Source organism: Diadema antillarum, unplaced genomic scaffold (genome assembly GCF_040938485.1).
Source record: "Diadema antillarum isolate AM-2024a unplaced genomic scaffold, OU_Dant_1.0 seq00000367_RagTag, whole genome shotgun sequence".
In the NCBI taxonomy this organism is placed as follows: Eukaryota; Metazoa; Echinodermata; class Echinoidea; order Diadematoida; family Diadematidae; genus Diadema; species Diadema antillarum.
The window spans coordinates 1,781,037-1,841,984 of record NW_027271368.1 but is presented as its reverse complement, the minus strand read 5'-3'; the positions used below and the strand labels follow the sequence as shown (position 1 = coordinate 1,841,984).

The window sequence follows — 60,948 nt, the reverse complement described above, 5'->3', positions numbered from 1 at the left end:
TTGTGGCTATTTGGATGTATTTTGCCTTTATTAATTTGAATAAAACTAAACTTAAGCCTTTGGCTGCGACGATGTTGTTATACCTTTTCAAAAAAATAAAACAAAATGTTCCATACACTCAAGTTTCTACAGTTCTTTTTATTTGAAATAATACAAGATGAAAGAACGAACATGTACAATTCCGACAACACTCTAAGGACAACTTAATTTAAGAACACTTCTTATATAATAAGCCCTGTTTTTCACTTCGTGGCATCTCCGTAATCAATCCCGAGTCATTTTGTTTTACATGCGTGATGCACAAATCTATTATAATCTCATATTTTCTGTCAATCGCCTTTTCATCTCACACAGACAGAGAAGAAAAATGAAAGAAAATACTACATTCTTTGAATCAACAACATAGGACTTTGTGAATGCTCCTGGTGGGAAGACAATGACCAATAAGAAAGCGTCTCGTAATACATACATACACACACACACACACAATCACATACACGCACATACACACTCTCTTTCGCTCTCTATCTCCATATTTTCTTCTAAAGTTTGCGCTATATGTCGCTTGGAAGCCATATAGGTAAATGAAAAAAAAATCATAAGAATAAATACACACCCAACTAGATAAATTCATCCTTAAAATATTTTTAAAAAAATATGCAAAGCGCACAAATAAACACAACAGGTATAAACCAATAAGTTGAGACTAATGGCTTCATACAATTAAATTCGTTGACGTGATTAATTTGTACCTGTTTTCCTCTTTTCTTCTTCCACCCCGTCATTGATGATTGATTGACATTTTCGGTCAGACTTTGCCACTGTATTGAGTATGTTAATCACTGGGTTGAAAGCCATTCATTTATCCACGCTTCAGAAATACCTTCTATAACCAACTGATAATATCTGGTATTCAAACGTTTCCAGATGAATTCATGCCGAATTCGTCCCGACAAAATAAGTATAATGAAATGATGACAATTTAGAGGAGAAACAGACTCTCATATCTATTGCTCTGACTAGGTCAACAATACACTGGGAAAAGTCTGATTTTAAACACTATAGTCGACTATAGAAACCATAACAAACTCATTGCGAAAAGGATAGTCATGTGTGAAAAAAAAAACAAGTTTGTGTTTCTTGTTTGGCCCATATAGCATCAAACGTCCACCTGATTCATAATCAATTTTTGGACAAATAGCAATGAACAAGATTACAAATAGACAATTGATTGTAAAAACTTTGTTTTGTCAAGAAATCGATGTTCTTAGCATTCCACCACCCAAAATCACTTGCTGATCAGACAATGCATAACCTCATGGTTATAACATGAGCCGATTCATAGTGTATAGAGTCAAATCGTCGGTAATACAAATACATACTTTAACCGATAATCAAAAGTGTTCGTTGAAGACACTTCGTACCCTGCTCAACATCACTCTAAATGATGGTATCATTCAAACTCTCTGCACATTGTTTTTAAAGCAAATCACCACAGGAAAATAAGATGTATTCGGAAAAATAGATCTACAACTACATCTATAGGTGAAAGTTTTGCGTAGTGATAATGCGTTCATCGTAAACAAATAGACCGTTGAATATCTGACTTCAACTTTCGACTAAAAGATACTCTCATATTTTTTTTCTGTCAGAAAATGTAAAGACAAGGAAAGACTACTGGTGAACTAATCAGTGTAAAGTAATTTCACATGAATAACACAGGCACAGATTCACCTGTCAATATTGTTACATCTATAGCCTTTTCCATTTAGCTCAGGAAACATGGGAAAAGCAAAGGCATTTTTTAGTCTTCTGTGATAGGCACTTTAGACACATGACGTCACAGTAAATCGATATGCAATCTGATGAGCATGGATGCATTTTTTAGAGGGCGGTTGTGAGGTGTATCACTTATCACCAAAAGTAATGTCATGAAAAGGTGTACTTACACTAGTACGAAGGTAGGGAAAATCAGATCAAATATCATTAAAATGTAAACAGTAATGCATTCAGGTTTTTGTTGCGACTTTGAATCGAATTGACAAATAGAATCATGAAAATACGGAAGACAAGGAATATTTCATAAAGAAGCCTTTTCATTTTTTTTTTTTCCTGGAAGAGCAAAGCAGAATACGATTCCGCATGACTGGCATGGAAATTCTACAGGACAGCGAATGATGCGAGTCTTTGGAGTTCAAAAAGCGAAAGGCAAGAGTGTGCAGCAAGTAGAACATCTCACAGTCTTCATTTAGCTTTGAATGGCTGGCAAAATAAGGTTGCAGATTCTGACCACTCTCTAATCCTGCGAAATGTCATTGAATTTTGCTCAGATTAATCTCAATGTACATGAGGACAGCGCTTAGATGGAATTGACACTTTCCTATTGCGCAGGCGCCGATGTTCACTGCATATTATCCAGTGAACATGAAAGGTAACTGGCTGCGCGGAGAAAAAAAAATAACACAGATAGGACCATGGAAGCACGACACACTCATCACTTGAACGAGCTATTGCAGGCATATCAATCGAAGTGTGGACATCATCCAAACAACAGTCAGTGGGAAACTGTCCATAAATAAGATGGCGGAGAGATGGCAACACATCCGTAAGAGCAGTTCGAATAGCGCTGTTACAATTCATCACCACAGTTCGACGCAGTCACAAGAATTCAGCAGATGCAACTCCGATGATTCACGATGCTCTTTGAAGTGAGACATGGTAACCATGGCAACTATTTTTGGCGTAAATGGCATCCAGCCGTGGAAGAGTCCCTGCCTCACGATCATGTGTTTAGTCTCATGGTTTGCCATGCTTTCCGTGTTGCACCTCCGCCAACCCTGTAAGTATGAAAACAAAGAGAAAGTATAGTCAATAATACATGATGCCCACGTGGATAGCATATTGCAGTAAATGGAGATGGATAACAAAGGGTTGAGCAGAAAGAACAATAGAATAAGATTTCAGATGACTTCGAGAGTCAATTGAATATCTGAATAATTTCTGAATGAAACAGCTGGTACGGTAGAAGAATAATTAGATTTCTTACACATTCATCCCGCACCATATTAATTTTTATGCGACATTTATATCGACAACGGAAGAAGGAAAGCTTCTCTACACATTAATCTTAGGACCACCAAGTTTTTTATGACTTCCACGTCAAAACAACAGATGAGACGAAAAGGCAAAAAGGCATAAAAAGTACCCGTGGAACGAAAGAAGAATAAAACAACACAATATCCATGTTCAATCGAGTTACGACTGTCATAAATCCTCCTACTCAGGTGAAGAAAGCAAATTGAGGTACAGCCAACGACGCACAATCACCGAACGGTCAACGAACTTGTAGAGGCTGACCCGGGGAAAATGAGTGTTTGGTTCTCGGAAGGGCTGGAAATACAGAGCGAGAGCGTGTGGTACACATGCGTATTACTTTCACGACAAATATTCATTTAATGTTTTAATCGCTTTCTGAGAAAGTTTCGTTCAAGATACGGTGATTAGAATAAGTATAGATATTACGGTTTTAGACTTATCTCTCCAGTAGAAATATGACTGAGAAAATGCTGACGATATTTTGAGTGAGTAATGAGTGGGTAATTGTTGTGTTTGGCATGACTGCTACAAAGCATAGAAAAATATTGCACTGTCAAGAAAGAAAGACATTTCGAGATATTTGAGCTGAGCGAGTTAATCTTAAGCTAACATACACCTCTAGGCATGACTGGCAGCCGAACAAAAAAAAAAAAAAAAAAAAAACGAAAGAAAAAAAAAAGAACAAGACCAAAATAACGATCGGTTTAAGTCAATAGACAATGTAGACAAAGGGAGATTTTTAGAACGTAAAAGGCAACTGGAATGTAAAAAAAAAAAAGGAAAGATGATAAAACTTGATGCGTCTGACCATTGGCAAAAACACGCTCAACTACTAAATCATGTAAATTCTGCAAGGTAAAAAAAAAGTGACAGGGAACGACACGATAGCTGAGCTGCGATGCGGTCCATCCCCCGTAGCTTCGGCACGCATTATGTGGGATCAGCATTGTATCTCGGTTCGCATTCTGCAGCCCTGGCCTCTGCAGTGATCCACGACGCTCATTCTTCTCCTGGCACGTATTCCTCCTCATCTCTTCTCTCTTTCTTCTCTTTTTGTCCTCTTCCTCTCTCTCCCTCTTTCTCCCCTCCCTCTTCCCCCGCTTTCAATCTCTCTTTCTCTCTCTTCCTCCTTACCCCATGATCGCATCCCACTGTATAGCCTGCGCATCCCCCGAACTTGTCTCGCTGTTCAAAAACTTAAACCCTACCATTCCACAGGCAACTGTTATGCCTGGGACGTCAAAGGTATTTTTGAAATAGCGGTTGTGACGGGGTTAATGGGGGACGAATGTCATTTGGAATCATTATTTCGAACCATGAACTGGATGGATAGGAGCGGAGCACGGCGGAGCTGGGGGGGGGGGGGGGGGGGAGGAGGGCAGTGAGCTGAAGGTGACGTCACACCAGTCCTATTTTGTGATAGTCTTTCGAAAACGCCGAAGTTATCACATGAAATCGTTTTGCTCTAAGAAACTAGCCTCCCATATTAAATATGCATATCTTATTTCTAGAGTTAATGTAAGTAACTCCTGGAGATGTAGCAACAGCATGAAACATATCAGCAGGCCTGTAACAATTGTAGACATAAAGAAGTGAGTGTTACTGAAATTTCTGGTCAATACTTTTCAACGCTTGACGGTTCTCCCAACTGCCCAATTCCCATGTGATGAAATGGTCTCTTTAAGTTCACTGGAACTGAATGGCACGATACGTCTATATACCACATTGACGGTGCTTCTAACCGATTATAAGCCGATTTCGGTTGATAGTTTCTAAGAGTGCTGCAAATGTGCATCTCCAACAGTCAAAAATTTGCATCTCCAACAGTCAAAAATAATGATCATGTTGTACAGCGGGCCATATTCATCAAAATCTTGCAACAAGACTACACTATGGTATACGCAGGTAAAATCATGAACGGCATTATCCAATATAGGCCTCCTTAGTTTTCACATGGACCTACAACGAACCATGGTTTTCACAATGAAAGGATTCACACAGCACTGAAATGTTTACCACTTTCTACTATCTCAGAATGTATCTCGCAGTTTCTAAGCTGGAATATCTCTCTTTTGTTTTCTCCTTTTTTAATGAACGGAGTTAATATCAACATTTCTGGCTCACCCAAGGTTTTCCTTTTGCCCTCAGGAGCTAGGCCTAGTTTGACCCTAACATCTCTCCTGCTTTAGAAGTTTAGTTCTAGTAAGTCAACTGATAGGGAGAAAATTATCTCGACAAGCACCCTTTTCTTTCTCCAAATGCTCTAGCTTGTATAAATCTAGCTGCTCTAGCGAAGTTGTTATAATATGTATACTTGAATATTATATTTGTGAGCTGCAACAGTGTTTTTTATATTAATGCAAGTGATAATAATCATTTCGACGTGCTTATTCACTCTGGGTAGTATTTGCAAAGGTCATTAAGCAATCAATACCCCAGCATTTCAAGATACCCTTGCAATACACCTCATGGTCAGTAGATAGAAAGAGGGCCAAGAATCTTGTCCAAGGTTGCATGCTGGTGGCAGGATTCGAATCCACGTCCTTCTAGTCAGGACTCCTAAATCTTATCCTCTATACAATGGTACTTCCACAATAGACTACACATCGGAAGCCGGAAGAATACCAAGCTTTTGCAAGACGTCATTGTAACATCAAGTCGACAGACACTGTAAAGAACGCTTCACATTGCTCTGAATATGAATTTATCTGATTAACTACAAGTGTTTTAAATTATTTATTATAAATCTATTTCCATTCACAGGTCGGAAGCCCTTTTGTCAACGAAGTATAAAAGCCACCTGAGCTGCGAGTATGGGTATCAACGAGGAATGTATCGAATTAAAGATTAGTAACACTTCAGTCCTTACAACTGTTGTATTTTGATACTTCATCATAGCTGGTTAAAATCTTCCCGTCTACAGTATGAGTAACATTATGAATAAAACCCCAAAACTTTGCAATACATGTTTTTTTCTGACCGCGTGTTTCCCATCCGTAAATTGAGGTTCCTTCCAGTTGATTATGCGACGGAATCGCCGACGAAACACACCCAAGTCAAATCCACCCACACTCATGTTGTGGAGTATAGTGATTGTAACAATACTTTGGCTTCGTAACCATGGTAATTACCCACATCTCTTTGCCACTGGCGGTTCCTCACTTTGATGTTTGGATCCTTGCAATCATCGCGAATGGGACGATCGAAAAGTACTTGGAATATTTCCTCGTATCGGTTTTCGAATTCATCTTCTGCAAATTTCGGCCCTGGTTCAAGCATTGGGCCTTGCCTATTCAGTCATATCGCTATATGACTGTCTGTGAAAGTCACGACGACAAGATATATACGCTCAATCTGCAGTCATTACGATCTTATTAGGCAGAGCGGCCATAATTCACTCGCCCCGATCTCACGACGAACATAAATCTCGTCTGTCGCGAGACCCTACCGTCAAGCGGCGTGACCTCGATCAAGAGCCCGCGGTAACTGCCCCATCAATCTCAGAGGAGATTTCTGCGGAGAGCACATGCGATCCACCATAAAAACCTGGCACTTGGGGGACGCAGAAAACCACGCAGAGTTTTCTTCTTGTTTTCGCTTTTATTTGCCTACGAATTCACCCCCAACACCTCATAACGTGTTCCCATGATATGGAATTCTTGCGGGGTGACTGTTCAATCAACAAGGTATTGCACAGACAACTCATCGAACGTGTATTCCTTTGGAAAGCAATATAATACACATATACTTCTTTTGACATGCATCCACGTATCTACACATCTTATCTCTCTGTCGATGCGCGCATGCATATAATTTTGTCTATCTGTCTGTCTGTGTCTGTCTGGCTGGTCATCTCTACCTCTCTATTGCGTGTGTATACGTATGTCTATTTGAAATGGATAACAACATTTGAAATGGACAACAACAAAAAAGATCAAGAAAAAGGACACCTACAACTGAGCAAAGGTCAACTAAAGTACACTGCTCTCTAGTGGGCCTTTCAAAGGCCACATTGATCATGTGACTCTGAGCTTTGTGACATACCCCCTACAGTACGTAGCTGTAATGAATAACAATCAAATATTTGTATTGTTACGTGACAACCAGGACTTTTTGTTATTATTCTCCTTCATTAAATTCTTCTTAATTCTATTCATCTCCCTTCTCTTCTTTTCGTTCTTCAATTGTGAACGTCCCCACAGGACGAACTCAATATTTTCTTTTTGTAACTTCGTCAAAATTTCATGGAGATGAGGCATTTGTTTTCATGATTTTATTTGAAATGATCCCCTCCCATTTACTATAGGGAACATTCTCTGTTAACTGAAGTATAGAACTTTTATTCTTATGCACAGAGATGAGTAATGGGCAAGGCACACATTATTTTCGCCAAGAAAAACTACGAATGAAAATAAAGAGAAGATAATGTTGTCAAATAAAATGTCGAAACTCAACACACATTCTAGATGCTCTGAGGATTAACGGTCATGTTTGAATAATTGCTACAACAATAAAAACAAAGTGAATGCAAGGTCTCTCTAGTAATGAGTGTTAGTTTCAGTATTAACTGAACACGATAAAGTTAAGCTAGTTAGGTCCCCTACAATGTTATAAATTGCAAATGAGTTGTGCAAACAATTAGACACAACCCAAAACAGGATGTCACGTTCCACTTAAGAATACTCATCAATATAGATGCAAACTGGACGCACCATTTCATCTCCCAAATCGCGGGCTGTTGCAGAATCGAAACTGCCAATTAATGACGAATCCAAACAGAGGCAGGACGAAGCGGAGAAAAACGAATGCATGCAATGTGGCACGAGTCGGTCTCAATGTCCGTCAAGTGTGCTGATGTTCGTCAAATAGGGAGAAGGCTGGTAAAGAAAGATTGAAAAGGGAAGGGAGGAGGCAGCGGGATGTCATCATGCTCACCAATCTGCAAAATTCGACGTTTATCTCGCTGGAAAATATACGCATCTCGGAAATGCAATGTGCTTTTTACTCACGCAGGCCGATTCTCACCAAGAGTCGTTTTAAGGCTACAGCCTTTACCCGTAACCTACAATTGTTATCATTATCATTTTCTTTTTCATGAACGATTAAGCATGGCATAACACCAGGGCTCATGTATTTTCCTTCAATGCATCTCACTCGAGCTTTTTTTTTCCCCTCTCACCACCATACCCCAAACTCTTGTAGTATACGAAAAGTAGGTTTCACCGGGTACCAAACGCAAAACACACATCTTTTGTACATTGTTAACCAATTCGGGTGCTGTTCGTTATTCCGAAGGTTCGCTATTCCGAAGGTTCGTTATTCCGAAGGGTCGTTAATCCGAAACACGCAAATTCCCTATACCTAGAGGTTCGTTAATCCGAAAATGAAAAAGGGTTCGTTAATCCGAAAATTTGTGGCGTTATTCCGAAGGTTCGTTACTACGAAGATTAGTTAATCCGAAAATGAAATTCGGAACAATGAACCTTCGGAATAACGAATCTCAGGAATAAAGAGCCTTCGGAATAACGAACCTTCGGAATAACGAGCTGTAACCAGAAATTCAGCAGTTATTTAAATTATGAACAAAAATCCCTACGGAAAATCATTGTAATATATGAGACTTGCACCACTTAGGAGTCACGTCGTATGTGGCAGGGAGGGAACGAATAGCTATGGGAGGTAATTCAACCAACAACTGACTAACGATGATCCAGAAAATCACGTGGGTAAAAATGGTTGAAAGCAGACAGTAACATCAACCGCCTCCATTTCAAGTTTGTCTACGGAGAGCCCAGACGTATTATCTGACTGATAATGCAGGACAAGGCTTAAACGATAAGAAATGTATGAACTACATCTTGCAGTTGCCTTGTAATTTACCAGTTCGGTAGGATCTGAACGTTTGATATTCAACTTGAACCATTCCATACTGAATTCTGAAATCCCCATAGACTTATTACACAGGCCACCAGGTTCCCGCATGGAACGGGTTAACGGTGTTGTCATCTATACAACGCTACGACTGATCACATCCTACCATGTTCTAAGACTCTGCTACAAGTAACACAGGCGAAGGCAGACATTTCCGCCATGTTTTGAATGAATGTACCCAATCAGATACCCCTCCCCCCTTTTCAATGATGATTTATCCTGATCAATAAAGTTGCTTAGAAACACAACCGTATTTGTAGGGCCTACTTCGATTTTTTTTTTATCTAACTGTAGGTGCCAATTCAGATGGGACGCCTGCAGGACAACATAAATGGAAGTTTCAGAGTGAACAGGGTCATTGACTGACACAAAGGCAAAGAAACAGAATAGAACAAAACAAAACAAAACAAAACAAAACAAAACATCACAACATTAGACAATAGGTCACAATGCAAAGTAAACATAGAAGATTTCGTTTTTCTGGAAACATCGCCAACGAGCGATTCGCTACCCAACACGTACGTCAGTTGAAGCAGAACGAGCTTCAGAAGAGTGCTAAGTGCCTTTCAGAGAACAATCACCCAATCACCTCGGTTATTTCGGAGGATATCTACAGAGATTTCCGTCAGAAGCTCCGATAATCTTGAATGTTTCCTGATTCCTCCCTTCTTCGGATTCCCTATTCCCCTATTCCCGCGGATGGATCAACCTGCTCAAACAAGAAACGCTCGTGAATCATTGTGAGAAATTTTCGTCTTGGTTGAGAGTCCCAAGTCTCCTCCCATTGACGTGCCACCCGAAGCCGGAGGAGTGGCAGAGCCATTAGTGTCGCTGTTCTGGGGAAACGGCTCTTCCGGTTCCTGAATCCGTCGTTCCCAGCTGAACCTCGACAACGTTACCGAGGATCATCGTAAATCATCCCCTTTCTACTGCAGCAATGATGTGGAAATGTTCACCTGTTGTTTTCATCATCTACGTGCATATAAGAATTCCTACCTGAGATATTACTATCGTAAACACTCAAAACAAAAGCCCACCGGGCTTTTCCGACATGATACTGATTATTCAAACAGCCAGACTATGGGTTGCTCATTTCATTTTGGATACATGTATATCTGTCTGTTACAGAATGTTTTGAAGCGTCATGTTTGAAACAGTTGTCCGTATAAAGGACATCTTTGCGATATCCAAATGTGATATCGTGAGGATATTAAAATCTATGCTGAAAGGTGAATACATTCAACCAGAGACTCATCTTTTTCGCTTTTGCCACACCATCATAACAAGAAGCAAAAGGGGATGACCAGTGGCTTTACCACACACTTATCACTCGGCAGCCATTGGTCTGACGCCTCTGTGATACTCAGAAAGAGGGGCCGAGGAAAATGTCTGCCGCCCGCGTAGTCCTTGTCACGAATACCTTGCGCCTCGACCTCCATGCAGCTCTTCTCATCATCACCTGTGCTCGCTTCTTACGATGCAGCTAGTGCGACAGACGCGCTCTTGTTTGGACTGAAAACCCGCACGGTTCTCGCCCAACGGTAGAGAAAATAAACACGAGGGGGCTCGCAAACATCGCGCTCACAACCAAGACATAACTACGCACTCTCACCCGCTATTGATATACATCTTCATAACACTGTTTAAAGGTGGGCATTCATATTGTCTGTCAGAAGTAATATCGTCCCATGTCATCCAAGTACCAGTGTGCCTGTACGTCTATGGGATGGGAAACTGGTGTGATGCAAATACGCAGCAAATACGACATTCCTTTTCGTCTGTTTGCTGTTAGAAAGTTATCATCTCTATAGCAACGACTTTGCAGATACTTTACGGTAAATCACTGGTAATGTTTTGGCTTTAATGTGATCGTGTATGCTCTTCAGAGCATCCCTCAATCACCGGAATAATTTTTGTGCACCATCTCCCAATCCCTATGGAGTATTCCCGTCTAGCTCTCCGCTGATGGCCCCGCAAAGTCACTCGGCGTACGGTTATCACACGGAGCAAAATCAATATGAAAAAGTAATGTATATAAGGGCAATTCCACATATCATTTTCATACATAGAAGGGACTAATATAGGTCTACACAAGGAATAAGTAGCACGTCGAGTAAATGCGTTCTTTTCATAAACATGATTTTTGTGGAATACAGTTTGTATTTCCTTTAAATTGTTACATTCCTGTGACTTCACGAATTTTTGTAGTCTTTGCATCCAGCTATACGGTGATGGCACATGGATTTGACCAAATCTTCAAGGTATAGTCCGCTTTCCCTCAGATTTTACTGACCTGTTATCATTTTTGCATTCACCGACTGTACATTAATGTGTTTGGGGTCAATTTCCCTTTAAAAATAAAACACAAGCATACAAGACTAGTGCGGCTCCGTGATCGGAAACAGCTGAAGCCTAGGGAAACAAAACAAGAGGGTACTAGTGAGGAAACATGAGTACCATTATGTGAATATAGGGCCCTGATCATACAGAGTATAGAAGCACTTTGATGAAACTGACGGGGGTGGTGCAATAGACACAAACAGATTTATAGGTCTACAGGCATCTAAACATCCCAAATCAGACTGGTCTTGTGTTTCTACAGCTCAGATTATAAGAGGAAATTTTCATCTGGCGAATCCACGTCGGCAAATCTAGCTCTTGACGAGACCCTACATCGCCTCTCCCACGAGAATTGTCCCCCTGTAGTCGCCCACGACTTCTTGGCGGAAAACCGCTTTGATCACCAGAGAGTCCTGCTCGAAGAGAGCCTTCGGTTTAATGTGCGAGAAATAATCGCTGCCAGAATGAATAGGAAAAATGGATTCCATTCAAATATGACCGCTCAAAATCGTCAAGACATTCAGATTTCCGAGCGCGGTGTATCACACGCGCGCGCGTTGGTTTGTTTTTGACGTGTGATGTTCTTTCTCGTAGTCGGGACATTGTACGAGGCGTTCAGAAGTGATTAATCAATCGTCTATTCTGACATCTGAGGACTCGCAAGGGACACAAGGGGAAGAGGAGGCTTGGAAAAAGCCGACTTATTTACTTGTTGATGACACCGGAATCTTCTTCCTTTGCGGACATTTACCAAGGATCAATTGTGATTACCATCACGTCAAGATAGGTAATTACGACGTTTTGATAAGTGAGTGTGTGGGTCCTAAAGTTTATGCGAGGGAGAATACAGCATCAGGATCATAAACTGATCATTATACTAGCGGACTAAAAGCGCCGTCGTGATTGCGACGTCCTGTTATCATGGTTTCTATAGCAACAGTCAAGTGTCACATGTAGCTAATTCTTTGTTCTCCTGACCATCTGCCGAAGATACAGTCATTCACGTTCATTGACGGTCCGGGATGCTGTTGGAGAGTATATCTCTCCGCTGCTACAACGTTAGAACATCTGATTACTTTCCAGTTTGTCTCTACACACAGCAACAAAGTTTTAACTATAACCAAAAGATAATAGTTTGTATTTTTCTGCTTTCGTCTAATCCACACAATATAACCAGGGGGTGGAGAGTATTCAATACAGAGCCATTCCCGTTGGGTCATCACGCCTCCATTGCCCGTCGATTATGTTGACCAGTCTCATACAATATTTATCACACAGCACTTCTAAACCTTTCAATCTAACTACTAGTATCATCCAGTGTTAAAATGCACTTGGAAGCCATTCTGGTTTTTAGGTCATCCACCACACACAAATCATAATCACTTAAAGTATTGCTGGGAAAGTCAGTAAGAGATTTAATGTATTGATAAAAGACTGCCATTCTTCTTTGTCACTGACTCCTTTGTTGTAAATAATATTTGTTCTTTCTGGGCAACGTCTAGGAGATTTTTTTTTTCTAATTTTGAGAAGATGTACGGTCTCCATGGAGATTCTTATATATCATATATTTTTCTATCCGTAAAGTATTTCATATATGTCTGTAAATTCCAGAATAAAACCCCTATTCTGGAATCTTTCCAGGCTTACTTAAAAAATAATAAAGAAATGGAATATAGAATTTCCAAAAAGAAAGGTAAACTTGCTAGTCACTTTCAAAAATGGGGGTTTGACATTTAATTTGAAACTGTATACTTTTTCTACAAGGTATTTTTGTAAAATTTGATATGTAATGTTTTAAGTATCCATTTTTGTTATGCTGCACTTTTCTATTATGTGATTCTGTAATTCATTTGATTCTTTATTCTTTGCTGTAAATGGCATTAATTTTTTACCAATAAATACTGAATGAAAAAAAAAATGTTGTCCGGCCTGTCACAGTATAGGAGGGTTCCTTCATTCAAACACGATGGTGAGAGGGGTGATCCCCTGAACCATGGATCAACAACATGCAGCTCCATGCTCAAACCATGGAGCTACGTAGCTTATCTCCAACGCCATTTTAATAGGAGAGGTAGATGCGGGTATCAAAGACGCATTTGTCACAAACGTGCTGGCAATACACAGTCCGCAAATTGTCAAGTTTCGCCACCAATGAGCTCTCAATTAAAAGTCTGGGTGAGGAAGACAATTTTGATTCGTGGCAAGTTCATTCTCTCGGTTTTTTTTCCCTCTCTCCGTCTTTCCCCCTCTCGTTCAAAGTCTCCCCAGAGACGAGATTTCGATGCGCGCAGACTGACGAGTGTCTGTGCCAATTTACCCGCGATACAAGGCGGGGGATTCTAGTGCTGAAGAACTGGAAACCACGAGTACAGAGTACGAGAAAATTATAATCCCTCTTGCTCGTTAAAAACTGTAGGCCTACACTCTTCGATCCAGTCCTTTCTTTCATGATTAAAGGGTGTGTACAGTTCTGGTTGAGGTGAGGATTTAGCTTTAAACGTTCTGCGAGATATTCAGAAACCACTCTATGAAATGTCAAAGAGCATCCAATTCTAAGGGGTATCAAAAGTTTATTTGAAGAAACTTGTTTTTGACACGGCTGAGATATCCAAAAACAAGATGAAACAAAGAGATCCTAATAAAAGGCGTGGCCTGTCACCTTTTATTATTATCACTTTTTTGGATATCTCAGCCATTTGAAAACCAATTTTCATCAAATAAACGTTGAATTCTTCTTAAAATCATATGCTCTTTCATATTTCATTAGAGGTTTCTCATTATCTCACTTACGAATGTTCAAAACATGAATCGCCACGTCAACCAGTACTGTACAGTTCCTTTAAAAGTTGAAGACTGACTGTTCAGATGAATAAATTATTATCAACAGTCTAGCTAGTGTCATCCTGCCAATGAATTCTGAGCAGCAACCGAAAAATTTCATCAGCAAAAAAAAAAAAAAAAAAAATCGCTACAGATTTGTTCTGAAAGGATTACGCAAATATAAAAATGCAAAATGAAAGAACCCTACAGACCATCTGAGTTCACACCAGCTGTGTCTAAGCTACAGGTCTAGCTTTTACTAGCATGCTAGAGTATCCACTAATAGTATGAGATACACATTGCACAGATGTAACATAATTTTTGTTATCAGCAAGATATGGTAATCCTCGTAGGCTGAATTCAGAAAGTATAAACGGTGCCTGTAAACAATGGTTTAAGACACGGTATTCCCTGTTTGTTTGTGTTTTTTTTTTCTAAAAGGAGATAAAGAATAAGTGTACTAGTGTGCATGTCCGTTGATGTCTCGGGTCAAACGATCAGTAGTGACGGGACCTGTATTTCACATCCTTTCTAACAATGTGATTTTTATCATCAGGTTGTAGTAGTGTAAGGCTTTTGGATCAAAATGGATAACGGGTTTGTAGAGAACACGCATACAATCAAATCGGTCATTTCGATAGCAACTTCCGGTGCGTTGAACTTTTCCACGCAGCTTCTGAAACACCTGTGTCTACGCCAGTGGTAATTGGGCCCTCTCCACTAATTCCTATCGCCTCTCTCCCCATCAAATTCATCTCATTATACAACGCCATATTACAGGCACGGCCGGAGTGCGAGGCTGCCGGAAAACCCCCGCTCCGTAAATGATTTGTTTTGGTCACCTCCTGTTTGAATACTGTCTCCTTCTAGAATGACGAAGGAAAACATCGACCGCTGAGGTGATCCTCGGGTGTGCAGAACCTCGACTGGATGCCAATTTATCGTCAGGAGACCACTTACAAACCTCTTCGAATTTGACGTTAATACATTACACGAATATCTACATGTACGTTGATTGGTGACTTTTTCTCAGCGATAAATTTATGAGATGAACGCGGTAAAGTGATGAAAAGTTTCGTTGAATCTAATGATAAAAAAGACACATATGGATTCTGTACCTCAACATTCTCAACGTATCTCCAATTAGCCCTGTGCACATTAATGCCTCTTGATCTAAACCGTTACTCATTGCGAGAATGAGAGAGAAAGAAACGCGTATGTATTCAAATTTTGCCTTTAAACAGAACCAAAAACGTAGCTCTGTTGACCTCACACTGATACCCAAAGATGTCAGTCTATTCTGTAACAAAGATAACAAATTATCGCAAATCGAGTTTTTTTTTCCTCTGCAATGCAGGGTCCAGATATAATCAGTGTTGAATGCAGCATGCCACGAGACCATAATTGCTCTGATTTGTGAGATGTCTCTTCTTCATGATTATCTGTTCAATTTATATCATAAGCATAAGACAATAGAGCGACGACAGCTTTCACACAGCAGTGGCTACCCACTGCCAAACGGCAGTGGGTATGAGAGACAGTTTGTTTTTGCTTGGAAATTTATATCCCAGCCTGACACCTCCACATGTCTCCGCTTCATTTTTTTTCACACTAATCTTCATCGTGTCATGAGCTTTCCACTTAACCTTTGATTGACAGTTCAGAGATCAAACAAATCCACTGAAGGTTGTTTTCAATATTTGGAACATTGTCCAGCATCCAGTTGAGACAAGGTGGCCAGTGACTTTAATACGACATCAAAGAAGCATCTTAAAACATTTCACTGTTAGACGTCAACAATAAGCAGTTAGATACTTTGGTGAGGAATGAGGATACACGAAGTCGTCCGCAAAGATGGCGCTGGTGGCCGCGGAGAAGGCAATGTTATGATTGCGTGCAAAGCGTCTCGGATCGCGTGTTGATTTTACCTTGGAGACGAACTCAAAACGACCAGCTTCCAGGAAATGCTTGGCATCACGTGACCGAATGTTCCATCGAAGGGAAACCATTCTTGCAAACAACTTGTTGATGTACAGGATATACAGAGACTGACAAGGTGATCCTTCGGTGTCTTTATAGTGGTGTCGTGTAAAGAATCACACCAGAACTATTCTTTCGTGAACAGACTGTTTGTCAGACCCTGCAACACTCTGGCACGAATGTGAATCAACAGGACAGTCACTGCGCTCTAGAATTGCGGATTTGGTTGGACTTTCCTCAGATTGCGCTGTATTCAGTCCTAAAAGGCCGTATTAAGAATCAATTCCAAATGTCAATTCAAAAACAATAATCACCTGGTATGCGTTTAGTTAATTCTAGCGTTTGAACTTACTGTTCATAGAGCTCAAATCTTCGACAAACTGACTTGTTTATCGACGTTTACTACATACTATGGGAACGCCTTTGTGTCACAAGGTCATAGACGATAGACTCTGTTCCTCATTAGCAATGCTTGAGAACAAATGCTATAGATTGTTCTTCCATGCAGTGAAAACTCATCCCACGCACTGTATCTAATATGCAAATGAATTCGCGACCAATGACAATTAATTTTAATTTAACCCTATAAAGCCCAAGGGGGGGGGGGGGGACATTGTGCCCACTACCATATTTTTGCTTGCCACTCCTACACCTCTAACCTGATTTCAACCAAATTTGGTGACTTTTCCTAAAATCTTATTGCGAACATTTTGACATATAATTTAGATATGTCCGATATTCCTGGTTGCCATGGCAACTGCAAACTGACAACCATGTTAGTCAGATTTTGCATGATTTTCTGTTTCAATTTCAGTTAACAATGTAATTATGGATAAAAGGGGGTTTTCTTGGTTGTAATTTGCTGAAGGACCGAAATGTGAAGTAATTATTGTTGAGAATTACCCTGAAATGGTCTTCTTATTATTTCCTTCATTTTTTATATTACATAGGCATGAAACAATAGATATAATAGAAATAATCGAAAATATAGCATTTTTCAAAGAGTACCTTTTATTTTGTGTTATCTTCACACAAGCTTTGACTGTAATATCATTTATTTATCATAATATCCATCTGCAAACTCAAAATGTCAATATTTTGGAAATATGAAATGTGATATCAATATATGTACCCATTCCAAGCAATACATTATAGGTTTCATATATTTCATTATATTGTAATGAATTGCGCCCCCGTATGTTGACCTTGAGAAATTTCAACCATGACAAATAGTGAAGGTTGACTTGCTCTTCCTTTGTAGTAAATATGAAAATGATTGATATGAAATAAAAACATATATACTGGGGATAAAGAAATAGAAAATACATGATTTTAACGTATTTCCTATGTATTTCTTTATATTTTGGGAAATAGCGCCCTCAGTGGGTGACCTTGAGAAATTTCAAATGTTAGGTCATGTAGAGCATGAGTTGCTTTACCCATGTGCCAAATATGACGGTCATACATCATATAATGAAGAAGTTATGTAGGGGGGCACAATGTCCCCCCCCCCCCCCCTTGGGCCTGGAAGGGGTCAAAATAGCTTGGGCTTTATAGGGTTAATGATACATTTGGCTTAATCTGATATCAGCAGTTTTGATCTGTATTGTAACTTTAAATGCTATGTATGTTAATGACGTCATGTTTCGTTCATTCAAAGATGGCTGTCTCTTGGTGCACAGTAAGTTACCCGCCACCATGCTCACCTGATAACTAATGATAAAGAGTGCGAGAGAAAAACAACAACAAAGTTCTACAGAGCTTGTATCATACCATGAGCCAAAAACAATGGAGAAATACATACAGGATACATGTCCTTCATGATAAGTGCCTTCAATACACCCAAAAAAAAAAAAAAACCGGTTAAAAAACAAAAATGCTGCCTCTGATATGCAGCACAAAAAAAAAAATGGTGTCATTGTGTAGGACGGTTTCCGCGAGTTTTCGAACTCCACCTAAACTTGAAGGTTAATTGCCGCCAGACGATGAAAACTATCCGTGGTTGTAAGAAGCGCTTCCAGATGAGTAAGCTTCAGTCTCACCGTTTGTCGAATACATCACAGTGATTGTTGTGACTAATAGTCGAAGAGGTATTTGAGTGGAAATGACTTTATGTTCACCGACCTTCACCACTTATGGAGGCTAACTTTTAGCGAGTCAAGCTTGCAGGCCAGGCAGTCTTTATACCCGTTGTTAGAACTGCGTCTCTCATCGATGCACAAGTTCCCGATAAACATTGACAATTTACGATCTCAAGACCTAGGGGTAACAACAGATGAATAAGCTCTTCGGAAACACCAACTATGCCCAACAACGATGTCCGAAATACAACATAATGATTACAGTGCAAGAACTAATTCCATGACACAACATGATCACTGGAAGTATACTCAATAACCTTATACATTTAATTCAAACAGATCGTATCTTGCCCAGTTGTAATAAAAATAAAAATAAGCATAAAAAACAATCGAGCACACCTTTAAGCTTTACTGCTTATTTAAAAGTACATGTTATGTGCCAACACAAAACTGGTCCTTTACACGGTAAACTGAAACCATAGTTATTGCAAATTGATGAAACGAGTATGACGCAACAAGATCATTCACATCGAATTTCTGTTCAAATTTCAGGGTGTCTTGTTTGTGTTTAATTCATCAATTGGCTCAAAAAGCATCTCACGTTCCACCAGCGGAGGATGTGGCTGTTGAGCACATAATGCAAACACGATAAAACATTGTAAAACTGTTAAACATGACTACAAGACAATGTTGCCAACGGATCAAACGGCTTCGGAATCTTAACATTTATCATTTACTAATCATTTTTATTTTTCATTCTAAAAGGGATGTACGGAGGTTGACTGAAACTTTGGATCTTTAAAGGAGAAGTCCACTTTAATAGACATGTGGATTGAGTGAATGCAACAATATTAGTAGAACACATCAGTGAAAGTTTGGGGAAAATCCGGCAATCCGTTCAAATGTTATGAATTTTTAAAGTATCTGTGCAACCACTGCTGGATGAGGAGACTACTATAGTGTACGATGTTACATGCGTAGAACGATATAAGGAAAATAAAAAGAAAATTTCACAAAACTTTACTCTTTGAATAAAGTGCACATTTCTTCGACTTGTCACTGACGTATGTTTAGGGTAATATTATTCCCCCTGCCTTCTGAAAGGGAGAAGTCGAGTGTTCTTTTGCTATGCGAGAAAAGTAAAAATATGTTGAATTTTCTTTAGACTTTTTTTATATCGTTGTACACATGTGACATTACAAGCTATAGTAGTCTTCTTATCCAGTCGTGACTGAGCAAAAACTTCAAAAATTCATAACTTTTGAACGGATTGTCCGATTTTCCTTAAACTCTCATTGAATTGTTCTACTAATATTGCCGCATTCACTCAGCCCACATGTCTGTGAAGGTGAACTTGTCCTTTAATTCAAAATCGCCGACAGAATTGCAACAAAAAGGCATTGCAATACAATTTTATTTCCCCGAACTATGTACATGATGTAATTCTAACAGTCCCAGAATGCCCCTATGTGCGCCAGCCATAGTCTTGTGGTTTAAGTCGAAATATTTGAGAATTTCCTCGGCTCTTTGGAATAACGTTGAAAATAAACTTTATACTTTCCGTCAACAGCATTCAGACTCTTAACGTTTTCTCCGTAAATACATTTATAAAACCATACACTCAAAGCGAAAAAAGTGGCTATTCTTGAATTTTAAAATGGTTTAGATTTACCAGACATCCTCCCATGGATTCAAACCAACATTTGATCGGGAGATCACACCGTTTACATTAATTTTAGTCAATGGATTTTAATCAAATGTTGCACCATACATTAGCATACATTTACTATCTGATTGCCTGATCAATACTTCGGGAATGCTGTTGTTGCCGATTTGCTGACTGACTGAGGTTCAGGTTTGCCTTCTGCGAGCGACATGTGACAGACAACGATATATGCAAGCGCCCTCCGCCGTTCAAGTTGAAAACATAAAAACCCTTTTATTTGTTTTACCATGCGGAGAAGCCATGCAGCACCAACTTTTCTTTCATTTTTTTTTTGTGTACCTATATGTATGTATTTGTTAATATCAATACGTCATATTGTTGGTATAAAGGATATAAGCATTCCTATATGCATATATATATATATATATATATATATATATACATATATATATATACATATATATATATATATATATATATATATATATATATATGGGCAAGTCCAAGATAATGTCCCCTCAGATGCTCAAAATTCATCTTGATTTAATAAAAAAGTTATTGATATCATGTTGTAGCCAAAGAGTCAAATTATATATTTCCAGCAAAGAAAATATTGAATTATGCAAATTTATGCAAGAAATATGGCCCTAATATGCATAAATTAAAAACAAACCTTACGTATGGGACAAATTAAAAATAATCATCTAAAATCAGTTGGATTTGTCCTTGATCTAGTTCCTTTATGGGCATGATCCCTGTATGAGCTAGTATAATTTCTGATTGGTAAGACAAGGTCAGCACATTGATTATGCAAATTATGCACTTTCCCAGAATGAAGTGTCCCATACGTAAGGATTTGAGTATGTTTTTTTAAGTTTTTTCTTAAGATTTCTAACATTGACCAATCATACTTTAGGAAGTTCTAATTTATTCATTTTAACTCCAGATTAGCAAAACTAAATGTGGAAATTCAATTAGTCCTTAATCTTATAACTAATTAAAGTTTGCTTACGTATGGGACAAATGCCTTACGTATGGGACATTACATACAAAGTGAATGGGAAAACCGCCTTTTGACATGGATGTTATACATGTATGTCCTTACATTTTTTTGGTTAATGGTTATCTTTGCACCTACTCTGAAGGATATGTCTATATATCTGCCTCTCCTACTCAGTTGACCTCGGGGAGAGTGTAAGAACAGCATTATTGACTCATTTTATGGTTAAGAAATGAAAATGAAGAATATTCATCATACTTGTATTTTCTTATTTTCATTACAGGCTGTGCAGCATGGTCTTCAATTAACATACATCCTTTTAACATTTTGATATTGGACATTTTCTTAATTCAGTTATCATTTTCAACTTTACCTCTCTACAAAATGACTTTGTCCGAGAGAATGGGATTCTCAGAGTGTCATTTTAGGTGCAGTACACTGTTCAGCATGTACTACAGGCTGTACAGCCTCAAAAGAGAAATCAAAACAATTGTGCTTGTTGCGCTCATCAATGACATTACATGTCTTACTGAAAAAGAAAAATCACTTGAGGTGACAGCAGGTAACTTTGTCATTACTAGACTTAATAGCAAAGGAAAAAGCCCTACCAGAATACTTTTTATTTTGATATGATGTTTAATATTTCAATTGCACACCCTCAGAATATGTCATGACTTATCAAGGTCATGAACATGATTTCTGAAAATCCTGTAAAATGAAGACTATAGTTTACATTTGCCATGAACCACAATATCAATACTGGTTCTGTGGTTGGAGTGCTAAAAGCACAAATTACACAAACAAATAGGGAATTCAATTTTCTTTTCAATTTTGTGTTTGAAGAGACAGATGTGCTCTGAGACACCTTCATCAACTCATACTTACTTTGTGCCCCACATCTACACAATTATCAACATGCATTGCAATCTGATAGTGTATGATCAAATGAGGTTACTAGAATTTATCAAAATTGTAAATTTCATATCACTGAGATACTTAAGTGTTTCAAATCTAGAATTACATCTTCTCAAGATTTGAATGTACAAATGATAATCTTTCCTGTATCACTACACAAGCATGTATGTAAGTACAAAGTATAAACACAAATTTTGTCATCTTTGGTTTCATAGACCTGAAACCAAGCAATTTGAAAAAAAAAGCCAGCATCGGTACATACATTCTTCTATCTCTTTGTTCTACCACGGCTTTCAGAATCTAAAAGTTTCATTAAAATTTGATTGATTTTGCAGAAGCTAAAATTCACATGGCAAAACATGATTACAGAGCAAAATGAATTACTCTTGTTGTTGTTGTGTTTTGTGCTGCATTTCAAACAATTATAAAGCTTTATAAAAACTTCGACAATTTGCAAGGTAAGCCTAGAACTACTGAAAGTACCCACTTCAAACTGTATTTGCAAATTACACTGTACATGACATTTGATTTTACAGCTGAAATTATCAAGACTATAAATTAGTCATGGTACACGTGTATGCATGCTACATCAAGGTCGCAAGCTAGAATTCGCACATTTTTTTTTTCATTTGATAAAAAATATTGACAAGAGTAAGTAATGGGCTAGAAATAGAGTGTCAGTATATACTGTATCCGTATGTGTAGACATCATGAGGACAGTGTTAATACATGACGGAATCCAAACTAAGACATTTAATTGTAAATTGGTAATTACTTTTATTTGCCTTATTTTAGCTTTTGTTAGGTACCTGAACCAGGAAAGTACCACTTAGAAGTCTATTTCATTTGTTACATGTTGTAGTATGATTTGTGGAACTGAATATGACACTATGGGGAAATTTAAAGTCATTCCCATGAATACACTTGTGCACTAAAGACAAATGTCCCATACGTAAGTTGAACCATGTCCCATACGTAAGGTGTACTTTCGTTAATTAAACCAACTTCATGAAAATACGCCATATTCTTTTGCAGTGAAACTTTGCTGAAAGATACTTCAGTATTGTACCTTTCTTCACTTCTAAACAGAACTTGATCAGTACGGTACTTTCAGAGAACTTTCAATTCAAACTTTATTTTGAAAAATCCAGTTTTTCTCTGGTCCCATACGTAAGTTGCCATATTTTTCTTAATAAAATAATTAACCCAAGGTCAAATGACATCAAACTTAAACACAATATTCTTCTCAGGGCTACCAGTCCTCCTGATGATAAACAGTAAAATCCAAGTGCTCCTTCATTACTTTTAAGTGGTTTGAAATCTCTGAATGTCCCATACGTAAGGTGCGCGATATCTTGGACTTGCCCATATATATAATATACAATATGCATACATGCATACATGCATACATATTAGGATTAACGTATCAAAAACAAAGCAACACAGCAAATTAGTAAATACGACATAACACCATCACTTTCCCCAAATCCATGTATAGGCTCCTATAAAGGTAAACGTTACTATGTGTGGGTGCAAATGGCTGGTTGGGAGTATGTGTCATACTTTCCTGGACATCGCTGCCTAATTGACCCAACTCGTAAAGAAGTGGACAATGCAAGAGAGACAAAAGAACCACAAGAAGGAATGGTATTCATATCAGCATTTCATTCAAGTGTAAATAGGTCATACAGGCTATCAAAAGAAAGCGCGAAAGATGTCTGCGTTGAATGAGCGGAATATGACCAATTGCAAAGGCAGATGGATCGTACATCCGGGAAAGGGTTATAGGGGAAGAGAAAACAACAACACGATAAACAGTACAGGAAGTACTAGCATCTCTCTTCTTACGCCAGCTACTGCCCACTCTAAGATCATTGTTAGGGATTCTCTGTAAATGACAGGAAGCGAAAACGTGTTTCTTTGTGGACTAAATTCAGGGCACTATTTTACTGCCCTCAAGTTGACTCCCATTTCTAGAGAATCACTATAGTATCATAGGAGGTGTATATTATGCACTATAATGTGCTGACCACTCGTATTCCTATTTGAGGGACAAAGTTAAAACGAATAAACATATGAAATAGCACTAGGACCACTTTTGAATGTAGACGAATAACATCACTTAAATGTAAGATCAAACGAGAAAACCCTTCACTTGAAAGCTACATAGAACTTGGATGAAAAGAGTCCTTGGAATACTGATCTGTCTATCCTTGATTTAACTTACAGAAGAGAATATAGGAGGAGGAGGAGAAGAAGATGGGAAAAATAGACGAGAAAGGGAAGGAAAGGAGCAGAAAGATCAGAAATCATCATTTGGAAGGATCCAATTGTTTCCAAACGCATCTTGTGTTGGACCGTCGTCGATAAAGATTAACCATAGAACTCGACAGCCTGTTCTTTGATTCCTTGAGCTTAAAGTCTCCGGTGGTAGGTGGAACGGTCTCGGGGAGTGAACGAACCTCCTCGAGAGTTCAGCCGTACTTCTCGCGCGGAAGCACACGAATGAGCGCGTGCAGGATACACGGTCCCTTGCCTCGCTTCTTCCCCACCGACATGGCAGCCAACCGCGAGCCGAGCCGCAGAGGAAGTGAGCTGAGCTGTTTGACTTGACGAAGAAGACAAAGTGACAATTCAGGGCGGTTTTGAAGGACTACCGTCATGACCAAATTGGTCAGAACAGAACTCTCCTTTTGTGACCTTGTTCCAAAACCAGCGGATCATACCACGACCGGTCAATTTGACACTGCCATTCGCCAACTCACTTCATTAAGAGCTGAGGAAGTACAGAATTGTGCGTCAAGCATCAAGGAATCGTAGGATGACTTGTGCGATTGACGGAGAGAGAAAAAAATATGTAGAATGAAGGGGAGGCAGAGGGGGAGATGGAGAGGGAGCGAGGAGACGCCAGACATAACAAGACAGACAGAAATGCGTAGTAAGAGAGTGGCAGACACTCGGCTGAACATGATGGAGAGAAACAGGAGGAAATGAAGTATAAAGACTGAGAGAAGATTACAGAAACCGAGAGAGACGGGAGAGTAGATAAAGCGGAATCCCAAGATACTTGCGTCATCCAAAGATGTGGAGGAGACAGGAGGTGGGAAGGGAAGCAGAGGGAGAGGGGGTAAAGGAGGGGGATGCCTTGTGCTCCTTTGTTTATCCTGTGAGGTATACATACATGGTGGGGATTGATGAGACACACAGGCGTGAATTCTTGGTTGGGTTTCCCCCTGCATGCATACCAGAGGTCGAAGCAGAGAAGGGGAACGAGGTCTTCGGTGGTATTCTCCACACCCTTTCTTTCTGGAACCCCTCTCCATCTCTTCATGATTATTAGGGTTAACCATCAGTCACAAAGACAAACGAGGGAGGTTTCAAAGAGCAATCATGGAGATATCTGGTTGGGTACAAGTTCGTTATTCTGGAGGTTCGTTATTCCGAAGATTCGTTAATCCGAAACAAAATAAGGTTGGTAATTCCGAAAGTTCGTTAGTATGCACCTTCTTATCATTTTCCCTTCTATGAATCCTCGTAATAACACCACAAATGTCCGGTTTAGCGAATCCTCTATTCTAGAATTAACAAACGTTTAGGTATGCGAGATTAGTGTGTTTCGGGATAATGAACCTTCGTAAATACGAGCATCTCCCATCTGGTCGTTATTGAAAAATTCCCTAATCGGGGAGGCTTGACGTGTCATATTCTCTTGACTGGACATGAAGTGATGTTTGCATCCTGCAGAAACACAGTGACTCGGTAACTGTGGAATATCACCAAGACCGTCATCACATTTTACATATAGGCCTACTTTGTTAAATGCCAATGTGTACAAAAACCTCTCAGAGTGTAAGGTCTTCCACAATCAGTGTTGGTGAGTAATAGAGAAATGTGAACGTTGCAGTTGAGAGTTTGTTTTATTTACAAACGTCCGAGATATTAAAACGGTTTCCAAATTTGAACTTGATTGAGCAAGATCGGTATGACGTCCTTAGTTTGAGTATCGTAACATCCGATCGTTTCTATGTTTAAGATTGTGCAATCAAGCAACTGTTTATTTTCATCTTACATGCCGTGAGTGTATTTGACATGTTCATGGCTCAGTCGTGACGTATGATATTTTAGTTTCTATAACTATAATCATCACTTCTTTACGCAAACATGTTTGTTATTGGTTTGAATTCGCGTCTTCCGCTCAGATCATTATTTTTGTAGAAAACTAAACCTACGAGATGACAAAGCTATAATACCAATCCAGTTGAATGCCACCTTTACTTTGCGAGTTTGGGTTTTTGAGACAAAACAAAACAAAACGAATCAATTGTCACCCCTAAGGGAAGTTTGATAAACTTGCTGGTTGATATTTGTGGACAGGGGGAATTAAGGCTGCAAATGCATAATCATTTTTTTTTTCTCTTCGCACCAGTAAACCAGGCGTGAAAATCTAGGCAATTGAAATGACAACCCTAAACTGTGGATTCCTGGCTAATCTGACTTGGACCATGGGGCTACAAGCAATCTTGGACAGAGCACACGGTAAAGGCACCCGCCCTTCAAGTTCTCCATTGACAATCTGTCTCCCATGGCGCCAAACTGTAATCCCTCATTTTCCAATCGCGGTGTAGGCCTAAACTGGCATGACTGGTGGTGGGTGTTTATTCCTGAAGAAAGCTCGCACGGCGTATGATTAATGTTTTCTGCAAAACTGGTCACAAAAACCACCTCGTAAATTTCAGTCTCACGGAAGCAATTGTTTAACGGCGGGCTTCATCTTGAACACATCGAAGACCAGCTTACCTCTTTCTCTCTCTTTCTCTCTAATCAGCCTTGACCGTGATGTCCATTCATTATGCGCAGTTGAATAGATATGGCACATCCTTAAAGGCTGTGCGCCCAACAAAGTCCAATGACTTTCCTAGCAGGAACTCGAAATGTTTTTTTTTTTCTTATGTTTTTGCTTGATTGTGATTTTTTTTCGATAATCTCCAGTAATCATTAGAAATTATCATGGAAAGTGTTATGAAGCTGATTCAAACAAATCATAATGGCTATGACATAGCGCATTATTCCCTATCAGGCACTGCCGCATTTAAATGTAAATACACCTTGCTATTCTTAGCATCCAGAGGCGCTTGACAGTAACCCTGCTGGTAACATCTCCTGTAACAACATAGCAACAAACAAACAAACCCTGAAAAAACTAAACACGGCGCAATATTCGAAGACTTACGTTTAAATGCTGTGAACACGGACAGTTAACAGTGCAACTATTTACTGATATCAATGAAATGAAGATCGTTCGCTGCAATATTTAGACTTTACCGTGATAGTCAAGGGTTAACCCACGAAGTACACTGACTGCTCCTACTATCGAGATACCATACGCCAATGTTAGAACAAAATTACACGGCTTGATCTCATCAAATGAACACATCTGACATGATTGGAATACGAGTTGTCAAATATTAAAGATTAATGTCACTGTCTACTTGGGGAGAAGCCCAAACAGTAGTTTAGGAATACAATGTACCACTGTCGACCCTTGGAAAAGGAGAGGGCAAGATACCATTCACCCTTGGTAAGTAGGATAGGCTTATGAGAGCCTTGGTTTTTATGCACTTTGAGGCAGTCTCGAGCCTTTTCCAATGACTATCACTTGACCCCAGTCATCTCTGGAAACATCCAATATCAGTTTGTGAAACAGTGATGGTAGAGAGAGAGGGGAAAAAAAGAGGGGGGGGGGGTTCACACCTTAGGAAAAAAAAAACCGACCCTACTCCTGTGATTCCTTGCTGTCGCTGGATGTCATGCATCACATTTTATTTGCATGTATAGTTGTCGAATATAGTCATTTGTCTAGTGGTCAGTCTTTGAGAAATTCGATTTTACAACCAACTTTACCACCACGATCGTCACCAGCCCTAATAACTAAACAACAATGATGACGCAACAAAATGCCTACATGATTTTCGCGACTTCCACAAGGGTGAAACCTGGACCGGCTGCCTACTAGTGTGCATACGCCTTGACGGAGACACCTTTCATGCCAAGTAGGAAAGTGACAGCCAACACTATTGTTGAATGACAGACCATGGGGTTAGTGTTTTAGCTCCGTGAACAGGTACGCCTCACACTGTCCTGGCAAGGAGGTGTCCACACCCCTGGCCCTGGGGATCACTATTAGCTGATGGTACACACTGCACGGATGGTCAGACCAGGAGAGGTGCCACTGGACTATGGAGCCAGAATGAGATGTGCTCTAGCTCCATGGTCAGACCACCGAAGATACACTACAAAAGGGTAAGCTAGTAAACCCAAGGCAGTGAGGTGTCTCACAACCCCTGCCCGAGGTAAATTACATTGAGTCTGACCATGGAGCTAAGAGCTACAGGGTCTGACTAACTAAAAATTACATGTAGGTCCTACAATCCAAAGAGAGTCGGACTACGACAGGTAACCACACTTTGGTCAGACTGGCTGAATGTGCACACTACATTGGAGTCATACTATAAACTGAAGGTACGTCAAGTGAGGTTCAAAAAGGGAGATGGGATAGAGATCCACCTCCCTGGTTCAGACCCACAAGAGGTGTGCCCCTCAAGAAGTGGAAACGAAGTGGAACGGAGCATGCGGAGGAGGAGAATTCGGGAACGACAGTCATGCAATGAATACATGCACCGTAATTCGGAAGTGTGTGCTTCCAGTTCCCACCTCCCTGACAGGACTGCAGGGCAAAGAATGAATACACGGTAACAGTGATTCCATTTAGTAATGCTCTCTAGCTGTTGACGGTAGCCATTCCAACAGATTTCTGATGCCAGAATTAAAATTTTACGTTACACGATGTTTACTACATACTAAAGTCGAATACGTTTCTCAATGTCTTTTAAGTCATCGTATGTTACTCCTGTTCATACGTCCCTCTATTTTCTATTTCCTTGTCTTTTCTTCAGGCGTCAAAATATCACTTTTTCCCCACAACTATCTTTTGTTTCTCTTGGCATGCTTCTGCCGAAGATCGCTGTTTCTGTTTCTGTTGTTCTGTTTCTGTTTCTGTTGTGCATTCTTGTCTGCTATTTTGTCTTCAGTTTGTTAGTCTTGTCCATCCCGTTTTGTCCTGTACAACCTTTTCTTCAGTAGTTATCTTGTTGTCTAGTCCTGTTTCATGTTTGTTCACATCTATGAAAGTGTATATCTGGTAATCTAATTTTCAGTGGGCTTCCAGACTTCTTCCACTTTGTTATTTTTTGTATCTAAGATGATTCAATTTATCTTTCCATCGATGTTCTTTTTCAGAGGGGCCCACACACTACAAGCTCTGTCTTTTTAGCGGGTCCCTCCATTTTTCGCACTTTAAGCAACGGTATACATGTACTTCACTTTGATCACTTCTGTTTCTTTTGTACTATACTATGTATGACTACTGTAATAGGTCCTCAAGTGTTGTACAGTCTTTTCACTTCTCTATGTTCTATTTACCTCATTCTCTGTTACCAAAAGAAGTGAAACATATGTTTTGTCGAAAAATGAAATAAAGTTTGAATTGAATTTGAATTGAAAATGATACCAAAATTCTTCCAACAGCTTCTCAGAGGAGTACACGTCTGACCGACTAAGCACCAAATGATTCTCTTAAATGTGAATATGGTATTCAAAATGACATATCAAACTCTCACTAAATCTATTTTTGTAAATTCCTATCAATAATATCCCGTACAATCATAACAACAATAAAAACTAATGCACTTTACCTTTAAAGCCATGTTCAAGAATTTTATGTGAATTTCAACAAGAGAAGCAGCAACAAGAGCATCCACGGAATTAAGAACAACGACAACAACTACCACTACTACAGCGACTACTACTTCTACTACTACTACTACTACTATACTACTACACAAGTTCGACATGCCTTGCTTACGATGTCGTTTTCCCCCTTTAAACCCCGCGGGTAAGCCGTGAAATTAATCACCACCTCGCTCACACATACTCGTAACCTGGTTAGCATGGCGGCTAAATTGGGTCTCCGCTCTAATGGGTCCCGTGGGATTATGGGATACCTTTAATTATGACATTACCGCCTCCAGAAATCACGACAGGTCAACGCGCCGTTTATCACTCCAGTCACTTCAACATTCCGGGTTCAAAGGTCATTTGATTGTCAAAAAGCATGGCGGTATCGCTATTCTCGTGCGTTTCAGGAGTGTTCTTGGCCAATTTGGAAGTGTATGTTTTACAGACTTTTCAGCTGAAGTCTCGAATAATATTGTCCCATACAACCATGGCACAACTCAGTTTTGCAAAACTTTTTTTTGCTCATCTATGCCCTGCACTCCTAGTTAAATATCTCGCAATGTTGACTCATATAGTTATATGAAGATGTAGCGGTATATATGAAAAAATAGAAATAGATATGCTGACTTTGTCACGATCAGCTAAAAATCCTGCTGTCGATGTTGTGTTGGTGCGAACCAAAATATCAAATCAACTGTTTTTGGGTTGATCATGACAGAAGTTCCTTCTTGCTTATAGTCTAGAGGGAGTCAAAACGACCAAATTCCTTTTCTGTTTCAAGGTTTCATCGATAAACTCTAACTACTTGATCTCAGTAACATAGGCCTATATGGGAAATTCTCTGTCAATTATAGTCTTCGAAATCACTTTTCTAAAGTTACAATGACATGTCCTAATTGTGTGAGGCATCATACACGATATACCATTACTTCAAAGCTGCATTACAAGTAAATCGCAGTAAAGATACAGTATTAAAACAGGTGAACATTTTCGATCCCAGACATCGTTGATTATTATTGCCGACGCAGTATTGTAAGGAATGCCAGGGAGGGTAATTGTATAACTACTTAAGCTTACACTGGACGCGCATCAATCAAGCGAGAAGCCCGTGAAAATAATTTCTGTCGGAGAGGCAGCAGGTGTAGTGAAATCAAAGCTTGAGAAATATTTGGCCTCTAAAAAACTCCGGCTCGAAAATTAATGCTTTCCCCGGTCTTGTCCCCGATGATAAATCTTGAGCAAACATTACGCGATATATCGGGATGCCCCGGGCACGAATGCGTTGAAACAATAACTGCATCCAAGCTAAAGGATCCGAGACCGAAGCAAATTTGACAGTCAGAGTGGAGGAACTGTAACACGACAAGCGAAGCTCTCGGGTAACACGTCCAGCTTTGTAGGGACTATTCCCGCGGTAATCCTGCCGTCTTTGATGTCAGATTTACGATTTTAGTCGAGATTTCACGAAAATTACCCCTTGGATCATAGCGCCAGGGAATACAGGGTTTGAGAAAAAAATAAGAAAGAAAAAATGGGCCAACGACCATGCCGTCAATGCCGGCCTACCCAGCTCCAAGAATTGATAGCTATCAATTTTGTCACAAATTGTTATGGGAAACTGGGACAACTTCCTATTTTTACGACCCCCGATCGCTGTGGGTAATTCCCAGGACCCAGCTCCAGGGTAGAGCATTTCACCGAATACAAGCTCCACCACCAAGACCAGGGATCTCTCCTCATCTTCTCCCTCAATCAATGCAGCTCCCTCCTCCATCTACGCTCCCCTATCCGCCGTCCTCCCCGCATTAGAGAGAGCGGGAGAATTCGAGCCGAGATTATGTCTAGCGATGACGGCCCGCCTTCCGCCACTCACTCCTGACCCCGCCGCGCCCCATGGCCCGACTCGCAGGGGCATGACAAACGAAGAACGTTTGACGTGATAAAACCTAACCAAAACTCACCAGAGGATGCTTTCTGCCAGTTCAGTTCGTCTATTTGCTCCGCTGTAAATCCAGCTCATGGTGGAACAAACCGCAATGCCCTAATTTGTGACATCGAACCCAAAGAACGAGATGAGTTGGTATCATCTCTGATTGTGACGTCATAGACTGGAGTCACAAGTTTATTCAAACTCTCACCCTGATTAGACTCGTGCTCCAGGATTTAAAAGCAGAGGGTGGATGTGGTACTCCATGCTTGCGTGTAAAGCTTGTAAGGGACTGAAGAACAGACTCGCATACCAGTCCGAAACAACTTCCAGCAAGGCATCACAGTGTCAGCTGTTGGTAGTTATTTCGCTGACCTTCTTCGTTTACTAACGCTCCTCATACCTTCCTGCCCAGCAAAAATTGGCTTGTTTCCATCCTGGTATCGTTCTCTTTATTAACATGTTTGACACGTGGGTTTCTTTCAATGCTGAATATTTTTATTCGCTCTTCGTGGGGAAATTAAAGCAGTAGCAATAACGACGATGACAACAGCAATGATTTCGCCAGTACCCATAAGTATTTGCTAGTTCCATCTTTAAGAGAATGATAAGTAACCCCCCTCCCACGTAAACACACACTCACACATACACAAGCTTGCAAATGGGTCTTTGTATATGCAGTCATATACACGCTATCGTAAACAGATCCTAAACCTTAGCCTTAGGCGATAAACAACCAGAACATGTCCCTTTGATAAATAATTAGGAGGGGGCTCATCTTCATAACAATATTTGAAAAGGAAAATGCCGCGTGATATCGTGTGTTACTATCATCATCATTATCATTTCTCACAACTCGATGTTTTCGGATTGAACTAAACACTCCAATGTCAAAGCGACTGTCAAAAAGCCTAGAACAAAGATAGGGATGGCATTTTGCAAGATTATATCAGTGGGTGGATTCTCTCGGAGTTCAGCGTCAGTACTAAAGAAGTTATCCTTAAGATGGGAAGATAAGATATATTATCATCAATATTTCTGTTATCATTATCATCATCATTATTATCGTCATCACCACCATTTTATTATCATTATCATTATCATCATCATCATCATCATCAATGAACTAGCACATAGACAGGTCTAACAGACATGCATGCGGGCCCTTAGTTATTAGTTTACTTTACTAAATATCAATATAATTTTTCTTAAAGATGAAAAGATGACCTTAGTCTCCATTTCAGGTTGCAACGCTGTTACATAGCAAACAGGATAGCTCGCGAGTTGCACGGCAACCGCAAAAGGCACACAATTCACCAACTTTTTTTAAACTTTTTTTTTTAAGTGAACTTGCCCTTTCCACTTTGGAAGCAGTCCTTACAAGTTGAACGCTATAATGACGGATCATCGTTTAATAACACATTAATATAATAACTTTAATCACTTACATTCGTTAAATGTAACTATTTAAAGAATGTTTCAAACTTCACAGATAAGATGATATTATTTATTACTGGAGCAATGTCATATAAAATATTTTGTATTCCTATGTTAATCAATTTAATAACAGCTAAATTGTCTGGATAGATAGAATCTACAACGAGAGAACTATTATAATATTTCCGATCCACATTTTGATGATGACGAGCAGCCATAACGTTTCCAGAGGGCAAACACCATTTTGTATGTCTGGGACTAAGCAGATTTGGTGAAGTAAGTGTTGACGCATGGAACTTTTAAAGAAAAGGTACGAAATATTCTACTTTTTTATACATGTTCCCCCTCTCTCTGTCCCCCCCCCCCCCCCCTCCAGGCATTGTTTCTCCCTTCTTAGCGTAACAGTGAAAGTAATTTGCGGGGCTATCCTGACGAATAGTTGAGTGTAGATACGTGTTGTCCTCAGTGTCTGCCTCCCGTTTGTCTTTCTCTCGCGACTTCTCTGCGCTGTGAGCTCGGAGAACAGATGGCGGAATGGGCAGGCTAGATTGAGGAGGGATTCCCACGAGAAGGCAGCGGACTCAGACGTTATGATGGCACCAAACACAGTCGCATCGACTCAACATCAAGTCCAATGCTACGCTCCATTTTAAAGGGACGATCGTCAGATCAGCACTAGGTAATTAGGATGCTCGGGAGTTTCTTTGGTGATGACACACATAAAACAAGTTTTAGTCAACGCAAGACAAGAAAAACATGTGGACGGGACATTCCCTGTAGGACCGGTAGAGTGTGACAGTTTTACACTTTGATAATGCAGGAAATCCTTGTATACACATGAACGAATCTGATTAGAATAAAAAAGTACAATACATCACAGGCCTGTGTAAGGCATGACACTCGTTTTGACCTTCGTGGACTTTTGATTTTAAGAGAGGGAATGCGCAATGACCGAGACACAGAGAGAGAGAGAGGGAATAGCACAATATTCAACTAATCGGAAATACACCACGTGAAAACAACGAACGTATTTCACTTTTTTGTATTGTTTTGCTTATATTACGAGGTACAGCGAGACAGACTCTTAGAAAAGCATTTGCATGCGTGGCTCGCAAAACGGTGCCTGGCTTGAAGGCTTACTCTTTACATTTAGACCAAATAACGACCGTATTCTTACCTCCAGCTTGTTCGTCAGTTCAACACAGATTAAGAAAATTATAATCATATAGATCTCTCAATCACCTACACTACAGGTCTCAACAAAGATTTCTGCTATTGAGCACTTCGACATTTTTACTTCAGAGAGGAAAACCCAATAATACAGGATTTCAATGGCTTTCCAACTGTGTTTCTCCCTCGATATATCTGCTGCGCGAAAACTCAATTGAAATAAAGCGCTTTGCGAAAGTTTAACGTACTGTAATCGACATCTATTGTACATCGATATCATGCTTGTACACTCGTAAGTATACACTTGAAAAGATCAGACAGAGCTTTGACCAACAAATAACAGGAAAATAGGTACAACATTCTATGCCATTACGTTCGTCAAAATTTATACATGTATATCTAGAAAAAGCATGATCATCTACGTCTGAAAATAAAGGCAATTTCGCATGGCTACATATCCAGCTCTGTGGATTTTTCTACACAGATTTCCGTACCTCAGATGTGAAAGGCATTTTAAGGTTTTCAACAGTAAAAGTCGCTGACGTCATGTAGAGTAGGGGTGATCCACATCTGCCCACACACTTTTCATATGTAAACACGTGATAAATTACCGAGTATCAGCTCGATGTACACCTCGATACCAGGACACCTCGACAATGCCAAATTCAGTTCGGTGTAATTGGTTGTCGATACCGGGGAACTTCAGCGGGCTGTCCATTTGTATTTTTCCCTCTGTCTCGTATGGCAATATGGCGGCAGCAGACAGAGCCCCATCGACACTTGTCAAGCCCTGTGCTGTCAACACTGCGGCCAAGATTGAGCGATGGAACACGTAATTCGACAACATGTTGCTTTTTCTGCCAGTGCTGCCTGCGAATGTACTTCACGCCCTCCTCGCTCGTTCTCTCTTGTTCACATTTATTTGGGCTACAAATGAGCGCTGATTGGATTTGGCGGGGTCTTTATCGAATCGCTTAACCACCTGAAAGTTTGGATTGTGAATGAGTTTAGGGGGCCAAGGGATGCGAATATACGGGGGGATGGGGGAGGGGGGTAGTCGAGCCTAGAAAAGAGGAGAGGACTTTTACGCTACGAACCGTAATGACTCGTTTCGTTTTCAAGAGGATGAGTGCTTGAGTTTGTGACAGGAGGCCGGTGTGATTATCACTCAGCTAGGATTGTTTCAATCGAATTTGCACTTAAAGGCGACGAGCCTGCTCTTGGCCCAGTTTTTCTCCAAGCATGCTGATATGCTGATGCTACACATGGGCACTAAACGCACCTCACTTTCACACCGACATGCTGGATCCTGATTTGAAGAGATCATCGTGATCTCGCCGTTAAACTGTGACGCCATGATGGATTGTGGCAGGATCCGAATTCATTATCATCACCGAGAAGTACTGATAGACATGGGTAACAGAAGAAAAAAAAAACAGAGAAGGAAATGAAAATATTTGTGAAGTAGTCATGCTGATGACGAAAGCAATGATGATTGGGGCGCTGTGGCTTCGTGGATAAGACCAGAGACTCGAGACTCCCAATCGGAGGACCCGAGTTCCATTCCTGCTCAGTGCTTACGTCCTTGGACAAGACGTTTTACCCACCACGTCCCTCTCGACCCAGGTGTATAAATGGGTACCTGGCAACTATGGGGTAATAATAATGGCAGGGCCCTCTGGTAGAGCAGTGGCACTGAAGGGACTACCCTGGATAAAGAAGACTTTATAATGATGGTGATGATGATGATGGTGATTATGATTGTGTTTCACTATCATTTCATCTCTAACATCAAAATAGTGTCATTATTTTATCATTACGATGAATACACATTACGAACAGTATATCCCACTACTATATGTGTTTTCTTTCATTGTAGTTACACAGCATTTGCCTGTTCATCTGACCGTCTCTGTTTTTAGCCACATTCAGTCTATCTCCGCCGCTGTCAAGTTTACCAGCGCACTTGATTGTTAGTCTCAGAAGAAGGAGTAAAAAATTTCCTAGCGCAACGATTAGAATTTGATAAAAATCGGATGAAATATTATAAGAAAGTTATGACATTTTGAAGTTTCGATAATATTTGATGAATCAGTTCTTGAACAGTCAATATGACAGGGCTCGACACTAACGGTGGCCCGGTGGCCCGGGGCCACCAAAAATGAAAGTCGGGCCACCAAATTTCAAAAAAGGGCAAATTTGGTGGCCCGCCTGGGGCCACCAAAATTTTTTGAAAAGTATGTGAATAAATTCGTAACTTTTTGCGCCGGAAATTAGCAGTTAAATTTGTTCAAAGGATGGATGAAAAGGACTGATTGAATGCCTGAGAGTGAGTGTTGCAAGTTTGTTGAAGTTTATTTATGAGTAGATATGTCCAACTTCTAATTCTTACTATCATAAATCTTAAATATTTGACTCATTAAAAAAAAGGTCTTTTAATGTTTTTTATTGGTTTTTTTCGGGACACCAAATTTTTCTCTCGGGCCACCAAAAATACGAAATTCAGGACTTTGGTGGCCCCATCGGGCCACCAAACAGAAAAGTTAGTGTCGAGCCATGAATATGAATTACAAACAGTGAAGAGATTATGTCATCCCATCACAACTTGTCATGTAATTTGTACATAAAATTAGAAGATTTCCAGTTTTTCATTGAAACGCAATTATGCCCAAGTCTCAAATCATGATATATCTAACTGGTCATTATTCTGAACAGGGAGGTAAGACGTCTCACCTCCCTGTTCTGAAGTTATTTAATCAGTAATCGCGGCGATAATATTGTATTATACACTTCCATTAAAAATACAACATTCAATTTCCGTCATTGTTTTCCTTTTGTAAGCAATCAGTGGAGAATTGTGAGGTATGATAGCATCAGCTCACTCATTTGCATACGGGTTAGTATTCATATCAAGTGTACGAGATCTGTTCTGCAGAAATTATTAGCGAAACTTCACAGTTCCATAACTTCCCTGATTTTCATCCGATTTTGACCAAGTTTTCACTGTTGACTCATAAGATTTTACTCTTTTTTATCAGCCTAAAAGCTTATAACTGGACTGGAATTCATCGCCAAGTAACCTTCCTCTAAAATGAGAAACACATTGTTAGCAGCACCTTGTCTTGTTATCAAGTTGTTTGTGACGTCTTTCTCTCTTTTTTATGTTTGATATTAGGTTTCCTTTCAGATTCTTGCGGTCGTTCACTTCGTTCCACTGTTTCTTTAAACATTTACCCCTAACTCTTCATAGATTCAACAGAACTACGTGGTATTATAGCCGTATTCTTCATCTTTTGATATTCTATCAACGGCATGAAAACTGAGTTGATGTGTGACGACAATCTGCTGGCATCATGCAGGGGTTGACGACGATAGGATAAACCTTTCGTTCTTTTTGTTTAGTTTGTTTGTTTGTTTGTTTGTTTCATTTCACACTGTGTGTGAATTGGAATATGGTTGACAATGACTGACGAAATGAAGGAAGCGAAGCAAAACACACAAATTACGTTTATATTGAGAGACGTTAATGTGTAATTAATCTTCTACCAGTATAGCGGTTCTACGAAGATACCAGGTCCTGTTGATGCATTAAATATGGAAAGAACGGGTTAAAAAAAAAGATGCTGGCATTTGACGTCATCATAGGATGATTAAACTTTTCGCGATATAAATACGATAAAAACACATTGCAATGCTCAGGTATACACGACACGTGAAACCATGCTGTGAAACAGACATACATAGAGTTGACGTGGACCAAGGGATGCACTCACCGATTCTCCTACTCGTATACCAACCCACTATTTCATCACAGGGAGGATTGTACGGTGAATATTCTAATTTGGGAGACAATACGGCAATAACTATGATAGTTTGAGATATGTTTAAACAACTATATAGGTTTAATTGGACAAGTGGCTGTACTGTTTAAGAGAGCAGATATTTGGTGTTTTAAAGGCATTATAATTTGCAGATGAAACAAAAACCCAGCTTTAAGTGCTTCAGAATAGTTCTAAAATGTGAGCAAGGGATAAAAACAACCAATCTTAAAAAATGTTAATCTGTATAACCAGTGTCAAGTATTGTTAAATATACCAAATGTGAACAATAGTTAGGCCTATAATAAATTTGTTTCTAGAATAACCCGTCTACAGTTATGGTTTATTGAGAAAAATTGTGATATATTTTAGGCTTTATTGCGATTTGTTTAAATGGTAGGAAGTTTTGTGATACAACCGACCTACACATATGCATCAAATATGATAACTTGGACATTTTTCAATCACTGCTCCCAATGTAAGGTTTACGAAGAGGGAAAATTTGCACCGTAATCAAGACAGCAACATCCAGACGAGATAACATTGCTTCGGGAATTTCGATGAGATTAAAATGATACCTTAACGTTCCCAACATCATATATTATATCGGCATGCACAACCATCATGCTAGAAGGAAGGACTGGCAATGTTTTACATCATATAGTAGTGATGTGTTATTAACCGTCAATGATTATCAACAAGCTGGCAAGATTCGGGCTGTATAATTCTTTATCAACATCTCTATTCTTTCTTTATTTCTTTTTTCCAGCAGCGACAACTAATGAATATCATTATTCTTTATCTATATTTTTCTTCCAGCAGAAACGACTGATGAATTCCACCCAATTGTCACAGCTTAGAACGAAATGAAATACAAGAGGCAGGTGAAACGAATGGCTTTAATCGTCAACGCGTTTGTGTTGGAACGTGTATATGCCTGAGAGTTTTAATCTTCGATTTTTGTTGCTCCGCTAAAGACCAAATGAGGGGGCGTTTTGACTGGCAAGGTCAGATATGGAGTCACTCACTCATAATACTTTATTTGGCGATCGATGATGCCCTTGGCTGGTTAGATCTAAATTCAGGTTCAAAGCTATGTTAACTAAAAGCCTCTTCGACAAAAATTAATGAAAACAAACCCTCAAAATAATAATAAAAGTGCAAATTTCATTCATAACCACTTAGGATTTTGTTCCTTGAAAAGGAAAAAAAAATCGTTGGACTATTCCAGCCATGATTCAATCTCGATCACAACAAAGTTGAATAGTAAATTTATCTTTATTCATGCTATCACAGGAAAAGCAAAATGGCGGTTATATTTTTTGCCTACTGAAGCGAAAATGTCTACATAGAATTTGGGACATTTGTGATTATAGTTTACTATGAAATCGAGACTATTTCCGTCAACGTCTCCTATGGCAAGTGTCTGGAATACATTGTGTGCATGCTCATCTAAAAACCAACGCATAAAAAAAAATAAGGAAAACAAGAAGTTCCGAGATATGTAATGCATAATATCGAAAAGGGAAAGGAGATCGATGAATAACAATACTTATAACACCAGACTCTATCAGATGTGCACACTTTAACGCCATTGGTGATTAATGTAATATGAGGGGAAGACTGTTGGCACAACGGCTCAAACAAACGCTGCTATATGGCACAAGTATCTCCCCATCACTCGCTATAGATGTTTTCTTTTATTTTTGAGTTATTTCACGCCATAAACAGTATCAAACTCCGGGGGGGGGGGATATGTCATTTTCGTCAAGTCTTGATAGGGAACTTTGTATTAAGAGCGTGATAACATTGTTGGGACATCACTATACTTAGTATTTGACGCGAACTATCTAAGATATGGTTCAAATCTCCGAACGATAGATCTAGGCCTATCTGCTTCTCTTCGTTTCTATTCAGTACTTCGGTAGATCGTTAGAGTGATCATTCGATACTGTGTCAGCGCGTAGAGCATTTTCCTTTCCCTAACGTAGTATTATGATCTTGCTGTTCGTGTTCATTTTCAAACCATAAACAAACGCAGAATTGGGTCCAGATGCCTGAAAGTTGAAGCTCCGATGATGTTTACAGAACTTCGAAAGACAAATGCATATGAGGTTACATTGTATGAAGAGAAAAACAAAAATGATTTCACGAATCAGTGAAGAAAGGTGGTCAGCCAGTAAAGTTTCATCACACAAAAGCGACACAATACATGAATCAAAATATCCCAAACCACATCCTCAGAAGTCGGTCATGTTCTGCAGAAGAAGTCAAGTGTCCAGAGTGGACATGTCGCCAATTTCCTCGAAGGAAAACCAGCAAGAAATGGGCAACAGAAAAAGCGTCTGTACTTATGACAAAAATAGGAAGGAAACTGTGTCAGAGCCCAGAATGGGGAACATGTGGAGAAAAATTGGGCGCGCAGACAAAAGAGGACGGTTGCTAAGCAGAATCACATGTGAACGACCAAAAAATACTAGATAAAATCAAGGTTTCGGCAACATGAGTTTTTCATTGCTTAATTGCCTGCGCGATACTAGGAAAAAAAGAAAAGAAAAACAACAACAGAAAAACATGAAATATGTAGAGCGCCACAACAAACAACTGACGATATCCCGATGGTGATTACTGAATGAACTTGTCATACATCTTGTCATACTGGCATAGCAAAACAATCTATTTGTTTACTCGTGGAATTTAAAGAAAAACAATCTCCATGGAGATTATCACTAATGAAATTTTAAATTTGGACATCATCTACGTACTTCTGTCATGAAGCTTTTACTACTGAACTCAATTTAAATGTGGACACAAAGATTAAAATATCATACAGTTCCGAAGGCAAATTCAGGAGTTCTGTTCTTTTGATGTCTAATTATCAAAGGCTGGTTGGGTTACTGATGTAATCATAAATGAATCACTTCCGTTTATTATGACCCATCAGGTTTAGGATAAGGTACAACAAAAACGAACAATTAAGAGCAAACATAACCTTGAATCAGTTTATTATTACACAACAGCAAATTCTACCGCACGAAACGGTTTCAAATTCTTATAATGCGTCTCTCTCCAAAATATATACATGTATCATGACCAACATTACGGATTAAAAACAAACAAACAAACAAACAAACATGTAGTTCACTAAGTCTTGTTTGCCCGTTTGTTTGTTTTGAATTTCGATTGGTTTGTAGGTTGTTTATTTCATTAACACATCGAAGGATTACAAAAAATGTGATAATAGCTCGGGCAAAAACTATAAAGGCAGCAGTTAGGCAGTTTGGGGTTAAAGAACAATACCAAGATTTGAAAATTCTCAGTTGATAAGTCTTTCATGTTCTCACTGATCACAACTTACGACTGTATGGTAACATTATTGCGGAGGTCCATGTAGAAGGGGATTACGTTGGATATTTCACGACAATCAATTCTCGGTATGTTTTTGTGAAAAAGCGCTGGAAACGAATGGCGGCAGCTGCGCTGTATTACGCATCCCATGTGGCTTGCGAGTTGATTTATCGCCCTCCAAATTTGCCGAAGCTGTAATTGTTGATTTGGATGGGTGTCCGTACTCGGTCCTATGCGACCGGGATTATAATAGTGACGTCACAAAGCATTTATGCTCAACACAACATCCGAAATTGGCCCCTTGTTGACGATTATGTGGGACTATGCATGACACGGGCCCAGCGGTCCGCACACAAAATTAGGATTGTTTGTAACTAGGAAGGTATGTGTAATTGTGCTGAAGCAGGATACTAAATACTATACAAGTACTGCTATTTTGAGTGTTATTAGACTAGAAAAAAAAAACGTTTGTATTCATTCTTTTTTATATTTCCCTATACTAAACAGAAGAGTGCTAACGCAAGAGAAATAATAATTGATAATAATCACTTGGTAAACTATACGGACGAGAGGAATGATGATTATCCAAAAGCGGACAAACTTTCATTATCATTGTCATTTAGTCATTACTGTTATTACATTGACACTGTCACTCCCAAGCCCTAAAACCAACATCATAACATAGTATCAGTGGATTACCATTATCATCGTTTATATCTTCATCATCACTATTATTTGTGTAGCAGCAGATAGAAATAGTAGTTATGGCAGTAGTAGTAGTCGTAGTAAATATTTAGTACTGTCATGCTGCAGTGTATACGCGTTTTTGTAGCATAGGATATGTTGTTACTTTGAAACTTTTGGTGAAAAAGCAGATGTACATTAGTCATTAGTAGGGAGTAAAGATAAAAGTATTCCCAGTAAACTTCACTCCCCATTGGCACCGTCTATGAAATAATTACACAGAGTGTATTAAAGCGTATACTTATTTTAAAAAAAAATACGTATAATATGAGGAAAAATGAAATTGCCTTCCATAAAAGAGTACTTTCTTAACAACCGAAATTTCGTCAATTCGCTGAAGATAGGGTCAGAATTCATTTTCCAACAGCCAGACGGAATAATACAATAAACTTCCATCATCAGCAGTGTACCTGCGTCTCACTTTGGTATCGTAAATATTAATATACACAATACAAGAGTAATTGAAAATTCCTCAGTATAATATAGAGCCTATTTTCATGCATGACAATGATGAGAAATTATGCACATGGATAATCGCTTAGCTTTGGAAAGTCCATATCACAGGAGTGAAGGAATTCAAGCTTTCCTAATAAAATTACGTTTGGCAGAAAGTAAACTATAATGTTATGCTTACCTAAAACAATGAAAGTTTTTTTTTTCTTATGTTTTTAATATGTGTTAATGGCGGTTTTCACAACTTCTTTGGAATAATAACACCTTTAGAAAACTCGTACTCCATGCATTAACGTCATCATTCCACGTGTAGTAAGATGTTTTCTTCGCATATATAGCAAGTGAGAGAGATGGAATATTATGAGTATGCCTTTTCATTTATTATCATTACACTTTCTCTCCGAGAAGGTCAAGGGCATAAGGTGAGCTCGAAGTCTTACCTGTAGAAGCCGTGTTTTATCGGTGGGCTGCCATGCTATTCCACGCGCCTTCCATTCGCCAGACGGAGAAGGCATAACTGAGTCTTTCATGTGCCATATACGTGCAACTTCCGACCATTTTCTGGTCCTCCTCGTCGCTCTTGAGCACTTGGAAAAGAAAATCAATGTAGCGCGACGCCAGTTTCAGCGTTTGAATCTTGCTGAGTTTGTCTGATGGTAAGGTAGGGATTATCTTTCTCAGATTGGCGAAGGCCTCGTTCAGGGATTGGGTGCGTTGTCGCTCTCGCACGTTTGCGAGAACGCGCTGGTTTTGGAGTTCTTCGTAAGACTGAGGTCCCTTCCGCCTGATCTTATGGTGTGACATGCTCCCGCTGCCCGTTGACGAACCATCGTCGCTGCTGTCCCCGAGTTGGGACTCGTCCTCGCCTTCCGAGCGGCGGTATCGTCGTTTCCGGCCGTAGCGATGCTGCTTCATCGTCTCGTCGTCGAGATCAAAGTGGTCTCTCATTGTCATGTCCATTTCTGGCTCCCGTTTCACGCCGACATCGTCACAGCGTCCGTTCATGTACTTCATGCCGCCTCCACCATTCAGCGCTAAGTTTTCGGGGTTCATTTTCTGAGCGTGTACCATGTCCCCACCGATGTACTCGCGTGGGTCGTACTCAAAGCTGCAGTAAACCCCACCGAAATTTGTCGCGGTTCCGTAGCCGGTCTTCCAGCGGGTATCGTCGTAGGCATAGACGCCGTTGCCAACCGTAACTCCTCCACCTCCACTTCCGTAGCGCACGATCTGATCCGTCGTTGCGAGTCCCGTAGAGGTCTGGTGTCGACTTGTATAAGGGTGCACCGTCGTAGTCCCAGTCAATGGATTCACTGTAAGTAATAAATAGAGTAACGAAAATCAGCAGGTTGCCTGTTAGATGGCTGATGTGTCGCGCGCATGCAGTTACAAACTCGACGTGGTGCTTATGAGCGATGCGTGTCATGGGGAAAAGTCGGGCGTGCTGTATGGCAAGGTGATGCTGTCACCACGCTGCGTGCTAGCTAGCGGGACTTGGGGGCGGGGCCTGTACGCCACACTGAACCGGAATGCCAGTCTTGTTTCTACCAATCCCATCGGATTCGCTCTTCTTCTGCCCGCTGTCCCTCCCTCTTATTGCTAACCATTGTTTTTGAAGTTTTTGAAAACAACGCCACAACTTTTTTTTGGTTTTGCTCTATACTTTATCATTTTGACAATGCTTCGTAGCTATTTACACGCTAGATAAAAAGGCACGAAACAGACTCTTGAATAGACACAAAAATGTTCGTTCGAATTCTTGGCGTTTAAATTGCGGCAAAGTGGATAATCTGAGTCCCCCTATCTATGAGGGAAATTAGAACCAGTGGCGGATCCAGGGAGGACCGCAACCGGCGCACACCCCCCCCCCCCCTTTATTTTTTTTTGAAACAAAAGAAATAAAAAGAAAAAATAGGGGATGGGGTGCGTGCTCCCCCCCCCCTTAATTTTGTAAACGCGCCCCCTCTTTACGGAATTCCTGGATCCGCCCCTGAGAACGTTTGTTCTTCAAATACATTTCACTATTACTTTATATTCTGATATTGTAATCACATCAATTTTGACTCACAAGAATCATCATTAATCGCGAATGCTAGAGCGTGAATCAAAACAACATTCCCAATGCGCAGAAACACTCATCTACCGAGTTGTTGCGAAGCTTTCAAGAGTGTTGGTCTAGAAGTACCCCGAATATTCGTAATTCACGCTACCTCGAGGACAAGTTCTCGGTGAACTTGGGGCCCAGGCCAAGTAAAGAAACGATACAAGACGGTCCCCGAGGGTGATATTTTCCGCTATCATTATTGGTGACTCATCTCGGGCTATCATAGCCCTCTGAACAAAGCGGCTGACAGCATAGATTTATTGCGATACGTGTATTCTATTTATTTCCCCTTCTTGGTTGGTACTCACTCCCATTTCACGTTAGTCACAGGATTAAACAGTCACGATTTTACTGCACTAACGTTAAAGGGAACGCTCTGACTTGATGATGACCATCGCTTATCATTTTTAAGGGGATTTTCATCTGACTCAAGATCAAAGTAGTTCATTCGTCAATGAACTTGGACCGAACTTAGTTATCAGACCGTAACAAGCTCCCCCCCCCCCCGCAATACCCTTCGCAACTTTTTTTGTTAAGCTTGTATAAATGTGATTGTACGACAGGTACAAAAGTTAGTAGAATGTTATTTACCAAATGCAAGTAATTTCTTTTTTCTTTCAAGATATGATAATACATTAGAATAAAATACTGCTTTTTATTCGCTGAACAAATCAATTTTGTCATCTTTTTTATAGTCTTTACTTTGTATAATTTTGTTTTTGATTTACGTGTGTGTCAAAGAATATCTAACGCATATTAATGCGAATTTCTAACTTGCTGTAGGCCTAAATGGTTTCCTTGGCAACCATCTACCGGGTGTAGTGAAAATAGACAAACGGATCAGTATCAAAAGTATACCTTAATACCTTTCAGCTGCACAATCAATCATAAAAAGCAAGCTCTCGGGAGCTGAGGTTTATGATTGTATCAATATCGAAAAGTCTCTATTTCAGGATCATTTGCCTTGATAAATATTATGATGATTACAATCAAGGTTAGCAGATTGTCTAGGTCGATTAGCATCTTAAGAGATATGATGATTGTGAAAAAAAGGAAGTTTTTTTGTTTGGTTTTGTTTTTTATTTTTGTCTTCTTCACGCAGGTATACTTAGGAACTAAATCCTCCCCCCCCCCCCTTACTTAGTCTCATGCTCTCTCCTGAATCCTTAAACTTACCACGATGCGCGGCATCCGCCTTGAGAATAATAGCAAGAATAACGTTGTTCAAAAACTGGATTTTTTTCTGTTATTCATTGTATTAAAAAAAAGAGCATTCTTTATACACACATTCCTTCTCTAAATTTGTTGTTCCCAAATCAGTGACGAAATTTCATATTGACCGGAATATATTACTGCAAGCCTGATGTTTTGTGAATGATAGTATTTAGGTCAAACTTAAAGACGTGAGAAGCAAATCATGCCAATGCGTTTGAATGGGATATCGTGGTTTGTTTGTGATTTCACGTGGGAGCTGGCCTTTAATGGGTAAATGTATCATCTGTCTCGTAAAATAAATATGAGTTCATCTTTCCCCTAGCACCCGCTATTGTGAAAAAGAAAATCAAATTATTTCGACTGTTTTTGTGGTGAAGGAGTTTCCCTAATCCCCAATGGCAGTAGCTAGAGTTGGGCAGGAAGGGCATATAAGGGCAAAGCTTTCTTGCACAACCTCCAGCTTAAAGTCACCTCTTCACGTGACTCTAGGCGAGCCCAAAGACACATCGAAAGTTAAACTCTTGTTCAGAAAAAGAAAGACTGGAAAAAAATGGGCACTTTCCGTTCGGCATGTCAGTCCTGATAGATTGACTTTTTGCCAAATTGTATTAAACTTTTTACTATAATGGACAAATTCATGAGGACAAGTTCGGAACTTCTTTGAGGCTCAAAATTCAAGGAAGAATAGGAACTGATGTGGGAAAGGCCTGTCTACACTCGTAAGGTCCTGCCTCCCGCCCATACACCAACAATTAAAGGAAAGGTATTAGCAAGGTTGTGGAGCGGTGTCCAAGTTTGTTTGCATGTACTGTACGAATAGCATCAAATGGTAATAGCTCAAATCTCCCCCCGCCACCCCCCCCCCCAAAAAAAAAAGAAAAACAAACAAACAAAAGTAAGCGAAAGATAAAAAATAACCAAAAATAATCTCAGGAGTCTCACACAGAAACAGCAATGGAGTAAAAGTAGCGTGAATAATTACTTGTCAAGCAATGTTTTACAAAAAATGAAATCACTGTCTGAAAGATTAACAACCTCAGCGCATCGATGTTCTCCTTTTTTTGTGTGTATTTGCTGCAACCATAAAAACGCCACAGACGGACCCCGTTGAAACAGAGCAAAGGGTGATATGTCTGTGGTGGATCCGGTCCAATCTTAATTAACAGAAATGCAAAAATTTCCTTACACCGAATGTCAGTTTAGGAGGAAATCTTTTGGAGAAAATTGTGATTGGAAGGAATTCAATGAGAGATGTTTACCACCTTTAATCTTGTCTGTATCACGCGAGCCAGGCGTGGGTCTTACTGTCAGAACTAGCCAAAAAATTCTCACTCTGTCATTTCCAGCGTTACGCATTTTTTTTTCCAATAAGTGTTTGTAAGTTTGCATAACTTGAGGAATAAGGATTTGGATAGAGAAAGTTTGCAGGTAACTACCTTAAATTATCTGGATGTTCTTTATCACACAACTATTCCGTGTTTCAGTCCACTCAGGAAGAGAAAAACCGCCAGAGTAACGAAAGCCATCCCGGATGTCATATTGTGAATAAAGCAATGGCAAGACTGCACCGTCGTGGCTCAAGACCAGTGTGTATGTATTCTGAAAAACACGCGTTTTAGTGTGTTGCTTATTGTATAGTCATTTTCCATGTTGCTGCCTGGTTGCCTTTTCCCTTAATATTCAATTAAACTTAAAGCACAGTTTGTAGCTGTTGTTTTGTTTTGATAGTTTTTATACTTAAAGCCCGTGCAGCAATCTCGAAGATTTCTCGCTTCCACAAAAGATGGTTTCAATTCACGTACGTAATATCAGAACAAAACATATTATGTTATAATATATATATATATATATATATATATATATATATATATATATATATCATTATCTTCAAGTTTTTCGCACATAATGAGATCTGAGGCATTGTTATCGTAGCTGTGGGACTCATTGCCATGCCTTGTGTTGTTCTCCGTGTTTGCACAGATAATAGGTGAGAGATTTTACTTGCGTCGCGTGGACAGACCAGTGGAGCGAGCTATCACGTTTACCGCCTTTTTTATATCACAAATGGCGGGCTATTAGTATTGTGATGGTATATGTTTATAATAGTCTGCTATGCGACTCATATCGAATGATAAAGACGTAATCGCGCGGTGAGAGATGGCCATGATTCCCTGGCAGTCGACAACTTAATCACGTTATCAGATGTGATCCATATACTGATATTAGAAAGTGCTCTTCTTCATAGTCTGGTAAAATGGACAAGAAGTCAGAAATATGAAATGGTACTGAAGCAAAAAAAAAACCCACCAAAAACAGTGATATCAAAAACACAAACTGGAGGGCACTTTGGGCGAAATCAGACGAGATGGTGAGAAAAAGTATAAAAAAAAAACCAAACACCCCAACGTATATATGCCTACAACGTGAACAGGGCCTACATGTAGGGCCTATATCCTGGTTGGTGACTCAGTCATTACGTGACTGACAGGCATTCCATTGAGTTTTTCCCATATGTTCTGCAGAACATATCTAGACCGAATCCATTCACCTTCAGGTTTATATACATACACACATAGGCCTACACACCGAGGTCTATATTTCAGTGTATATTATGCTGGACCGTATAAGCACCTTTAGGGCCTATGCATTATGAATGACTTGTATGACCCAACATCCGAAGGGATCACTGAGAAGAATTGAGGCCCACAAAATCCGTTTTGGTAATGGCACTTCTCTTGGAAAGTTAACAAGTTCATGAAATTTTGTTGGTAACACTAATAGCTTGTTTTCAACTCTCTCATGGATGTTAGAAAAAAAAAACTTCAACATTACTTGCGAATTTATCGGTCGCCTATGCCCTCAGTCGCGACAGTCGAAGAACTATTGTTCTTTGTTCAAATACGTTTGTTTTTGCTTGAATCGAACATTATAGTTGGATTTTTTTTTCCTGGGGGTGTTTTTCAAACAGATGAAAAAAAAAATCAAGAACTGATATACGCAGCCATATCAAAATTACCTTGATATGTCATTGTTATTGCCCAAGAGAGGAAAAACCCGTGTTATTGAATAACTCAAAAGATTTGCATCCATTTTTTTTTTCGTTGTCCCTCGTTTGAAATTAATTCAATGAACATTCATTGTCTACGAGAGAAGACGCTCCGTCGTCATTGGCGTCTCAGCTATACCTTATAATTTCTCTCATTTTCAGGAGGAACGTATCGTGTAAGTCAAAAACTAGTCTGCGTTATTTCCGCCTCAACTACACGCAGTTGCGTCGGAAGGCGTCGGGTGTACGGCACGCAGCTCCCTACCACCATCGCCAGCGCCGTATCGCGGCCCTGCTTCGCCGCCAGACCCCTAGCGAGCAACCAATTTAGCTCACTGCTGCGAGTCGGTTATTTTCGGGGTGAGCCCTGATAGCAGCACAAAGACATAGGCCCTCTCTTTCTAATGTTTTCTCTCTTCTACCTTCCGAAAACCTCACCACACGTCCGACGGGTATCGACGCCAGAGTGCGGGCTTACTAGAGATGTCTCCAGCCCGTGGTCTAAGCCGGTGAGGACGTATACCCTATCATGCAGCTACCATAATTGTCCCACACACAAAAAAAAAGAAAAAAAAATCAGAGTAAAAGAGCGTCTCACATTTTCGTGTCTTCAAGAAGCCGAGGTAAATAGACAGACAGATAGCTACAGATAGATACAGATAGATGGATAGATAGATAAATGGATGAATAGATAGATGGATAGATATAGAGATGGAAAGATAGAGAGAAGGGGGGGGGGGGTAGACAGTATCTAAAAGAGGGAGAAAAGGAGCTATCTGGTAGCTAATCTGGGAGGTTTACGGCGAGGTCTTTCTAACGGCCCAACCTCGGGCGCCTACCCCGCAGGGCACTCGCAGCAAGAAAGGTCGGAGTGGCTAGTAATTGGTCAGAGAATTTGATTTTTTTTTCCATCGCGAGAATTTATTTCTGCATGAGACTTCTTGGAAATATTCCGGCATAATTATCATATCACGATGGAACGGGTCAGGCAGATGAAACCCTCACAAAAGAAGGACTTTTTTTTTTCTATCACGATTGTAGAGAAACGTCTTCATGTATTACAATAAATATACATTCCTGCCTATCCCGGTATAGTCGTCCTCGCAATGTGCAAACATACAGACCTAATCTGTGCTGCGCTGTCCCGATCCATATACTTTAATTTGTCAATATATCGCTTATGATAGTCCATTTACTGTTTAATTGTTTAGTCCTAGTATCTGGGAACATCCTTTATAGAAGGATCTTTGAATACGTCGCCCATTGACATAAGCACACAACCCTAATATCGAGAATCTCCTCTCATCTTGAAAATGTAATGTATATATTCGACAGCCTAAAACTTGCTATTTATATACATAATACACACCCTGATACATAGGACAATTTTATCACAATCATGTGTATCAACGATCTGCACGTTTTTATTACTTTATCACCAGTTAGGTCTAATAGGGAATGACTGACATCAGATGAGCATTAGAAACATTAGAAAAGAGAAACATTAGAAAAGAGAAACATTAGAAACGCTAGCATTATAGAGCAATGCATCCTGTATAAAAGTGGAATAGAAAGTGAGAAATAATCTCTTACATTTCAACGTATGAGTCGGATTCTCAGAAGTTCGGAAATTAGAGCTAAGTCATGTAAGTCGACACAGCGTAATATTTCGTGATTCACTCACACATGGCGAAAATTCAATCACCGGAGCTCAACTATCTTGTGCCAACCTAGCTGCAGCAACTCAAAGCAAATACAATTCAAATGGCTGTTAAAGACGGTAGCTTTAAATCACAAATCATAGTTAGGACTGGCGATTAGGATTACTTTTCACAGCTTCATTGGAACTGACCATGCCAGCTCGTAAGGATTGACGATAAAGTGTTCAAGGTAAGAGATCATGAGAAAAGGTTCGCACAAAGCAGTACGAATCTAAATCTGTAAAAGCAACAACAACAAAACTTTTTTTCTCCTCGATGCAAATTAATCTGACAGTCATTACCATCAACTATCTATTTATTTTGTCAAGGAAATAACACAAATTATTCAGCTCAAATGATTTGAGTTTACTTCTTAAGTACCGGAAAACTTTTTTCTTTGTTTGAATTTCTAATTACTTCGGTGACATCTATTTGCTCTTTCCTAGATGGGGGGCTTTCAATAAAAGATTGAAAGAAATTGAATCTTTCCACACAAAATAGAATGGCCCCAATTTTTTAAATTATCGTTTTTAAAGCAATTCATCCAAAATAGTCATGTCGTACAGGAATTACTGACGTTCCAAGCACCAGCAGACAAACAGCGCAGTGTTGTCTTTCACTGGCACGTCAGTCACACATTTTGAGTACCAAGTGTGTACGAGATTCTGTTGCACTTTTGTATACGTTAATCAAAACTGACATTATTCTTTGCTTCTGTTATTTAACAACAATTTGATTTATCTATTGACCAGTCATCTTCTTATCTTCGTCATTCACAACTCTCATGACTTTAAAAGTTGCTATGACTCCTCCTTTTAAAAGAAAACTCCACTCCATTCTGAATTGAACATTGAAGCTGACAATGCTTGTTAATGTTTCACGTGTTCTTCAGTGCAGTAATTTCTGTCAGAGTCACATGTGCAACGGGAAAGAAATGTTTCTCGTATTGCATCATCTTTCTCCCATTTGCTTGCACACAAATGTGCAAGACATTGTTTATTGTTATTATTATTGTCATTTTTTTTACGTGGACTTAACAATGAACAATTAAATTCAGCACATTCAATCAGGCTAGGTAGTGACTTCTAATACGTAAAGGGCAGGAGGTAATAGCTTAAGTGGTAGAAAATATAAAACAAATCTGAAGAAGACAATAATTCTGTGCCATTTCTATGTATGTACAAACCAGCCAATGCCAGCTGTAGACCTGTTAGGCGATGACATCTTTGCTCTTGCAGCTTTGCATTATTGTGTGATCATGATTTTTATCACTGCTTCTTCAAAAAAGCTTTGAATAAGCTTTGAATTATGTAATTTTTCTTGTTTTCTTTGTCTCATTTTGATGGAACTGTAGTTTGACTTCACTCTTCAACGGGGAACATGGAAAGAGTTTTCATTTCCCGTTGAGGAGATTCTAGGGGGCAAGAGTTTGTTTGACAGAAAGGGAAAGCAGCCTTTCGTCTAACGAAGAGCTGGGTACTACGTCACAATCACTCGTGTAATGCGAAGCTTTGGCTCGTGTAGTCATCATTTTAAGTAAGTGTCCATGTACTTCTTCTCAAGATATCGTGAAAAAAAGCACGCAACAAAGGTTATTGACTTTCAATAAACAAACCACGTTTTGCTCCGTATTCATTTATTTTTCTATCGTAAATATCAAATTGCCCGTGAGTTTGAGGTCTACAATAGCTTGCGTACTTTCATCTACTTCCGACTATCTTTAAGTCAGCACAGCGGGTTTCCTTAGAAGATTCCTGTTTATTCAGTACTGATCAAGAAAGTACTTTGTCCTTTATCCTCGGCAGTGGTTCTGTCGCGTGAGTAATTAACCAAAAGGTACCGGAATTCTACAACCGGAAACCAGCGTGCCTTCTCTTTCAGTCCTTCTCTCGAACTCTCCCAATCTCTCTCCCTCTCTTAACCCTTCTATAACCCACTTTCGTTCCCGGGTTCCCTGTTCCAACTTGTCACTTCCGAAATAACCTTTTTTTCTTCTTTTTCTTTCTTTCTTTCTTTCTTTCTTTCTTTCTTTCTTTCTTTCTTTCTTTCTTTCTTTCTTTCCTTTTGTAAGATCTGTTTTTCTGACTTCTGTCTACTGTTGGTCTTTTGAGTGACGGTTCGGTGAACTCGCGCTGCGAGTCCGCGGCTGGGCATCGAGCCCGTTTGACGAGGCCTGTGACGGAATCCGGCACGTGTTCACGGGAAAGGAGATTGGACGAGCCCCGCTCTCCGCTACGCGCGGTAATTGGTTTCCCACGCCTGACGGGACGGCGGGCAGTGGGAATCCGTCTCATTAAAAGCAGGCGGGTTGATTAAGCACTCATTAGGCCAAGATTGGAAAGTGCTCCGTAAGCACCCATCATCGCCGGGAACGGAATCATTTTATTCATTTGAATTCTTACTATTTTTCTTCGGTCGATGGTGGTAAACAGGAAGAATGCTCTTGCGCGACGAAACAAATAATCGCATTCTTTGACCTCGAGCACAGTCAAAAGATATCTGTCAGATGAGGAACGGCGAAGGGAGATAAATTTGGCGCATGCGTCCTTTACTTCTATCGCCTCACTCATGTACGCATAACATGTGTATAAATAACACAATTTCAATAGCAAGTGGACACAAATTCATGGATGTTTCCCTCTACCTGATTTTAATAACTTGGCATGGATGTGATAATCTTTAACGTACTTTCGTTTGGCATGGAACGTTAGAAGGACAGATCTCTTTGCGCTTTTAGAGGCAGATATTATAGAACATGTTACAGTGTGACATATTAGATGAGGTCGTTGAAAGGGAAGTATACAGTTGGCAATAAGTCTTTCCTCGGCATGACATCCCGATACCTTTTACGTTTCACTCAGCACAAGTCTTAGAAAAGTTCTGAGAGAGCAAACCACCTGCCGATTTACCAACAAAAAAACGAGGGATTTTGAAATATCGTCTCATTTGCTTGATGTGTCTAAGAAAGGGGAAAGAATTAAGTTCTGTACCACCTGACGCTATATCATTTGTTGTTTTTTTTCTGACCTGATTATTTTTGGTGTCAGCGGCAGAATTGCTTAACATTTAGTACTTTGTAGGTTTAGATGAAAGATGTCAATAAGCTTCAAGGAGGAGCAACATTTTATTGTACAACTTTCATTGTTTAATTCATATGGCCAGTTGAATGAATTTTGATTTCTTTATTAACAGAGTTATCTTCTATTTCAAATTTTGGATGTGTATTCATGTATGTTGTGTTCATGTATATGTCTTACTTATATAGTATTCTCTACTCGGGCAGAATAGAGACGATTCAGTCTATGGGCTGACGAATTACCTGATGTATGTACTTCTTCATTAGAAGAATAATAATCACCTGACTGATTAATTTTGAGGCAACCATGAAAGCCATATTATGTGATCTGCAAAGTGTCAAGCACATCTTTCCAGTGATTAACTTTTTCACTTCTATTTCTTTTCAAACCCTTCAATATGAGTTTGGTCTTTCCTCACTGCTTTTCTTCAAACTTAACAATATCATGTTTATGTTTCATGTTTATTTTGCACACGAGGTCACATGAACCGTATCATGGATTGAGGAATAAAGATTTACAAACAGTTTTCTCTCTTCCCACCGCACGTAAATATAACGAATTCTTACCATGGGTGTCTGTCCATCGGCACATCTGGTAGTAAGTATATCAAGGGGACAGACATCGCAAACTTTTCTGCTTACATTCTAACTGTCTTTTCATAAACACAGAAAGATAATGCTAACACAATTCTCTAATTCCGCTTGCCTCCCCTATGAAATGAAATTCTACCCATTAAAGTAGGTCTACAATGCCTGGTCACTTTCAGTTTTACTACGTCATCTTCTGTTCAGGGATGTCCGAGGCTTATCGCTGATGTGGAAGATAAAATCTGTCATACTATACTGCATGAGGTACACAGAAATATCGTCGGAAACAGAGCGTCTTGTATAGTATATCAGGGAAACAATGTTCGTGAAGATTTTGGACGAGATCTGGTTTTTTTTTTTATATCTGGAGGTTGCTCTTCGTATGCCTACTTGTTCTCATTACGCTATTGCAATTTTGCGCATGCGTGGCCTATGAATATGATTTCTACAGAGCTAGGGCATATATTTCTTATGCTTTTTTCGGTTACCTAAGCGTCAGTTTCAATTCAGTGTTGTCTATGCATCTTCACCCTTGAGCTAACTATTTGAAAAATAGAGAAGTTTACTTCGCTTGATTCACTTTCCGTCAATTGGCATCCGAGCTAAAGGAAGCGCGAATCTATACAACAAGGGGTGGGTCCAGTTCCGTGAGAGAGCCCGTCCAGCGGGAGTTGGTTGTCTACTCACGCTGAGCCACCGGCTAGTCGGGCCGGCAGGGACGCGAGGATTCCCGCTGGCTTCATTGGCTGTCAAGTTCGTACAAATGAAATGTTTCCGAAATAAAACACTGCCACGCAATCCTTATTCTTCCATTGTTAATCATCAAAACATCGTCTCAGCACTCCTCACTCCAGTCTGAATTGAGGCAATAAAAAGTAAAACAAAAACTAAAATTAGTGATGTTGCACATCATGAGCAAATAAGGCCGTCGATGTCAACATAGTTCGTTTGTATAGTGTGTGATTTTGCTTGCGGTATTTCATGATAAGCTGGCTAGCTATTGAACAGAATAAAACTTTATGTTTTGAAATTTTCCAACTCCCACATAAGTCATGATAGATAATTATAATGTTTTATATAAGACAAACCGTCAGTTCAGCTTCTATTTTCCTCACCCTTTCCAATATTGATTTGATATCAAACGTACATGAATAGGGCCTACAAAATTTTCACATAATTTTGACACTGTCTTTTACGCTACCTCATGTCTCTTTATTGACACCATATTTCGTTTTGCATTTATCATTTTGTCCACTTATACTCCTGTTATTATACTTCAGCTGTTGCAATGCACTTTAACTGCTCCTACAACTCCTACGTACTCTTATAGGCCACTATTACTAAGTCCAAATACTACTTCTCATACTACTATAATTATATACATCTACTTTTACTACTACTACAACTGCTATTACTACGCTACTACCACCACCACCACTACTACTGCTACTACTATAGTTATTAATGCAATTATTTTTCTTTTTCAAATGCTACTGCTTCAATGTGTATAAAAACAAAATCGAAACTTTTTCATCGAATGATAGTAGTATTTCCCAACGTCAACGTTTAATGTCACCGACAACTGTATCATTTGGCTATTCACGAAGTTTGGCTGAAGACCTTTCCTTCTATCACTTGACTATTGTTAGTGTACACACTTTATCATCATCGCCAAAAATTTTCTGAACATTTCATCTTTGTCCTCCCGACTTTCTCTCCTCCATGCATTATTTGGATTAATTTCTGCCATAAGATCATCATACTGTCATCATATTGCTCTGCTTGTCATTCGTTGACTTCTAAAATCTTCCTAGTGTGTATACTTCGGAAGAGAGAGTGCATTTTGCACTTGATATTCATGATAAGAATTGTTGATAATGATAATCTAATAATGATGATGATGTTGATATAACCATAACTATGATTATAATAATTGAGTAAACCATGAATTGATTGTCTATTTATTCATTGATGTATCTGTTACTGCAGGTAAAGCGGGAAATGTATGGAGAATGTCCGAATTGTTTATGATTATGGTGTGATGCTATAAGAACCTAACACTTAATGAATACATAAAGTGAAATATGTAGTAGGCCTGTCCAAAACACAACACCAGAAAGTTAAAATTAGCGGAAGCGTTTAGATAATGAAAGAATTTATCTGAAAAAGAAAATTCAACATCATTGTTGGAGTGATCATGGACCATCATATAAACAAAGTGTGTTACATTGTTTGTAAGCATGTCGGGTTATTGTTGGACAGAGTTGGACAGTATGTGGACAGAATAACTTTATTCAACCGTACTCTTTTATGTTTTATTAGAAGAATCATAAAGAATCATGTAATTCACACTGTTTACAAATGATTTGCATGATTGAAATAACAAAATTCCAGTTAGCGGAGGGAAAAAATAAAAGAAACTTAAAGTGAGAAAAAAAAACCAGAACATTCCAAATCAGATATTGTTCTAGAGCGAGGTTCCGAGATTAGAACAGTGAGCCCATTATAAGGTTCGCTACTGACCCCAACCCACAAAACAAGCGACCAATTAACAACCTCAAACTAACCGTCAACCTGACAAAAACAAGAGCACATTCAACCACATTAATTCTTATTTATCGGAGGTATGGGGAGCTAGAATTATCTCGATCATCTCTATTCACGGCAAAAGACGGCTGTTTGAGCAATATCATTCTAGGACCCAACTTAACGTTCTGCTCAATCGTTTAATGATTTTAAAATTGTATATATCTGAGTAGTAAAAAAAAATATAGTAGTTTTTGCTCTTGATTTGATATTAAACTGATTATCTCTGATACCTATAAGGATTATTTATCATTCTTAAAAGGGAATCCAGGACCAGAAAAATGTTAGTCTTATGGGGAAAAGTAAATTTTAAAGTCACAGCAGTGAAAATCGGACAAAAATTTAAAAAGTAACGAAACGGTATACTTGGTATTTTTGCTAATTTTCACATAACATTTCTTGAACTGAGATTAAAGCTCATCGCGACGTACCTTTCCAATAGAATTAAACATTCACTTGATTTCTGAACAAATGTAGATATATAATGGATGTATAAGAGTTTCTTTTATATGAATTAAGGCTCATATATTTTGCAAAGGATATCTAATAAGCATTAATTTTCTAAGCTAAGCAGTTTAACGATTTATATGTTTGATTTTGAAATCTATTTGTTTATGATGTAAATATTTGACAAGTAAATAAGATGTATTATGCGTTTGTGCTTTTGATCGCAGATAGTTTCTCGGGGTATAATAACCAATAGTTTGAGCCATTGTATATGCCTACATGTTTTTATCATTTCATTAAGTTAATTTTTAATGTTTCAGACATTGTTGATTTTCCTTTAAATGTAGGAGCCTACTTAATTCGTGAATTATTCTTTTGTATTGATGAATTAATTTATTCTTTCTTTCGTCATTTCGTTCATTTATTTCAACTGCCAAACACACGGTAACTGAACTGACATTGTCGATCTCTATAACAGAAATTTCGGTCAGCATACAGCGAAATTACCAAACCACGTGCCTTCTTGTCAAATTATAGTAAAGTTAAGATCCCTTGAGGAGCGTTGAACTACCAGGTTTTATGAAACCAAGTTCTCATGGTTGATATAGGTTACCGGTCATTCGCCCTCAAAACTTCCGTTCTTTCTTTAACACGTTACTCTAGAAAATGGACTATTGGCTCAAGTGTACTTTGCAACCTCTTAGATGTGCTTCCGCAAGTAGAAGAAATTGTTAAGGAAGGGATTTTCCATCAAGATTTGACCTATTTCCTCTCTTTTTCCCCTCAAGATGAACCACTTCGAAGAATAAAAACAAAATGAATTCTTTTTCTAACAGTGAATCGAGGTCACTGAGTTCTTTTTGTAAATTGATTTGTTTAGATTATATTGATTATTTAGGACAAAGTACTTCTTCTTTTCTTTTTCCAGAACGGAGAAATTGGGCTAATTTGAAGCCAGACCCAAACAGCGTTACACGCGAAAGTTTTCATACTTACATACAAAGAATGACCATGCCCAGTCGTGAAATTAAGCAGTTACAAAGTATAAAACCTATCAAACCTGAAAAGTTTGCATTGGTTGAGTCGAGAATTTAGCTTTAAACTTTTTCGAGATGCTTAGAAACCACTTTATGAAATGTTAAAGAGCATACAATTTTAAGAGGAATTCAAAGTTTATTTGATGAAAATCGGTTTGGATATCCGATGGCTTAGATGGCTTAAATGGCTTAAATATTCGAATCAAAGTAAAATAAAACGATCCTAATAAAAGGTGGGTCCCACATTTTTTGTGATCGCTTTGTTTTGAATATCTCAGCCACTGCAAAAACAAATTTTCATCAAATAAACTTTGAATTCCTCTTAGAATCGTATGTTCTTGCATATTTGAAGAAGGGTTTATCATCATATCCAAAACATCATCAAAAAAAAAAAAAAAAAAAAAAAAAACGTTGGAAACCTGAAGCCCTGTCTCAGCCCTGTACAGAAATTCGTCACCTACGAAAAAATCAGCATCATGACTCAAAAGTTTGTGATAAATCTCAGATTATCAGCTGGTCAGCATGTTTATCATGTTCTTGTTTTCTTGTTGCTATTTTTGCTTGCGGGATTTGGTAATGAGAAAGTGGAAGGGACAATGCACGCCATAACTGAAGACTTGAAAGGTCGTTGTCAGGAATCATGAAGGATATCATAAAACTGCATAACTCTAAGTAGCGTACCTTATCGGACGTCGAAGACTTGAATTCACTGCGTGTATTTTTCTATCAATGAAAATGTTTATTTTTATGGTCATTTCCTTACTTTTCTTAAAATGATCCAATCTACTGACTTAACTGTTCGCCTTTAATTCTTTATGTTGTATGCATTGAATGAAAAACATTTTAGCAGACCCAGAGAGAAACTAGAAAGACCTTCTTGGTATTTACAACCATGAAGATGATTTTATACACTTCAAGACACACCTAATACTGTACACAACGCACCGGATTTCAACTTTGAGTTCCAATTATATCTCGTTTCACGTTTGAACTCAGTATGTGAGCAGAATCCGTACCCCATGAGTATCTTATCTTAATAGTTCATCAGTCGCTCAATCTATAAAATGCCAAGTTTATCGGAGTTTCTTTTACCATGAGTCACTGAAAAAACAACTCCTCCCTCACCATCCCCCTCCTCTCTTTAACACAGATCTGTTTTTGAAGATAGCATCGTCCCGTGACTTCATCTCAAAATTAAAGAGCTAAACAATTGCAATCTCATCGGAAACTCTGTGGCGAGAACACTGAAATAATGGTGTTCTGACAACTTACTACTAACCTAAAACTTTACGATGATTGATTTGAGGCGTTTGTACCCATTGCTGTAGACGTTAATTGTATAGAGCCTACTTATCCTTTTCATGTATCCTTGAGTATGGCATGGTATCTTTTCTTTAGAATCATGTGACATCTAACAAAATCTATATCAATAGGCCTACGTTTAGATAAAGTAGGATCATTGTGTTTCTAAACCTAATCCGAAATGGAAAAAAAAGGAGTTCTTTACTCCGAAGGTTGCTTAGTCCGAAAACAAAATAATTGCGAAGGTTCCTTATTTACTTATAGAACGCACCTTCGTTTCATTTTTGGATTTACGAACCTTTTTTTTTTTCATTTTCGGATTAGCGAACTTTTGAAATAATGAACCTTATTCCATTGAAAAAATCACGAACCCGCCAAAACGCGTAACAGATGACCGATTAACGAACCCCTTTTGCATTTTAGGATAAACAAACATCTAGGTTTTCGGAATGTGTGTGTTTCGGAATAACGAACTTTCGTAATACCGAACATTACATAATTTTAGGATTAATGAACCTTTAGAATAACGAACATCATCCAACTCTACACACTTGTGAAAAGACGCAATTCCAGATCTCTCTGTTCTAAAGGTCTCTTTCACTCTCCCTCACACATTTTTTTCCCTTTTATTTAGATTTTAGGAGCTGGTTTGTTGACTTTTTACCATCTCGCCCGGACCTGGGTATCAAGCCATACCTCAGCACCCGTAATTATCAGATTGCAAACCGCCACGCATCCGACAGTCCTAGCGACAGATGACCGTCAGCGCCCGTAGAGGAAGCACACGCCGGCAAAAAACCACTGTCACCAACCGATACGCACCGCTTGACGCACTCCGATATCGTGTGATCGATACCTTAAGTTGCTGACTGATTCGAGAGTTTTTAACCTATTTTCTTTTCACAAAGCTGTCCCATTTTTAGCCGCCGTCGTTGTTCGTAAATAAGTAAACATTTGAAAAGGCAACAGTAGATAAGAACTGCGCAAATAAAATGCAACTATTGCAGTGCCAAAGAAAGGGGCTTCATGTAAAGAAAAGGTAACAATCCATTAGAGTTTGCTCGACTCAGTTATCACGAATTATATTTATTACCACAATGATACGAGAAATATGTTTCACGTTTGTTGAGTGAGGGCTCTGTGGCATAGCGGATATAGGGATCTGGAATCACAAGCAGGAGCCCCGCCCAGTGCGTGTATATATGTATATATATATATACCTCCTTGGTTTATCCTTGGACCAGATTTTTTTTTTGTGCTAAATAGCCCGCTTGACGCAGGTGTATATGAATGAATATCTAAACGGAAGAGGCTACCCTAAATGAGG

General features: G+C 39.2%; 1 protein-coding gene across 1 annotated transcript; it reads right to left on the bottom strand.

The window, feature by feature from the left end:
- Positions 1–241: 241 nt before the first annotated feature.
- Positions 242–43,728, bottom strand: LOC139731248 (twist-related protein 2-like). The gene is made up of 2 exons (XM_071642133.1): positions 42,961–43,728; positions 242–2,837 (listed from the first exon to the last, which is right to left on the bottom strand). The coding sequence occupies exon 1, from the start codon at positions 43,589–43,591 to the stop codon at positions 42,977–42,979; it is 615 nt and encodes a 204-aa protein (XP_071498234.1). The 5' UTR covers positions 43,592–43,728; the 3' UTR covers positions 242–2,837; positions 42,961–42,976.
- Between the last annotated feature and the right edge of the window lie 17,220 nt (positions 43,729–60,948).

Bases quoted from the DNA above. Each gene is read 5' to 3' on its own strand.
- LOC139731248 (XM_071642133.1), bottom strand. From the start codon at position 43,591: ATGGTACACGCTCAGAAAATGAACCCCGAAAACTTAGCGCTGAATGGT.